General features: G+C 35.1%; 1 protein-coding gene and 2 long non-coding RNA genes across 5 annotated transcripts in view; 1 reads left to right on the top strand and 2 right to left on the bottom strand.

The window, feature by feature from the left end:
- Positions 1 to 3768, bottom strand: part of LOC129922279 (uncharacterized) — a 12572-nt gene extending 8804 nt beyond the window's left edge. The window contains exons 1-3 of the mRNA XM_056007572.1: positions 3376 to 3768; positions 630 to 776; positions 1 to 491 (exon numbers count right to left, since the gene is read on the bottom strand). The exon at positions 1 to 491 is cut by the window's left edge and continues 469 nt beyond it. The gene's annotated coding sequence lies outside the window, so the exon portion shown is untranslated. The remainder of the gene's footprint in view (positions 492 to 629; positions 777 to 3375) is intronic.
- A 14412-nt stretch (positions 3769 to 18180) lies between these two features.
- On the bottom strand, positions 18181 to 35508 carry LOC129922280 (uncharacterized). 3 transcript variants are annotated; one of them, XR_008774246.1, is made up of 7 exons: positions 35098 to 35508; positions 31247 to 31419; positions 24204 to 24353; positions 23140 to 23224; positions 22295 to 22575; positions 21592 to 21701; positions 18181 to 20381 (listed from the first exon to the last, which is right to left on the bottom strand). It is a non-coding gene; the product is annotated as an uncharacterized LOC129922280 (long non-coding RNA). The 3 variants fall into 3 exon arrangements; XR_008774244.1 differs by lacking the exon at positions 31247 to 31419 and adding an exon at positions 28310 to 28731 and having other exon boundaries at positions 35098 to 35501; XR_008774245.1 differs by lacking the exon at positions 31247 to 31419 and having other exon boundaries at positions 35098 to 35502.
- Positions 35509 to 43412: 7904 nt separating this feature from the next.
- Positions 43413 to 47826, top strand: LOC129922538 (uncharacterized). The gene is made up of 2 exons (XR_008774552.1): positions 43413 to 43573; positions 46451 to 47826. It is a non-coding gene; the product is annotated as an uncharacterized LOC129922538 (long non-coding RNA).
- Positions 47827 to 72089: the final 24263 nt, after the last annotated feature.

The raw sequence follows: 72089 nt of genomic DNA, 5'->3' as shown, positions 1-72089 counted from the left end.
TGCTGAATCTTGTTTGCTCTAGGGGCCACATGTGTGCAATATGTGTGTCACAGGTCACACAAAATTGTGGTGTTCAATGAATTAAGTCTTTTCTGCTTCATTCTGCATAGCGAGAATTTCAAGTGACCAGTTAAGACCTGTCACTCGCTGGATATGGACTATGGATCATAGTTTGAATATCAGTGATACATTTGATTCCACACTGAATGATTCAAAACATTACCATCAAGTCCCTAAAATATTCAGTAGACAATTGTCTACTGAATTGTACAGGCCTGGTAGTTATTTAGCATTAAAAAAGTCTGGTTCTGTTTGTTTTTCTTAGATATAAAGTTTAAGACCACAACTGGAGGACAGGGAGGATGATGGTGGTCATTGTTCAAACTTGGCACCATCCTCACAACAGTCTTCAGTAGTTTCTATTTCTTTTGAAAAAATGTATTATCCTTTTGCAGGAGCATATTGCTGATTTATCTTGGCTAAGGATTGACCTGAAGATATAAATTAAACTTTGAAAAAATAAAACACATTACAACAAATTATACTTTAGATTTGAAATTACTTCACTTAATAAATAATTATTAAATGTAGAAATTCATTTAATCCAAACTCTTTACTATTTTTCTTACCTAAGTTAAAGCAGCTAGAGGTCTTTATTTTCAAAGTTAGTCTCCTGTACACTATTTGACAGCTTATTGTTATCTAGGTAAGTTGGAATAGCTCAAAGAGTTACATTTTAGTTTTTATTATAGAGCCATAAAACACTGGCTTCAGATCTGAAAATTATAAATATAAATATTGATTAGATCAACAAATTTATTTATTTTTTAATTTTCTAATTTCTAACACACAAAAACAGTCATAAATCAGATCTAGATAATGCTGTAATGAAGGAAATCAACATTTTAAGCTAAAATGTAAAAACAGTGTACCGGTAACAAATCAGATCAATCAGTCTATGTGCATATATATAATATTGTAATGAAAGAAACCAGCAGTTAAAGCTCAATCAAAATATAATCAAAAATATTTATACATCGTTGGCCTCCTTCAGTCGTAGAACGACTATGGTTCATCTCAGAGCACACTTCCTCATGTGGCTGTGGAGCCCTATTTTAGAGAGACACTCCCGTCCACAGATAGCGCAGGTTAAGGTGGCTTTTGCTTCGGTGGTAAAGGAGCTGGCCATTTTTCGGATTGTGCGTTTTTCTTCCTTATACAAGTAAGTAAGTAATAACATGTTTTCTAAATATCTGAAATCTCAGAGTTAGAAAAGTTAAGTTCCCCTTTTAGACCTTGCTATCTATAAGGCAGATGATGTTAAGGTCATCTGTTTCTTTGGCCAATGGTTTACAAGCAGTGTGTCATGTGGCCAGCACAACGACCAACCACCTTAACTTTCTCTTTCCTCCACATGTGGCTGGTGAGATCTTGGATGGCTGCCTGGTCGTGCGGTTTGCGCGCTTGGACTGTTGTTCCGATTTATCGATGGTCCAGGGTTCAAACCCTGCCGCTCCCATCCCCAGTCATCCTGTGGGAGGTTTGGAATCTTCAACTCTGAAGGAACACCCAAAACATGTAAAACATTTAACAAACATGTGAGCCCGGAAAGTTTGGCTGCACAATGGGCAGGTTATTCCAGCTGGAGCTAGCGTCATTGGCCTTTGATTTTTTTTTCTGACGCTATTTTTCTCCCAGTGATGTTCTAGTGCCCCCTGCAATATGTGCGCCAGTTTTATGTGCTTCTGTCTCCAGAGAAGCTTTGAGGGTGTCACTGAAGTGTTTTCTTTGTCCACCTTGTGAGGGCTTTCCTTCCCTTAATTGGCCATACAGGAGTCGTTTAGGGATGCTGCAGTCGTCTACTGCGCAGATGTGGCCTTCTCATCACAGCTGGGACTGCATCAGGATTGTGTGCATGCTTTGCAGGCCCGCTCTTTGAAGGATTTCAGTATCTGGTATCTTTTCTTGCCATTTAACATTCAGTATTTTTCTGAGATGGGTCATGTGAAAGTATATATATACACACTGTCCAGGTTTTTTAGGCATAGAGAACTGTCGGGAGGAGGACAGCTCAATAAATCCCTAGCTTTGTGTATGTGGAGATACCCATCTATTCCAAACATTTTAGACATTCTGAAATAGGATGCACTAGCATTGGCTATACATAGTTACTAATGATCTTTTGCAGATAATTTTCAGAGCAGGCATTTAGGGCACAGTTGTCAGCAAATAGCAGATCCCTGATTACTGCTGATTTTTTTTTTTTACTTTGCTTTGAGCCGCTTCAGGTTGTATAGGCCACCATCAAATCTATATGTTATATTTATCCCGTTTGTATCTCTATTTGTGAATGCATCTGTCAGCATAGCAGAAAACATAATGCTGAACAGTGTGGGTGCTAGGAAACAACCTTGTTTTACCCCATATGATACTTTAAAAGGTTCTCCACTTTCCTGAACACAAGCCTTCATGCCATGAAGGCATGAATAATTAAGTAAATCTATATAGATCTACATCTTATCTAGACTCTGTATATAAAATCTATAGATAGGGGCACATTTCATATAAATTCCAAATATATATGCTAGAACTAATTCATACAAGAAGTGCTTTTTCTTGCCTAGTGACTATAAAAGTGCCATTGATTAGAGAATGGAATGGGTTGCCTGAATCAGCCAGGAAAACCAAAGAGTTAGCAGAGTTTAAATTTAAGTCAATAATAATATTAACATGTATGACTGTCAGACCTGTCACTATGACTAGATTCTCTAGACTATACAAATGAAATGTGTAGGTTTTGAAGGTTTTTGAAGATGCCACTGAATGTAAAAAATTATCCTTTATGATGTCAATAATGAGTCATTGAGTGAATCATGATTGCTTGAATGGCAGTGTCCAATGATTTTGAATTTTAGAACTATTCAACTAGACATAGATTCTAGATCTAGAATTCTAGATCTAGATCTATTTCTAGAGTCTAGAGAGTCATTAGACTGCTTAAATGCCGGCTTACTTAACTTGTTACTTGACTTATAGTTATAGATCTAGATCTAAGTATTCTAAGTGTCTTAAGAAGTTAAGTTATGGTTATTAAATTCATTTATTCTTTATATCTACACTAGTGACTAGATTCTAGTTCTAGATATAGATCTATATTCTTATATAATAAATCATATTAGTTTTAGATCTAGAGTCTAGATCTAGATCTACATCTAGATTCTATATTTAGACTTAGATTATTTATATCATATATAAATAATATAATTATAATATAATTATATATATATTATAGGCCAATATAGGGTAATTTCCTCCGCTTTTAGCAGCGGAGTCTAGACTAAAATCACTATATATTTAAAAAAAAAATTAACTTACCTGCTAGTCTATGTCACTATGTGACAGTATGTGTTGGTGTTGATATTCTATAGCCAGACAATCGTACAAGGTGCATTCAATGTTTCGATAAACAATCACCGGGCAAACGGAAGCTGTCCAGGTTAGCACGAGCTTCGATGCTAATTTGTTAATTAGCTAAATCTAAACGGGGTAAATACGCAGTGGTTATCAAACTGTTATATAGATCTAGTAACTTAGTAGACCAAAAAAAAAATGTTTTCCCCATAATAGTCAGAAGTTTTCCGTCAGAAAGTCATTCTCATGTTACATACTACAACATACGTATGAACATGTGAGAGGGGCTGTAAATGTAGGCACAAGCCCAAGCTATTGTGACTGTCATAAATACGATCATTCTCTTGGGTAGAATTTCGTATATATACACCTGCTCTTGAGGACTTAGTATATTGGATATATTTGGTACCGCTGTTAAGCGAACGTAACTATATTTCTATGCATTTTTGTAACTACTATGAAGTGCAGAATATTGTCATTGAATAAACGTTATGTCTTGTCTGCTTCAATTCGGATTCTAGTCAATTCACGGAACTATACTATTTGTGTTTGTTACGTGTCAAGTGTGACTCCAGGCAGCACGAAGCCAGCATTCTACAGCATTCGCGACACATTGATTGTGATACAAGCTTCTACATCTTAGTGACCAGCCTTATGTGTAATACTAATACCACGTCAAAAGGCCAGTTACATTGAGAACCTCGGCTCTAGATGGAAAACAAAAAAGTATGTTGGCGCTGCCCTATGTCATTTTTTAGTGGGCTTTGGGGGGGGGGGGGGAGGGGTTGGGGGAACACTGCTTCTGAGTTGTAAAGAGCTTTCTCCTGGCGACGGTAGAGCAAGTTAAAATAAGCCCAAAGTAGGAGGAGACACTGACCGATAATGTGAAGAACAATCGAGGCTGCATATTAATTTTTATTTGGGGGTGGGGGGTCATCATTTTTTAACAGTACTTTGCTGGGATGACTTATGAGGCTGATGGTGCGATAGTTTTGACAGAGTTGTAAGTTGCCTTTCTTTGGAAGGGTTATTATGAGTGATTGGGTCCAGGGTTTGGGCCAATCTCCTGATTTTCAGATCTTGTTGCAAATCATATAGAGTGCGTTTATCATAGTTTCTCCTCCCGCCTGAAGAAGTTCGCCAGGAATGTTGTCAACTCCGGCCGATTTTCCCTTTTTCAGGGCTTTTACTGCTGCTGCTACTTCCGAGCGAAGAATCGGATACATTTAGTATCTCTGGATCTCCTGAGATTTCAAAGTTATACAACTCTGAACAGTATTCCGTCCATCTTTTCAACACATCTTTGTCCTCGGTTAAGCATTTGTTGTTTTTGTCTTGTATTGTGTTGGTTCTTCCATGCTTTGAAGTAGTGAGGTCCTTTACTAATTGGTACGCTTTTTTGCTGTTGTTTCTATTAAGTCCCTGTTCAATTTCTTGACACTTATTCTCTATCCACTTTTTCTTCGCTTCTTTCATTCCCTTTCTAATCCGTTTGTTGACGCTTTTGTATTCTTGGACATATTTTGGGTCGGACAGCTTTTTCCCTTTAAGCTCCCGTCGCTTGTCACAGAGTTGGAGTATATCCTCTGTTATCGGCTAAAACCGATAGCAGACAACATCATATCAGAAGAACAAGCAGGTTTTAGACAAGGTCGCAGCACAACAGAGCCAATCCTAAACCTCAGAATACTCTGTGAGAAATATCTCCAACACCAAGAGAATCTTTTCCATGTCTTTATTGATTTCAAGAAAGCTTTCGATCGAGTATGGCACGGAGCACTCTGGGCGACAATGGAAAAGTACAACATTAATAAAAACATAATCAAAGTTATCCAGAACCTCTACAAGGAGGCCACCAGTGCGGTGTACTTCAACAATAATATTGGGGACTGGTTCAAAACCACAGTTGGAGTAAGACAAGGCTGCCTACTGTCACCAACACTCTTCAATATCTTTCTTGAAAGGATAATGGAAGATGCCCTCGAGGGCTATGAAGGTACTGTTAGCATTGGAGGAAGAAGAATTACTAATTTGCGCTTCGCAGATGACATTGACGGCCTAGCAGGGACAGAAGAAGAACTAGCTGACCTGGTGATGTGCATTGACAAGACTTCCGCAGCATATGGCATGCAAATAAATGCCGAAAAAACTCAAATTATGACCAATAGCCATCAGGGCTTTAAAAGAGGCATCAGTATTGGAGGTGAAAAGCTAACTAGTGTTAACAGCTTCAAATACCTCGGAGCTATTGTCTCAGATGAGGGAACAAAACCCGAATTATTGGCCCGAATAGCACAGTTCACAGCAGCCCTTTCAAAACTTAAAATAATATGGAAAGATAAGAATTAGCCCTCGGCACCAAAATTAGACTGATGCGCTCTCTGGTCATGGCCACATTTTTATATGCTTGTGAGTCGTGGACGTTGAATGCAGAGCTTGAGAGGAGAATCCTAGCAATGGAATTGAGATGCTACAGAAGGATCCTAGGCATCACATTCAAAGACCGCATCACAAACCAAGAAATCAGAGACAGGGTTACTGTAGCGATCGGAGCTCATGACGACCTGCTTACTATTGTGAAAAAACGAAAGCTTAAAACCTTTGGCCACATTACGAGATCTACGGGGCTCGCAAAGACCTTTCTTCAGGGAACAGTGCCAGGAAAAGAAGAAGAGGCAGACAGAAAAAGCGATGGACAGGCCTGCCATTGAGAGAGGTTCTGAACAAGGCAAAAAAAAGGGAGGAATGGAGAAAGACGGTCGACAAATCTAGCCTGGTGCCCCAACGGTCCAACAGACTAAGGGATAGGTAAAGGTAAAGGTAAGGGGGGTCATCGTTTTGACTGTTGCAACGCAATAAATACTAAGACTAAGACTGCTTTATTGATCCGTATGGAAATTTGGACTCCTTTCTCATATAAAGACAACACAACAGAAACATACACATAAATAAATAGAACAGACACAACATAAAGAGTTTATTCAGCGATTACACACAGGCATTTTGGTCCTTTTCATGTTTCCTGATCAACGACTGGTGTTGATATAGTCTGACCGAGTAAGGTACGAACGAGTTTTTGTACCGCTCTGTTCTTGTCAAGATTGACAGTATAGTAGCCCACTTCGCGACCACTTCTGATGGAGCGGGTGGCTTCCAAGATTTTTCCGATTTTTCTTAGACTTTTCTGTTCATGAAGTTCATTCAAATATGGTCATGTAGGCGGGGTAGAAATGGGCATGGCGGCTATGTTGAAATGCTTTCTTGAAAAGAATGTTTTGAATAAATTGTGTTGCTGGTCCAATTTAGAAGATGAAAGGACGTCTCTTAATTTTCTGTTTTTAAATTTCAGATTTTTATTTACACTCTTTGTTCTTTTTTTTTTTAATTCACAAATATGTCCCCCCCTCCCCACCCAATCTTTATATTTATTATTTATATTTATTTTATATTTATTAATTATTAATTTTCAGATAAACTATCAATAGATATCGCTAATAATATAATATCGAATCTATATTTCTAAAACATAACAAAACATTGACCATTCTTTAAAAAGTAAAATAAGATGATTTTTGACAGATAGCCTACTTAAGGAACTGCAGTCCATAGGCCTATAATGTGAAATATGGATAGCTGCCTGCCAGTGCCTGGTCTTATGGTATGCGCCTCGGACTGTCGTTACGATGGTTCGTGTTTGAACCCTTCCGCCGTACAGTAAATTTGACTATGGTGTAATTATTTCTGAAAAAAAAAAATCCGAAACTCAAAAGACAAAAAAGAAATTACAGTTCCTCCTATTGTTGTGTTTTGGACTTTGATTATATAGGCCCTGCCAGTAGGCTACAATGCAAAAAAAAAAAGTAATCGGATGGACTCTCTAAAATGAACACACAATGAACATTAAAAGCAGACCTAATTGATTTGTTAAAATGTTACTTACACGTTGATAGCAAAATCACTGAACCCAGAAAGGTCTTCATTTTCCAAATCATTTTGTTGAGTCTACTGCTCTTATAGTCCTAAATGTGAAAATGCGAAATAGGCTTGTAGACTTTCTTTCACGATATAAAGCTTGATATTTTCCAATACAGTAGAGTGCCTTTACGAAAGTTTTATTGCAATTTTCTGCTCAAAACTGATATTAAATTAGAAACTAGACAGTTTGTAGTTGCGTCCTTTGAAAAGAGAAACGAATGTCCCAAAAGAAAACAAAATAGAATCGTCAATTTCACACATTAAAATTCACGTAAGCTGCTTCCGAGATTATTTTGTTTGGTAATCCTATGCAAATCAGATTAAAGAACCTATTTTTTATATTCGCCACAGCACCCGTGCGACAAAAGTCAAAGGTCAGTATGATGAAGATGATCACTATGAGCTTGATGGTGAAATAAGACTCCGACAGAACTTTTCAATAAATCCCTATAGGCCTACTAATGACAAAATGAAAGCAAATCAGTGTTACAAAACAAAGTCACGAAACTGTCACTAAAGAATATATAAAGCAACACAATTTGATTCTCTGCGATCACATCGAATGCAAGTTCCGCGAGTGCCCTCCTTTTTGTCACTGCTTTTTTTTTTGTCACCTGCCTGGCGCACGCTGAACAGTGCGAGTAAACCTAATGAAATCACAAATTGGTCGTCATTTAATGCAGTGAATCCCTGTCTCCCCCCCCCCCTCTCTCTCTTTATATAGATAGATAGATAGATAGATAGATAGATAGATAGATAGATAGATAGATAGATAGATAGAGATAGATATAGGAAGATAGATATAGGAAGATAGATTGATAGATAGATAGATAGATAGATAGATAGATAGATAGATAGATAGATAGATAGATAGATAGATAGATAGATAGATAGATAGATAGATAGATAGATAGATAGATAGATAGCATGAGGCCTCGAAATGATAAGGCCCAATGTTTGTGTTCCTAGAAGTGAACAAAATCTGCTGTTCAACCAGTAACTGGCGTTCAACTAGTAACTCTGACGTTTAACCAGTAACTGGCGTTCAACTAGTAACTCTGACGTTTAACCAGTAACTGGCGTTCAACTAGTAACTCTGACGTTTAACCAGTAACTGGCGTTCAACTAGTAACTCTGACGTTTAACCAGTAACTGGCGTTCAACTAGTAACTCTGACGTTTAACCAGTAACTGGCGTTCAACTAGTAACTCTGACGTTCAACCAGTAACTGGCGTTCAACTAGTAACTCTGACGTTCAACCAGTAACTGGCGTTCAACTAGTAACTCTGACGTTCAACCAGTAACTGGCGTTCAACTAGTAACTCTGACGTTCAACCAGTAACTGGCGTTCAACTAGTAACTCTGACGTTCAACCAGTAACTGGCGTTCAACTAGTAACTCTGACGTTCAACCAGTAACTGGCGTTCAACTAGTAACTCTGACGTTCAACCAGTAACTGGCGTTCAACTAGTAACTCTGACGTTCAACCAGTAACTGGCGTTCAACTAGTAACTCTGACGTTTAACCAGTAACTGGCGTTCAACTAGTAACTCTGACGTTTAACCAGTAACTGGCGTTCAACTAGTAACTGTGACGTTTAACCAGTAACTGGCGTTCAACTAGTAACTCTGACGTTTAACCAGTAACTGGCGTTCAACTAGTAACTCTGACGTTTAACCAGTAACTGGCGTTCAACTAGTAACTCTGACGTTTAACCAGTAACTGGCGTTCAACTAGTAACTCTGACGTTTAACCAGTAACTGGCGTTCAACTAGTAACTCTGACGTTTAACCAGTAACTGGCGTTCAACTAGTAACTCTGACGTTTAACCAGTAACTGGCGTTCAACTAGTAACTCTGACGTTCAACCAGTAACTGGCGTTCAACTAGTAACTCTGACGTTCAACCAGTAACTGGCGTTCAACTAGTAACTCTGACGTTCAACCAGTAACTGGCGTTCAACTAGTAACTCTGACGTTCAACCAGTAACTGGCGTTCAACTAGTAACTCTGACGTTTAACCAGTAACTGGGGTTCAACTAGTAACTCTGACGTTTAACCAGTAACTGGCGTTCAACTAGTAACTCTGACGTTTAACCAGTAACTGGCGTTCAACTAGTAACTCTGCTGTTCAACCAGTAACTGGCGTTCAACTAGTAACTCTGACGTTTAACCAGTAACTGGCGTTCAACTAGTAACTCTGACGTTTAACCAGTAACTGGCGTTCAACTAGTAACTCTGCTGTTCAACCAGTAACTGGCGTTCAACTAGTAACTCTGACGTTTAACCAGTAACTGGCGTTCAACTAGTAACTCTGACGTTTAACCAGTAACTGGCGTTCAACTAGTAAATCTGACGTTCAACCAGTAACACTCCACTCATCAAACAACAACGTTTACCTACAAGATTTGTGTTCTGTCCAATTTGTTTACTTTTTTAATTCAATTTAAAATTGTCCTATCTAACGAATTCTAAAGTAATTATTACTTATATGGCTATCTTTCTCTTGTTAAAGGCTAACTCAGGCCTTATGCTCTCAGCGAGAGCATCAAAGATTATGTGATGATATATTTACAACAAAAATTAGCTGCATTACTGTAACACTTCACTGTCTCTCGTGTTGCAATGTTTTGTAGTTTTCTCTAATAGAAAGCCATTTGTGTACATTATCCTCGTCATCCCCTTCTTGAGAGATCGTAGACAGGTAAGGACTGTGGTTCTGCACAAAGTAAACTAATTGACCTCGATTTTGAATAAGCTTCTTGCTACAAGATATATTTCAGTCTTTTTCCATTTTTACGAATTTTCGTTTACACTACAGCCGTGTCTCATTATAGTCCTGCAGGAGTGTTAAGCATGCTCTCTATCATTTCGTATTAGTTCAACGGAGACAACTGTGTATCATCCTATTGTCTCTCTATTCGTGAGTTGTCCACCTTATTAAGTCATAAATTGTTTTCTTCCGGCTGGATGTCTCCTGTCCCCTGTGGCGTAGCTAGAGTGGGATGAGAAGGAGGGGGGAGAATTTGAAAATCCCCCCGGGTCTCACTTGAGGGGGCCCCCAAATTAGTGGGTTTTTTTACATCAAAAAAATAAATATTACGCAAAATGCAGGGGCCCCCAAAGAGGTCAAGCCCCCCCCCCCCCGGAACCCCAAACAATGGAAAATTCCTAGCTACGCCTCTGACTGTCCCGATTTAATGCATTGATATTTGTTATTATGTCATTCACACTAAATTTTTGTTGGTTTTCAACGCGTCCACCTTGTTAAATGTTGCCTTATTTATAGATAGATTGTTTCGTTTGCCTAAAGCTCTCGGGTTATCTTTTTAAGGCGCTTTCACCAGTTTGGCCGGTGCATCTCCGGGTTTTCGTCAGTGAGTCTTCCAAGGGCTTTTCACTCCAAAAACTGAACAATTATAGGCCTACACTTTTTAAACTAAAATATACATATTAATTATTGTTTAAAGGGAATCCATCCATCCATCCCAGTGGCGCTACAGCCCATGGAGGGCTCTGGCCTGCTTTAACACATCCTTCCATTCAGATCTCTCCTGGGCCTTTCGTCTCCACGCCCTAACCCCAAGCTGCTTCAGATCTGCTTCCACGTCATCTATCCATCGCATTCGGGGTCTGCCTTTGGGTCGCCTGCCTTTTGGTTTTTGCCTGTATACGATTTTCGCCCCTCTGTTGTCTGACATTCTTTCAAGGTGACCTGCCCAACGTAGTCTGTTCTTTTTTATTTCGTTCACTATTGGTGGGTCTTCATATAATTGATATAACTCATGGTTAGTGCGTGTCCTCCACCCTGTTTCATCCTGTATGGCACCATAGATTTTCCTAAGTTTAAAGGGAAAGTGAGATTAAATTTATAAGAACTGTTTCTTTCTTCTAAAATATCTAAAATATAACATGCTTTTAGATATAATCATTCATAAGTGGATCTTAAAGCTTTTGAAAAATTGTTGGGGGCTTCCACAAAATCTTGCCCTGGGGCCTCCACGTACTTAAATCCGGCCCTGGCTCCACCCGGTGCAGACAAAGACTTAATTCGAACTGGGGTCTATGTAGGCCTAAGTTATTTTTTCGTCCTCCGTGCATGCCTTTGGAAGGGGCTTTTCTTTGGGACTCTAATTTCTCTCCAGCGGCCTGTTCCCTGCTTTCATCTAAGCTAGTGAAGGCGAACATCATCATGGCACCAGATAGGCCTTTACAGCGCTTCAGCTCCCCTAAGCATGCAGTCACCCCTAGGGTTACGTCTAAAAGAGGACGGAAAGAAGGCCGAATATAAATATATATATTGTTGTAAACCTGGTGGTGACACAGATGGAGGTAGTGCTGTGTGTTTTTAGCCTACCCAAATCGCCCCAGTCCAGCGCAGGACGATCGGTCAACTGTGACCAGTGACAGTACACGCCAGTTCGGCAACGACCTGTGTGTAAATATTACGCACGCAAGTCTCGGCTATTGTGATCATTCTGAGTGGTCAAGAACGTTCCATTCGATTCTAGAAGGCCAGTAGAGACATTATGTAAGAGCGAGTGTGTCAGAAAGACGAGACTTCACGTTACCTCGCAATGTGACCAGTACGAGGCGAGAACCAGCACGGTGTGTGAAGTCAGGCGGAGCAAGACTAGGTTTTTGTAAAGACAAGTGTTAATGTTGTTGCCAACTGTACAGTGTTTGTAATGTATTTGCAATTAAACTGACTGATACTTTGGAGCCCTGAGTTGTGAGGTTCTCTAAGTTCGTTGTGTCGTGTGGTGCAGTTAGAAGAGAGCCTGGATAGTAGGAGAGATACGTAACAATATATAAATTGAAATTGTATTGATGAAACATGACTATCATTGGCTTTAAAAATAAAATTTTATAGCTCTTAACTCTTTCTCTCCGTAATTATTTTTCTCGCTCCGATAGTAGGCCTATTATTCTTTCCCCTCATTTGTAATTCACTATCCTGCTATGATTAAACTTCAAATATTTGTTTGTATGTTATCAGAAAATGTTAGCCTATATTTGTTATTGAATTATAGGAGCGGGCATGCTCTTTGTACACAACACAAATTAAAGTTTATAAATCAAAAAATCAATTTAGTTTAATGGGAGTCAAATCAACGTTGGCAGCATCCCTTAGGAGAGAAAGAGTTAAAAAGTATCATAGTTATCGGTCGATGCGACTTTTTATGTTGCACTTGTATAGCATAATCGTTGCACCATGGTTGAACACTTTCTTTAGATTGTGTCAGAGTTAAGACGCCTCAGTCGGGTACTGTTAATCCACAGCAAGACAGTGCGACGCAGGGAGTCCAGAGTGAAGTCAGTACGGACGTGACTTCCGTGACCCCTACATCGAAAGGTGTCGGTCCGGGACAGTCGAGACAGAGTCCAGTTCAAGTTGAGTACAACGGTAAAGGGTTAATTGTACAGTATTTGAATGTAATATATTACATTCGTTAGAGCATAAAGCTATAGTATTAAAGTAGCCCCTTATTTGGAAATGGACCTCATTCACTAATCGTAAACAAACAACATTTAGCCTCTCTATCTCTTCTATACAAATTACGCAATCCATAAAGGCTGTCACGTGATACGTTTTTTTTTCCATTGTTTTATCAATATTATCACATGGCTAAATGTTGTTTGTTTACGATTGGTGAATGAGGTCCATTGAGTTGTCAAGTTCTTGAATTGTTTATATCGTGTTAAGCACGTGTGTTAAGCAAACGTGATGTCAAGTATTAGTTCAAACAAACACCATAGAGACTTTTCTAGCTTTAGTCCAGGGGCGGACTGGCTATATGGGCATTCGGGCAAATGCCCGGTGGGCCGTATCCTAATGGGCCGGTAGGACCACAGTAAGCAACTTATTTTTTGAAATCACGTCTGTATTTTATAAGATAAGGGTCACATCATATAATATACAATTTATGGGCCGGGTGATATAGAAATGCCCAGGCCGATTTTGATACCCAGTCCACCCCTGCTTTAGTCTTCCCACGCGTTACTAAAAAAAAAAATATAGTGCTAGATTGGGGACTACACACGCCAACAGTCTTTGATTGAAAGAACAATATGCAATGCAGTGGCGTAGCAAGCGTGGGTCTGGGTTGAAGAACACGTTTGTGGGCCTCCACACAGAAATAAAAGTGTGTGACAAAGAAATCGAGTAGTCTGTATGTATGGGTACATTGAACAAAAGACATTCTAATACAAGTAATGTTATAATTTTGTAAGTAATTATTTTAAAGCAATGTTTACTTTAGCTATGACTTCGTGCAAGTAATAATGTCTTTAAAACTAAAAAAAATTGTAGACCTTCTTAACATATCAATCGACTAAAAATGTTTTCAATTAACAAGAAAAAGTTTTCGGCTGTTACGTCCGCCCCCCCCCCCATTCTACAAGTTTAATAACAATGTCCATGTCTTCTATTCCAAAGATTAAGGATGAGTCCAGTGTTTCACATGACTGCTCAAATTCAGTAGCGACCTGCATGTTTTTCCGCATCTCGTGCAGACAAAGCCGTTATCCGCCGGCGGTCTATTTAAATTTTCTTTCCGTCTTCTGCGCCTGTCTTCCATAAGGGCTTTCTTTTGGGTCTCAAATATGAGTCCCGTAACCTTTGTGGGAGCTCTCCGTCTCTCACAGAGACCATCTGCTGCCAGCTACTTTCCTCTATGCCATTGAGGGTGAAATGGCGCCTGAGTTGATCTTTATAGTGCATAAGGCACCTCTTTTACGCAGTCTTCCATTACAATCACCAAAGAAGATTCGGTACTCGGGGTGATTCGAGACACACTGCAAGGCATCCAGCCTGCACTGTCTATTTATAGTGGAATATGGAGTGCACAGACCAAAACCCTTCTTTATGTCAAGTGTCGACCACAGTGGCTCAGTAGTCTGATATAGCTGTAGACATCAAAAGGCTGTAGGCTTTATTTTGGAGTTTCTATCTCCTAGACTGACTGCCGACCTAGAGCCCAGTCAACCCCTCGACCGCAAATCTAATCTACTCTCTTCATCGCCTTTGGCATGCGGTCGTCTGAGTTGCAATGGTTTTCAGAAGGAAGAAAAAAAATTGTTTACAAATCTCCCAACCAGACTTATTATTTATTTATATTATATTAGACACGACTCCATCAGTGTTAATGAGTGGCTGACAGGTCAGATGTGCCACAGTGTGGACTATATGCAAAGCCTGACCTATATTGCTGATCTAATGAGTCATTGGACTTTGTTGATTAGTTCAAAGCATCTCAGTTGTTAATGTCTGAATGTTGACTGTACAGCACGAAGAACAACATTTTGTTTTTATTTACATCCTAGCATAAACATCCAACGGGACTGTGGGGGGGGGGGTGGAGGTGGGTAGGGTTCGAACCTTGACCATCGAGGCGACAGTTTAAATAGAATACCACATGACCAAGCAGACAACCAATACGAACAATCTCTGGCATTTCTTCCGTCCCTTTGACTATCGACGTAGGGTTGGACATTTCACTTCACCAAATCCCTTCCACTTCCCCGGCTGTTCTTAGCAGGATGTCAAGGCCGTTCCCATAGTCCTGCCAACTTTTCTCTGGACGACCCGTTCTTTGTGCTCCCTGTCAGTGTACCTTGAAGGATGACTTTTGACAGCCAACTACAATGGACCTCATTCACCAATCGTAAACAAACAACATTTAGTCACGTGATCTTATTTATATAACAATGAAAAAAAACTGTCACGTGACAACCAACATGAATTAAACATGAGATCGTAAATTATATAGAAGAGATAGAGCACCACGTGACTAAATGTTGTTTGTTTACGATTGGTGAATGAGGTCCATTGGATGGCTGCCTGGTCGTGCGGTTTGCGTGCTGGACTGTCGTTCGGATTTATCGACGGTCGAGGGTTCAAACTCTGCCCGCTCCCATCCCCCGTCGTCCTGCGGGAGGTTTGGACTAGGAAGTAAACTATCTTCAACTCTGAAGGAACATCCGAAACATGTAAAACATTTTACAAACAACAAACAATTGAACCGAACTTGCTCAGCTTTCGTCTATTCACAGTATTGAGAAGTTCATCCTTTTTGCCAGCCAGACTAGTTAAAAAAACAAACTCATTTACTCTCAAAAGTTGGAATTCTTCTTTCGGCCTCAGCGTTCAGTGTCACCACCATATGGGAGTACATAGATTACCATTTATATGTAACAATATATTACTGACCGGAGATGTCCAAACTACTAGTCATATCCAGCTCGTGACGTCATATCTGGCTCGTGACATGGTGCTATTCAACCTCTTGAAACGAATGTTACAATGTGTGTTGAAGACTCGATAAATTTTGTTGCTCATCCGGCCCATGACATGTGTTAGAAATTTACATGACCTTAAAAAACTGGGCGTCACTTGTTACAACTAATCCGTCTTTAGCAACAGTCGTTTTTATTTTGAGAGGACGAAGGTTTACCATTAAAAAAAAACAGTACGGGTATCAATAACATTTTTAAAAAGGATTTTTTGTTACAAATATTTTCTGAATTTAGAACAAATTTAAAGATGGTCAAATCTTGACTACACTGTTTTCTGTATTAGTTTTCACTACTTTTAGGACGAGTAGGATGTAACCATCTTCTTTTTTGAAGTAACGTCTGTATTATATTTACATACCTCTTCTTTATTCGAAGTTTTTAAAAATTAAACTTACAGTTATGTGATAAATAACGTAGATACCAATAAGTATTTTAGCTGTTGTGTAGATTTGCTTGTATAAAAATGACTTGTATTAACACAAGTGGAATCTAACGTTAAATGATAAAGGCAAACATATACTGGCCTTTAATTAGTATTGTACATTCATGTCGTACACATATTTTGTTTCATTAAATGTTGCATAACATCATGTTTTATCATTGAATTTTAAACTTTTTTTCCTCTGCAGTCCCCCTTTTATTATTGTAATTCTAAAAAAAGAAATTTAATGTTTAAAGACTATTATCTTATAGTACCAATGCACTAAGCCAAGAACTTGGAAAATGTAATAGGTCTTCAGGTAGCCAAAGTGTCACTAGTCTACTGAAAAGACATGCTTCAATTAAGAATCAAATTTACAACTTTGTCTAATATTTCAATATTTTCTTTATTCTATATACTAAGTGTTCCAACAATAGTCTAACAGTAGGCTTTCTAAATAAATTTGTTTTAGAAGTATCATATGTTCCTCCAGTAATCAATATTATAATGTCCTAGCACATATTACAAAGCATTTACAAGCCACAGGGGAGGGAAGTGGGCAGTGATGACAGTGCAAAGTATTTACAAGCCACAGGGGAGGGAAGTAGGCAGTGATGACAGTGCAAAGTATTTACAAGACACAGGGGAGGGAAGTGGGCAGTGATGACAGTGCAAAGCATCTGCAAGCCACAGGAGAGGGAAGTGGGCAGTGATGACAGTGCAAAGCATTTACAAGACACAGGGGAAAGAAGTGGGCAGTGATGACAGTGCAAAGCATTTACAAGCCACAGGGGAGGGAAGTGGGCAGTGATGACAGTGCAAAGTATTTACAAGACACAGGGGAGGGAAGTGGGCAGTGATGACAGTGCAAAGCATCTGCAAGCCATAGGGGAGGGAAGTGGGCAGTGATGACAGTGCTAAGCATTTACAAGCCACAGGGGAGGGAAGTGGGCAGTGATGACAGTGCAAAGTATTTACAAGACACAGGGGAGGGAAGTGGGCAGTGATGACAGTGCAAAGCATCTGCAAGCCACAGGGGATGGAAGTGGGCAGTGATGACAGTGCAAAGTATCTGCAAGCCACAGGGGAGGGAAGTGGGCAGTGATGACAGTGCAAAGCATTTATAAGACACAGGGGAGGGAAGTGGGCAGTGATGACAGTGCAAAGCATTTACAAGCCACAGGGGAGGGAAGTGGGCAGTGATGACAGTGCAAAGTATTTACAAGCCACAGGGGAGGGAAGTGGGCTGTGATGACAGTGCAAAGTATCTGCAAGCCACAGGGGAGGGAAGTGGGCAGTGATGACAGTGCAAAGCATTTACAAGACACAGGGGAGGGAAGTGGGCAGTGATGACAGTGCAAAGCATTTACACGCCACAGGGGAGGGAAGTGAGCAGTGATGACAGTGCAAAGCATCTGCAAGCCACAAGGGAGGGAAGTGGGCAATATGACAGTGCAAAGCATTTACAAGCCACAGGGGAGGGAAGTGGGCAGTGATGACAGTGCAAAGTATTTACAACACACAGGGGAGGGAAGTGGGCAGTGATGACAGTGCAAAGCATTTACAAGACACAGGGGAGTGAAGTGGGCAGTGATGACAGTGCAAAGCATCTGCAAGCCACAGGGGATGGAAGTGGGCAGTGATGACAGTGCAAAGTATTTACAAGCCAAAGGGGAGGGAAGTGGGCAGTGATGACAGTGCAAAGTATTTACAAGCCACAGGGGAGGGAAGTGGGCAGTGATGACAGTGCAAAGCAATATAAGACACATGGATGGAAGTGGGCAGTGATGACAGTGCAAAGCCTACAGTAGTCAGGCAACTCTATATTAGGAAATTTTAGATTTCTTGAAGTAAAAATTAAAAAAATCCTTTCCATACATGTCAACACAAGAGGCTTAAATTTCATTGAAAGTGTTGAACTAACATCTCTTCTTCTATTATCCTTGCCTGTTCTGTCAAATAGAAGTCTGTTCTGTGAAGTAGAATGTTCTGTGAAATAGAAGTCTGTTCTGTGAAGTAGAATGCTCTGTGAAATAGAAGTCTGTTCTGTGAAGCTGAAGTCTGTTTTTTAATTTGAAGTCTGTTTAGTTCAGTAAATTTAGAATTTCACTTATGAAAATTATATGCTGTATTGGTTTTGGTTCTTATGTTTACATGTGATTGTAACTCGTCCGTAAGAATGTGTTCACAAAATGTGTGTTGTGTAGTCATTCAGTGTATTAAAGCCATACTAAGACGACATGGTTTTCGACTCAGTTATCATTATGTTCATAACACTGAGGATTGAGAGCTGCCTTACAAAACAGAAAATGAATCTTTATCTAGAGAATAAATTGTACATTCATAGAAATATTATTGGAAACACACACACACACAAATGAAATGGTATCAATATCAAATTCTGTATTATTTTTTGTTATTTTTTTATTATTGGAAACACACACACACACACACAAATGAAATGGTATCAGGTATCAATATCAAATTCTGTATTATTTTTTGTAATCAATATCAAATTCTGTTTTTTAAATTTTTCATCAATATCAAATTCTGTATTAAATTTTTCATCAATATCAAATTCTGTATTAAATATTTCATAAATATCAAATTCTGTATTAAATTTTTTAAAATATTTAACATTTACAATTTAATTTCAATGTGGAGGCGTGGTCAAGAGGCTAAGTATGCTTGAACTTGGCTTGGCTCGGCTACCTATCAAGGTGACTCTAGGTTCAACACACGACTCAAGCAGAGTTCTGTTTACTGAGTACCCGAAGGCAGCACGGAAAACCCTCTCCCAAATCCCCCCCCCCTACTGGTTCACACATAAGATTGGAACACAGCACTCTGAGCATGCTGTAAGCATGAAAGTAGCACTACATACAAGCTATAATTATTATTATTATTATTGTTAATCCTTTTAGCCTATCAAGCCAAGGTCAACACTAACTGATTACAAACTTAAATTTGACAATTCAGAGACTAATAAGTCAGTGGTTAAATACAAATAAATTTAATAAAAATAAAAAAAACTACAACTTTGTGCATACATCATTCTCTCTCCTAAAAATAATTGTCACAAAATCTAGCCTTTAACGGAGGCATGTGGCTGAGTGGTAAAGCACTTGACTTCCAAACAGAAGGACCCTGGGTTCAAATCCTAGTGAAGATGGGTATTTTAATTTTGGGATCTTTATGGTGCCTTCAAGTCCACCCAGCTCTAATGGGTAACTTCATAGAATCCTAAATGCTGCTGGCAAAATCATTGGCAAAAAACAAACCCCATTTGGGCAGTTGTTTGAGACAAACATCTATAAAAAAGCTAACAAGATCCTCGAAATAAAGAATCACCCTTTGTGTCAGGATTTTGTGATTTTACCATCACAAAAGAGATACAAGACACCGATAGCAAAGACAAACAGACACAAACACTCTTTTGTTCCCCTGGCAATCAAATCATTAAATAAGAACAATCTGGCATAAACTTTGTCACATGTAAATTATGAGTGAGTCTGGTGTGAATGTACATTTTGGTTTCTTATAGTTATAATGTTTTTTGTTTGGTGTAATGCACAAATTGTAAGACAAATTTCCTTAAGGATAATAAAGATTATTATTATTATTATTATTATATGAGTTAGGAAAAAGTAAAGGGGGTTGGTCATTGTGCTGACAACATGGCACCCTTGTTAACCACAGGTAGTGATGTCATCTCAGTTAGAAGCATTCTTGGCTACCAAGTGAAATACATTTTGACACTAATAATGTTGCCAACCAATGTTCTAATATTCCTTACATGTTTCAAAAAGAATAAAAATTAAAATCCTCAAGTTTCTTTCTTTAGATCAGTAAAAAAAAATCATACATTTAAACATAACACATTATATAAACTTCCATTTATTAATTTATAAAAACCACAAAACAAAAACAATTTACTGAATGAGTCAATACTAAACCTAACAGTATACCATACATTCAAAACCTTGAATAAATACTTGTGTCGTTATGTGGCTTTCAGAAGAAAAAAAAATATAAAAGAATTACAAAATTAATTCAAAATCTTGTGTTTAAATTTGTTTTCTCAAAAGGGTCAAAGTTATCTTTAATCCTTTAAAGCAGCTTCTTTTTATGAATTGAGTATTCTTGATCAATGTAGTTAACATAATGAAGTATACACACATAAATCTGATTCAAAGTTTTACCAAAAAAATGTCACAGACTGTAAAGCTTGGTGAGGAGTTGAGCTAAAGTCACTCTTTATATATTGTCAAAACAGAGCTGAAAGTATAAATATTTGTTGATCAGATAATGTATAAATGCTAAGTCATAAACTGAATAAGTAAATTCGAAGCTATAAACTGAATGTATAAATGCTAAGCTATAAACTGAATAAGTAAATTCTCAGCTATAAACTGAATGTATAAATGCTTAGCTATTAAATAAATGTATAAAGGCTAAGCTATAAACTGAATAAATAAATTATAAGCTATAAACAGAGCTGAAAGAATACATATTTGGTGATCAGATAATGTATAAATGTTAAGCTATAGACTGAATGTATAAAGGCTAAGCTATAAACTGAATAAATAAATTATATGCTATAAACAGAGCTGAAAGAATACATATTTGGTGATCAGATAATGTATAAATGTTAAGCTATAGACAATGTATAAAGGCTGAGCTATAAACTGAATAAATAAATTATAAGCTATAAACAGAGCTGAAAGAATAAATATTTGGTGATAAGATAATGTATAAATGTTAAGCTATAGACTGAATGTATAAAGGCTAAGCTATAAACTGAGTAAATAAATTCTAAGCCATAAACTGAATAAGTAAATTCTAAGCTATAAACTGAATGTATAAATGCTAAGCTATTAAATAAATGTGTAAAGGCTATAAAGACTTAGCTATAAACTGAATGTATAAATGCTTAGCTATAAAATAAATGTATAAAAACTAAGCTTTAAACCAAATAAATAAATTCTAAGCTATAAACTGAATGTATAAATGCTAAGCCATAAACTGCTTGACTATCTAAGTGAGGAGAGCTTAAATTGAAATCACATTGTAAACTAGGTATTTTTAATGGATTTGATTTGCTTGCTGAGAGCCTAAAGGAAGGACTCACAGATATCCTCCCCCCCCCCCTCTTATGTTTACAAAAGATATTGAACCAGAATGCACTGTGCTTGCTATAGGAGCATGGAAGTTGTGCTAATCAAAAGCAATAATAATACAAGCAATAATAAACAGCATGACTATTGGCCAGAGATGAAGGCTTCAATTCAGCTTTCATCACCAAATTTTGAAAACCATGAACTAAAAATGTAAGTCCTTCAGTGTTCCCAGACATTAGCACTGTAATGAACATCTTCACCATCACTTGTTCCATAAGTTTGATCGATCATTGGGTCAACAGAGATGCTGCCCATCAAAGCTTTTCTGCTTTTCTTTAAGTGATAAATCTGAAATGTTGACTAATTACCTTTCTATGTTTCTCTGCTGGCTCAAAACCAAGGACTTTACCAACAAAATAAAACTCTTCATCTAATGAGGTTTGTATGGTCTCTGCTTTTCAATAGCCATGTTGCTCCCCTAAAAATGCAAAATATTAATAATTTCTTTACAAAATGTTATGTACTCTTGTTTTCACTATTTTTATCTTATACATGCAATTAAAAGTAGCCTATAGCATAACTGACATGACTAGTACAACAAAATAAAGTAAAAACTAGGAAAGTTTATACCATACAAAGCAAGATAGAAAAAGGTTGGTCATGGTCCACTAGCAGGTTACTAGAGACAGTTATCTATTTTAGAAATAATCTTTTTAGAGTGATTATATGTGTAACAAAAAAAAAAAAAAATTATGTTTCATATCACATTAACAAGCAGTTTGTGACACTGTTATGCATCAATGAAGTTTCAAGCATAAAAAAAGATACTTCTATAGTATACTAGCATTACCCTTGGTTCTTCCACCTGATTTGTTCTCAGGCTATACATTGTTTATTTTGGCTAAAAACTCTTTTTTTTTTCTGCACTTCCAATAAAATTTCCTGCATTTTATTTTCAGCCCAAAAAGCCTAGTATCAATTACATTGAATTCATAAAGACACATACTTTTGGTGTTTGAATTCTAAGAACACTTTTCTCCCCATCCTCAAACAAACAAAAATGGTACATACAATCTTCTTTCTTCTTCCTTCTCATTTTTTTATTGGAGCATTCAGATGACTGGACCAGTATATGAGATTATTTTCACAGCGTTTCCAAATCAGGGAACTCTCCATATAGTTTTCTTTCTATTGGGGTGTTTTGGGGCCAGTGTCATGTACAGCCTCTTGGTAAAGAGAGCAGTTTTGGAGAAGATGGTCAACATTCTCTGGTGACACTCCACATGGGCAGATTTCAGTTTCTGATTTTGAGCTTCCAATACATATGTTGTCAAATTCTGTTGTGTCTGGTCCTGCGGAAAAAAAAATGATTTTAGATGTTTTACTCCCATGAAACAGTTCTAAAGGCACATCACTATTCATGATTTAGTTTATCTTTACATATGATTTTTTTTTTAATTTGGTCAGTTGTAGCACCTTTATCTGGACATGCATCTTATACACATTAACAAATATTTTACACTTATATTTATAGCCTATCAAGATAAAATAGCCTGATTACCACAAACAGAGAGGTGCGGTGGCTGAGTGGTAAGGCGCTTAGCTTCTGAACCGGGGGTCCAGGGTATGAATCCCAGCTCTAATGGGTACCTGACATTAGTTGGGGAAAAAGTAAAGGCGGTTGGTCATTTTGTTGGCCTAATGACACCCTCGTTAGCCATAGGCCACAGAATCAGATGACCTTTACATCATCTGCCCTATAGACCACAAGATTGGAAAGGGGAACTTTATTTTTTTTTTTTTTACCACAAACAGAATTACACAAAATCCCCCCCCCCCCCCCAGAAAAGAAAAAAACTCTTTTACTGCTTTCATAAATAAAAAGGATGGTAAATGTTATGTCTATAAAACATTACCTTGAAACAAACATTGCAAGAAGTCCTTTTGCTTTAACTGCCTACACCTTCAAGTGTCTTTCAATGAACAAATCCTGTTGATCCTCTGCCAACATAAACAAGTTTACATAGATATTAACATTTCAAAGTCATGGGCCAAAAGCTCAGTCATTTTTCATTTCGCTTCTATATCAATATTTTGATTTTTTTGTCGGCTAAATGATTTGTGTACCTCATAGGAAAACAATGGGGTCCTGGGTTTGAACCTAAATGAAGATTGGGATTTTGAATTTTTAGGGTGCCCCTCAGTCACCCAACTCTAATGGGTAACTGATTTTAGGTGGTGAAAATTAAGGCGGTTAGTCATTGTGCTGGACACATGACGACCTGCTCATTAACCACTAGCCATAGAAACATAACCTTGACATCATTTGCTCCATAGATCGCAAGGTCTGAAAGGTAAACTTTACTTTTTTTTAATTAATATCCACTGTGCATACTGCATCCCATTACTTCTTACTTATGTACAATAGATTTCTCTTTTCCCTTCCTTGTGTTTCTTGAATCAAGTTCCTTTTTATAGGGCATTTTAATACCGCCACACAGCTAATGGATTATATTATTTGTCATAATGTCCAAAAGTAGAAACTAATTATTTTATAATGAGAATGTGGGTATGTGTGTTGTCTATCCAGTATCCAAAACTACACATTTTTCAAATAAAAATCAACAAATTAAACATATTAAAAAGATAATAAAAACCAACAGGGATTATGTGAAGGTCTTTACAAATGTCATTAAGATTTGCGGTTAAACAGTAGACTTCTTTTTATTTGTTTAAATAGATCATTGAGTGTGATACTTCAAATCTTTGGACAGGTGATCATGGATAAAATCTGAACACTTTCATTTAAATTTATGGTTCCCATGGTGGAAAGGTGTTCTACAGCTTCTGCAAAGATCAAGCTCTGTTTTATCCACCATGGTCAAACACATCCACCTTAGACAAACAGTATCCATTTCTATATACAAAAATACATACATATAATTTTCTTTACAAATTAAAAGAAAAAGAGAAAGATTACCTGAGGTGACTAGACACCATCAGAAAAGCGATATTTTTTTGAGATATCAGTTACTGCTTCGGAAACTGCTGATGGATCAGTCACTGTAAAAAACTTGGTCAGTAAAATTTGAAAAGTAGACAACTCCATGGTAAACAATAAAATCGCCACCTGAAAACACAAATAAACAATAAGAGGATGTAGACACACACAAAAAGGATTACAATGTCTGATTTTAACTCAATGTGAGCCACATGAGTAGGCCTAGTTATAGCCTTTAACACAGCAAACATTTGAACTAGTGGCCAACAGTGCACAACATTTTAAGGATAAATGTAGAATATATACAGCTATTTTATTTGAATAAATGTGAATACTAAAGTCAATATAAACAAATATGAGACTGTGTGACAAAAGTTTAACTTAAATATTACATCCTGTATATATATATATATATATATATATATATATATATATATATATATATATATATATATATATCGAAGACGAACTCCATTCTTTTCAGATCAGGCAGCTTTCCATACAATTTTTATTCTAAAGGACTGCTGGGGGCCAGTATTTTGTTTGGGTCTCACGATAAAACAAGGCAATATGTTCTTTGGAGGAACTCTACAAGGCATGTTTCACTGGTTTCAACATCCAGAATAAGTGTTAACTCATTATGTTGTGCCCTATTCAAAGGTGAAAAATAATTCATTGACTGTGTCCTGATAGAATGTAACATGCATCCTTGATCCTGATGTTTGAGCAACAACTGTTATATTTTTGGTTTATACTACTCTCTTTTTCTTTTTCTCTTCCGGATATAGTGGAATTTAAGAAAAGAAAAAGTAAAGTACCCCTTTCAGACCTTGTGGGCTATAGGGCAGATGATGTAAAGCTCATCTGTTTCTGTGGCCTACTGTTAACGAGGGTGTCATGTGGCCAGCAGAATGACCAACTGTCATTACTTTTCCCCAATTAATGTCAGGTACCCATTAGAGCTAGGTGGACTCAGAGGCGCCCAAAGATCGTGAAATTAAAAACCCCAGTCTTACCAGAATTCGAACCCTGCACCCCAGTTCAGTAGCCAAGTGTTTTACCGCTTAGCCACTGCACCTTCCATGGAATTTAAGACTGCTTACTTATTCTCCCATTTTGGCAGTGTCAGCTTGTTCATCTCCTCTATACGAAAGTGTGCCTGGGATCCATTGGAGAACAGTTTTTTTGCTATTATTGTTGAGATTTATAAGAGCTGTCTTGACTTGTTTGATAGAGGAGGCATCAGATTTTTTTAAAGATAGGAAAGAAATGTTTTTGGTATTCCTTAAAAAGAAAATCTGGCTGTTCACAGGTGGATGGTTGATTAGTGTGGTAGCTGCTGGTTCTAATACTCCCCTTTCTGCTCAGTGGCTGTCTGAGAGATTGCCAGTGGCTATTAACTTTTCTAATCTTTCTCAATTGAGCCATTCATTGCATAAGACATCTCCTCCGTTACCGGTGGATTCTTGAGATGAGCCATCTGTATAATTGACCCACTGGTTATTGGTATATTAGATTTCTTCCTTGAAATCTTTCTGATTGTGATAAGATTTTTTTTTGGCAGAAAGAGAGCTTAGGTCCCAGGGAAGAGAGTCATTGCACTGTTTAACTAATTCATAAATTATATTTTATAAGCAGTGTTTCTTTGTTTGAGATTCTCGTATGAAATGAGGTATTTTCAGTTAATTTTGAGTGCCAGACTTGTGGGTTTAAGTTTTGAGTGGGAAGCTCTCTTAGGTTTCCATTTTAGTAAACTGAGTAAGGATTATTATTTCTCTTATTTTGTCCAGAGAAACCAGGGAAAAAATGATCTCTTCCATTGCTTTGAAGGTTGTTGTTTTTATTGTTTGGAGTTAGGTTTTTGTTTTACTTTTTTACTTTGTCTATTTTCTGTAGAATTGACTGCTGAATCCTATGTTGTAGAGTCCTGTGTTCTAGAGTGATGTAGCTGGTAAATTTCTTTTTCAAAATGTAATTTGCTGATTGAAGCTCACAGCCTGCTAGATGATTGGTGTTAGCCTTCCCTGGTTGTCCAAGAAGTCTACATCTGAGTTGCCAGTTACACTGATGTGATTTGGTATCTACTGCATCTAGCGTGTTGTAGCTGGTACATTTCTATTTCAAAATTTTGTGATTTGGTATCTACTGCATCTAGTATGTTGTAGCTGGTACATTTCTATTTCAAAATGTTGTGACTTGCTCCAAATTAATATTTCCATTTTATATCTTGTACAATTTCCCTTTTTTTTAGTTGACTTTATAGACTGTCATTTTATTCATACTGCCATGTAAGATCTTTAAATTTGTTGAACCATGGATTGGGCATTAGAGCTGGGTGGACTCAGAGGTGCCCAGTTTTCACTAGGATTCATAGCCGGGACCCCCAGTATGAAAGTCAAGAGCTTTACCACTCAGCCACCACGCCTCCATCAAATTGATTAGGCTAAAAGTAGTCCTACAAGTTCTTTGAGTGAAAAGAAAACAGTGTTTAATGAATAAAAAAGGGAAGAAGAAACTTTTTTTTCCCACTAAAGTAAAGTAAAGTTCCCCTTTCAGACCTTACAATCTAGGGGGCTGAGGATGTAAAGGTCATCTGTTTCTGTGGCCCATGGTTAATGAGATTGCCAGCACAACAACCAGACGCCTTTACCTTCCCCATCACACCAGGTACCTTTAGGTTGGTAGACATAGTCATGTGATCAGGGCACGGCAGACATATTGTTGGTAAAAATCTGGTTTCTATGCACAGTCAACACAAGCTTTTAGGCACTTACCATGGATAAGTCGAGCAAAGAAAGATATAGTCAGAAACAAATACTAAATCTTACACTTTGAAAGCAAGCCAGCATAATAAAGAAAATGATTTGCTGCCCTCCTTGTGTTGTTTTTTTTTTTAAATTAAAAAAAAAAAAAAAAAAAAAAAAAAACATGTTTTGTAAAATGTTTTACTTATTTCGGATGTTCCTTCAGAGTTGAAGATAATTACTTCCTAGTCCAAACCTCCCGCAGGACGGCGGGGATGGGAGCGGGCAGGGTTTGAACCCCTGACCATCGATAAGTCCGAACGACAGTCCAGCGTGCTTATCCAGATCTCTTCACTTATAATCTTGTTCTACTGAAAGTGCTTACACAATCACAAAGGATGAGTTCAAGGTATTCCGAATCAATTTTATTGTTAGACCTAGAATAGATCTAGATCTACTAATAACTAATCTAGACTAGATTCTAGATCTATATTCTAACTATTTAAGTTAGCATATCTAGACTACTATATTCATAATATTGTTTGACATAAATGTAGAATCAGATTGAATAGTCAATATTTATTATTGTCAAGGGCAGTGTTTCTCAAACTGTGTGCCGCCGAAGATTTGCAGGTGTGCCGAGGAGTTTTCAGAATGCCACACGTGCAGCGTTACACAGGTTTGCGTACTATTAAATTTTTATTTTACCTTGCGACGACATCCCAACTTGCAACGACCAGTAATAGTAGTGGATCGCTACATTATGACAGAAAGGGGTGTTAGCTCTTCAGGTTATGGAGTTGTCCACTATACATATATTATTATAATGACTCAAATGTAGGCCGCCTTAGCAGACGCTCAGCAGTTCTTGAATTGGTAACGATTATAATAAGCGATGTGTTTCATGTAAATTTTGTAGGTGTATGCTAATAATAACAAATTATTACTAAGCCTTAGTCATTGTTATCCATGGAGAAATACGTTGGTAAGAATGAAACTGCGAAAGCGTTCAATGAAAAGCATGGAACGAAACAAAGGTACAAAGAAGATTACATCGGATATGGTTTCATATCTTCAGGACCTGAAGATTCTCCATTGTCATTCTGTCTGATCTGCAATTCAGCTCTGTTGAACGAGGCGCTTGTTCCAAGCAAATTGAAGAGACACTTGGAAACAAAACATCCAGTTGTAAAAGCGCAACCGAAGGAATACTTCGAAAACATCAGGTCCCTTCAAGTGGATGAATCCACTGACATTAGTGCAAAGCCCAGTTGTTAGCTTTTATTCAGTTCATAAAGGATGAAAAATGTGTCAACAAATTCTTATTTTGAAAAGACTTACCAACTACGACCAAAGGCGAAGATTTTTAAGTGGTGAACGAAAACATTTTGCTATTCAAAGTACAGTGGAGACAAACTGTGTCAGCGTTTGCACCGATGGCTGTCCTTCCATGCAGGGAAATAGAAAGGGATTCTTCACTCATGTGCGTCAAGAAAATCCAAATGTATTAGTTGTTCACTGCATGATCCACAGAGAAGCTCTTGCCTTCAAATATTTGATGTCTGTTCTGGATCAAGTGATTGAAGTTGTAAACTTCCTCAAATCTCGACCGCTTGCATTCTGACTTTCCTCAGAGCTTTGTGAAGCAATGGATTCAGACTACTAATGTCTCCTGTATCACACCAACGTTTGTTGGCTCTCCAGGGGAAAAGTGTTAAAGCATGTCGTCCAACTCAAGGCTGAGCTGATTTCATTCTCGGAGGCTGAAAAAAAAAAAAAAAAAAAAGACTTTGGATTTTCTATTCATGACGAGATTTGGTGGGTTAAGGTGACATTTCTCACTGATTTATTTGACAAATTAAATTCATTGAATTGAAGTCTTCAAGGACCATCGGAAACCATCATCATTGCATCCGCAAAAACTAAAATCATTTGGTTAAAATTGATTGTCTTTGTGGCAAAGTAAAATCACGAAAGGACTGCTTTCGTACTTACAATGAATGTGCTTCAAATAAAGAAATCACCCCCGAAATTCTGGACACTTTGAAACACCTGCAGTCAGCATTGCAGCATTACTTCTCAACAGTTTGAAGTAATGAATATAAATGGGTCAGCTCTCCATTTGGAAACAATGAAGCTACAAATTTTACAACTAAAGAAGAAGAGCAGCTCAATGATTTAAAAAACAATGCAATTCTTAAGTCAGAGAAAGCCTGGATGTGTTTTGGATTTCAATCAACAAGTTATATCCTGTAATCAATTTAAAAGCAATCAAAATAATTCTTCCATTTACATCTTTATGGTTTTGTGAGTTTGGATTTTCAGCACTGACTGAAATCAAATCTAAGAAAAGAGAGAGACTTCTTACAATAGACGATGAAATGCGAGTTTGTTTGTCGACTTTGGAGCCTCGATTAGATTGCATTTGCTCTCAAAAACAGGCACAACATTCACATTAAACATAATACTGAAAAACAGGCAAAATCTTTTTTTCTTTTTATTATAAAACATCTGTTGCTCTTCGTGGTGTGCCGCGAAATTTTTGTAGTTTGTTTACTGTGCCGGCAGACAAAAAAGTTTGAGAAACACTGGTCTAGAGCTAGATCAACATTGTTGTAACATATAATGTAGGCCTACATAGATTGTGATAGAGATCTACTCTCTACTCAAGCCTTCAAGGTCTAGTATTCTAGATGTAGATCTATGGCTACATAGATCATAGATATATTATATACAAAATCTGGATGATGTCTCAGATTAGAGTGTGACTAGATCTAGAGTCTAGCCTACATAATGCTTAGGCTTAGTAGATCATTCTAGATCTCATCTAGACTCTATAGAATAGATCTAGAAAATCTAGATAACATCTAAAATCTACATCTCTCTGTTGCTGCATATTTTAAGCATATGAAACTTAATTTTTATCTAATAGATATAGCTAGATCTAGTCTTCACTTCTAGGTCACTTGATAAGATAAATAAATTTAGCTTTTATGTAGCACTACTTTCATGCTTATAGTTATAGCATGCTCAGAGCGCTATGGTCCAATCTCATTGGTGGACCGGAGGAGAGGGGTATCTGGGAGGTTTTCAGTGCTGCCTTTAGGCGCTCATTAAACACATCTCTGCACAAGATATATTTGGACTATAGTTACAGATAATAGTTACTTATTATTAGATACTAGTATTATATAGACCAGATCTAGCATCTAAACCAAAGTATCCAGTTTAGATCTAAGTCTAGGGCTGAAGACTTTTTAAAGTTTATTTTAGGACTAGGCTCATCAAGACTAGTAACTTGTTGATAAATCTAATGGTCCTAGATCTGTGTTTCTTTTACAACTTTCAAATGCTCTTTAAGATTTGAAGCTAATTACACCTTAGCCCAAACCTTTTGGCTGTTGCGGCTGAAGCACTTCACTAGTCTCAATTGAATTTTTGGTGTAGACTAGGGTTTTGAATTTCTATATTTTTAGGATGCTTCGAAGTCCAACCAATTCTTTATATTACAAGAGTTCTACATCTATTATTAAAATGTTATTGCTATTTTTACTTTTGAAAATGTCTACAGGCTTACAAGAGTTTAGCAGCTTACAACCAGTTCCTGGTTCAAGATGTTATGGCTTTTAAACCACTAGCAAAGGTAAGTAATAAATATTGTTATATTATAGTTAATATCTTGATATTCAAAGGTATTTACATGTATATGAGACCAATGTCTTGATATGTACAGGTATTTTAAATAATTTTTTTTTCTTTTTAATAGGTCTTCACTCTCAGTGGTTAGCATGTACTGCAGCCCTGGATAGTAATAAGTCAAGATGGTATTATTCTATCAGCCCACTGTTCTTGTATAGTTGGACTTGGTGAGTCCTGCACTCATGTGGCAGACATGGATCCTTGAGTCAAATAACCTACTCACTGAAGCCCAGGCTGGCTTTAGAAAAGGCAGATCAACAGAAGATCAAATTGCCTTCATCACACAAGAAATAGAAGACGGCTTTCGAGAAAAGAAACCAACAACAATTGTGTGGGTTGACTTAGAAAAAGCATTTGACAAAGTCTGAGAACAAGGTCTCTTGCTCAAGCTAGTCCAGCATCACATATCCCAAAGAATGTACAACTGGATAAAGGAATACCTAAATAATAGAAAAGCCTTAGTTTGCATGCAAGGACAAAGAAGCCACACAGTGGGTATAAAAAATGGCGTCCCCCAAGGAGGAGTCCTATCCCCAACACTTTTCCTAATATTCATAAACGATCTAAATCAAAACCTACCTAGAAAAGTTAAAAGCAGCATGTATGCAGATGACCTTGCCATAATTAGCACAGAAGAATATGTAGGAACATCGAAATTTCGATTACAAGATGCTCTTGATAAACTCAATAATTGGTCCAAAGACTGGGGCATGTCCATCAACACAAAAAAGACCACATATACCATATTCTCACTGTCAACAAAACAACAAACAATAAAATTAACATTAGATTTGGAAGCTTTAGAAAAAAATGACAGCCCTACTTATCTTGGAGTCACCTATGACCCGAGACTAACCTGGAAAAACCAAATAGATAAAACACAGAGTAAAGGCATCCAGAGACTATCCCTCTTGAAAAAATTAGCTGGCACAGATTGGGGAGCTAATCACAACATCCTGAAAAAGACCTATACCAGTTATGTAAGACCTGTATGGTGCCACAGCATGGGGCTCAGCAGCCCAAACCAACCTAAGAAAAATAGACAAGGTTCAAAATATTGGTCAAAGGATAATGACAGGAGCAATCAAAACAACACCCATAAGAGCTATGGAGGAAACTGCTGCCCTGATCTCTCTGGATGAAAGAAGAGAAATAAAAATCCTTTCCCAATTCACTAAATTGGAAACCTTGGAGAGGCACCCACTCAGAACAAAATCCACAAAACTGGCACAAAAAACCGTCTCAAAAGGACCAATTTCATACAGGAATCTCTAAACCTAAAAAAGAAACACCAACTTGAAAAAATTACTCTGGAATCCTCAATACACTATAATGAATCTCTACCCTGGGACGAAAGCCCTCTTCCTACTATAAGGGACCATATTGAAAACATAAAAAGAAAATCTGATTACAGACCAACAGAGCTCAAGGAAATAGTGAACTGTTTTCTACATACCAATTACCCTAGCAATCAGTGGATCAGAGTTTACACGGATGGCTCATCCCATAAAGCCACCACAAATGGAGGAGCTGGAATACTTATCGAATGGCCAGATGAAGGAAAACTAGAAAAATCCATAGCAACTGGAGAGTTCTCTGACAGTCACAGAGCAGAAAGGGAAGCACTAGCACTAGCTGCTACCATGCTAGCAAATCATCCAAGTTCCCCACAAAGTCAGATTGTCTTTCTAACAGACGTGAAAACAACTCTCCAAAGCTTGCAAAACTCTGATTCCCCTCATATTAAAAACCTCAGAACAGCACTTACAAAGCTCAACAACAACAGCAAAAAAAAACTGTTATTAAATGGATACCAGCTCACATACAACTAGCAGGAAATGAGAAGGCTGACAAGAGTGGGAGAACAAACTCACAAGTAAACTCTGCACTCTATCCAGAAGAAATGAAGAAATTAATTGTAGATAAAATAAATGAGAAATGGATGAGCTCCCATCCAAATCACAAGAAAGATGACGCTTACTATAAGCTATCCTGACAAGACCAACGTCTAATCTTTCGACTCAGGACCGGACACAACGGAATGCGACAACACATGTTCCAGAAGCTCAAAATTGGAACCAGTGAAATCTGCCCATGTGGAATATCACCAGAAAATGCCAACCTTGTCCTCCAAAACTGCTCTCTCTACCAAGAGGCCCGTATAAGACATTGGCCCCAAATCACCCCAATAGAAAGAAAACTATATGGAGAGCTCCCTGATTTGGAAACCACTGCGCAGTTAATCTCATGTACTGGTCTAGTCATATGAACACTCCAACATAACAATGAGAACGATGAAGAAGAAGAAGAAATGTGGCAGACACTTTATTTATGCTGGAAGCCAACACCAGGCTAAAAGAGAGTAAGACAGTTACAGGCTTGTTATCTTACTGGATAAATCCATCAGAGCTTAAAAAAGTTTTGCCAACTAAGGTTTCTGAGATTGATATCACCTCATTAAAAAACAAAAAGTTAAATTTGATTCTCTTGTGAACAACATCACTTCTAAAAATAAAAATTTAAAGGCTATTAAATCCAAAGAAACTATAAAGCTTAGTCTAAATATTTTTAATTCATTTATTGAAAGTAATGTTCCAATCAGATATTTTACTGTGTTGTGCTAATAGGAAGAATAGGTTTGTGCCTGTGCTTTAACGCTGCTAGGTCTCTCAATGAAAATTTCAAAACAGTCATTTATTACTGTCATCTTCCTGTCATAAGTACAAATAAATTTTTTGGGCCTGAGACTCTCCTTATTGGGCCAGAAAATCAAATCGGATATGTTGACATACATAACATCCAAAACAGTACATGAATATCTTAGATCAGGGGTGGGCAACCTTTTTGTATCGAGGGCCGCATTATTTAAAAAATTGGGAATGGCGGGCCGCATATTTATATACAACTTATAGAGACACTCTAAGCTAACTGTGTAGAATTTCTTTTAATTCATATTTACACTGTATTATATTCACGTTTCTTTTTTTTTCCCACACTTCACGTTAAGGAATTACAACAAGAGTTAGCAATTATTTAAACCAATTTTACGATTTTTTTTTCAAATTGCTGTTGTCATTTAACATTAAAATATCCTGACAAATATACAGTTGTACTTAATGTGCAGTATTTTACTTTTTACACTCGTGCATGATGTTCCGGAACTGTGGAACTAGCTTACTAGTTTCTATCCTTGTGACTGCTGTCAAATTACAGTCAGTCAAAATCGACCAGTAGTTATACTTGTTTAGTTTCCACAAAGGAAAAGGCTTGTTCACTAAATGAGACAATATATGTTCTGGAAGTTAAATGTCGGGACTAGAGAAACTTGCCCATCACTAGAGAATGCTGACCATGTCCTTCAATGGTGCATTCTAAATCAAGAGACCCGAACAAGACTTTGGTCCAAAAACCCTCCTAAAGAACAAAAACTAAAAAAACAAACAATTTTTATTTGTTACTACTAGGTCTAAATCTATTGACTAGATCTAGTGAAATCTAGTCTAGATTATTCTAGATCTACTTGATTATCTATCCTTTTCTAATTCTAGGGCTCTACTCTAGTCACACTAGATCTTGTATATAGTTCTAGATCTAAAATAATTTAAGTCTACTAGTACTAGTCTAGATCTATATCTAATAAGTCCTCTATGTCTAAGAACACAGATTATAATAATTATATTAGAGATCTAAATATTTATGTCTAAATCTATAGTCTATAATAGACTTATTAAGAACTAAATTTACATAATGATACATAGAAATCTAGAATCTAGAGATCTATCACCTTCTAAGTCTATTTCTAGATAGATCTAGAGTCTACTTCTAGATCTAGTTATCTAGTGCTAGCCCTACTTCTAGATCTAGAAACTAATTTAGACTATGTAATAAGAAAAGTAGATCTAATACTAATAGCCTTATTTAGGCCTTAGAGTTAGACTTACTGTGTGTGTGTCTAAGTCAAGTTAATTAATTAATTTAGGACTAGATCTTTAATAACGTTTTTTTTTTAAAAATCCTTTTGAAAGTTTCTTAGATTACTTAGAAACCAGTTCAAGGAGTTAGTGTTAGAATTAGAATAGTCAGATCTATTTGATCTATCAAATCATCTAAAAAACAATCTAGAGTACTAGACTTAGACTAGATTAGATCTAGATCTATTGACTATTGAAATCTATTCATTCTAATCTAAATCTAGTCTAGATTCTAGATCTAGAAGTCTAGTGACCTAGACCTATCTAGTAGCCTAGAGTCTAGACTAAGACTAGATTCTAGATTGTCTAGAGTCTAGATGATGATAGATTTGATAGATGATAGAATACAGATAGATCTATATCTAGTCAATCTAGACCTAGAATCTAGATTAGATCTAGTTAAATCTAGTAGAGTACTGTAGTAGATTTGAATGGAATATTTGGCTAATTAGCACTTACTAGATTCTAAGAATAGATCTAATTCTAATATCTAGACCTAGACTACTAGATCAGTAGATCTAGAGATCTATGTCTAGAACTAGATCTAGATCTAGTCTTCAACCATTTCTTCGTAAATTTAGGACACACCGGGTCCGGAAGTAGATGAAATGTAAACAATAAACACAGACCTATATATATTTTATTTTGCACTCAGTATTTTCAATTCGCACTATTAATAAATAATGATAAAATGGCAATTTTTTTTTAGTGTCGGAATTCAGACTTGGCGGAACAAAAAATCGTGAATGCGGAACGGCGGAACATGTGAGCTTTTTTGATGATTTTGCGGGCCGTTTCCGCATAATGCGGGACTATAGGCATGTCTGCTGTAGGTGTCAGCAGGCCGCATAAAACATTCCGCTGGGCCACATCCGGCCCCCGGGCGTAATTTGCCCACCCCTGTCTTAGATGCAGTTGTGGGATGAATTTTAAACATATCAGCTAATACATAGGCAGGTTTACCTAGAATATTTGAAATAATGTGTGTTAAAAAAAATAATTTGTGTACATTCATAATTATAGTAGTTAAATTAAATTATATATATATATATATATGTGTAAATGTGAGACAGTGTATTTTTTTTTTTTACCTGTATTATATCCAAGCTATCCAATGAGAAATATTTATATTATTTAATATATAGATATATTTATTCAAATCATAATATGCATTCATTTATTTGTGGAAATAAAAGAAATGAATTGAAGTATTGTTTGTATATTAATTATTATTATCTTATCTATTAGTATGAAAAGAGGCCCTTAGTGAAACCTGCAGTACCAGGTTCGAATCTCGTTAAAGACTGGTATTTTGAATTTTGGGATACCTCTGAGTCCAACCAGGTTTGATTGGTATTTGACATTAGTTGGGGAAAAGTAAGGTGGTTGGTCATTGTGCTGGCCAAGACATCCTCGTTAACCTAGTCCACAGAAACAGGTGACCTTTACATCATCTGCCTTATAGATCGTAAGGTCTTTAAAGTTGACTTGTTTATTAAAAAAACAAACATTTTATTTCAAGATCAATTTTTGTAACTATGTAACTGTTTGAATAACAATGGACGCCAAGAACTAGTTGTTTTTTTTATAAAGTATCTTAGTTAGTAATTCAAATCAAGATATCTGCCTGATGGACTTTTCAGACTTACCGATCGTTCCGGGTTTAAACCCTGCCCATTCCCATCCCCTGTGGAAATCGGTTCTAAAAAGTTAAATCTAAATCTAATCTAAATTGAAAGATTCTAGTCAAGATTATTTTCATAATTTGCCTGTTCTGTATTATGCATACAACAAAAGAAACAATGAAGTTAATTTTAAATAATAAATCAAAATATTTAGAAAAACAACTTGCCTTAAATTTTCTTCTTTGCTGCTTGTTTTTTTAATATGTAGTTTTCAAGTCCTTCTCAAGTCGTATCGAAATAATTTCTTTTACCATCATTTTTATTAGAAATCAGAAATTAGATCTAACTCTATATTCTAGACTGCCGATACAAAAAATAAAATGTGATTTATTTTTTATTTATATTATATATCCAGAGATTTAAGTATTCTATTGTATATAGAATTAGAACAGGCCCAGCCCTATGTACAGTATAAATTTAGTATAAAAAAATCACTTAGATTTAGATCTAAATCTATACAGACTCTATATTTGTTTTTTTCTACAATAGTGCTAACATTTTTTTTATAGATCTATATAGATCTATTTCAACAATAACAAATGTTTGACCTGAGTAGTTGATGTCTTATTTACAAAGTGAATGTCAAAGTGGTAATTAGATCTAGACCTAGAATCTAGACTAGTCATCTTGTAGAAGAAAATTAGATCTAGATCTATACATATCTATGGGAAAGGACCAATAGCGAACGCTTTTGTGCCAGTTTTTAGTTTAGAATTTATAACTCCGTAATAGTTTAACTTATTAAAATAATGAAAACATCTGCGGACTCCTCAGCTATTGGGCTATAAAACTAAATTTGACTCTTTTTTCCATATCAGCTATTAAATTTATAATTCAATTCAACTTGCGGTAGGGGTCGTACCTAATCAGCTAACGCAATTTTCGCGGGAGTCATAAGGCCGTAAAAATAGCGAAATAGCATGTTAAAATATAGGAAATTATGCTTCAATTAGTTCTATCATCTAACTTCTTCCATGAAGCATTATAACTATTGTCCTCCTTGTGGCATAAAGCCTAAATTTGTTTTCACTTTCTCGTGCTCCACATCTCCTTTCTCTGCTTGGAACTGTTGTCTATATAGCCTACGAAACTTGCGATCAATTTTTTTTCTTAAAAGAAATAAAGAAACTACAAAATTCTATCACGCCACCTTCCTATAGGCTACTCCACGTCGTACTACTCTCCATTTCATAAACTCTCGTTACTGCAACTATTTTTTTTAAGAAATTATGTTCAGTGCACTTAAGCACCATCAACTCGATCCCCCCCACACACACAAGCTGATTGACCCAAAGGCAGATCCCGAATGCGATGGATTGATGATGTATGGAGACAGATCTACAACAGCTTGGTTTTCGGGCATGGAGACGAAAGGCTCAGGAGAGATCTTGTAATTTTATAAATGTATATTATATGGTAACTCTAATATTTATTACTAAATATATAGTTCACATTTTTTCCTATCCTGAAATCGAATATTTTCTCCTGGAAAACTCTTGGAGATCTGAAAACCTAATCTCAGAATGGTGGGGTAACCCTGTGAAAATGAATTCTGCACATCTTTTAAACATTTATACACATATTAATCTCATTAATTTGTAACAAGAGGTTAACCAGACAGTTAAAAAAAAAGGAGGAGGGCAAAACAGAGGTCCCCCCCCTGTATCCCGTATAAGCGCTGTTAAGATCAACTGAAGCGTCATTTCACCCTCACTGGCATAGAGGAAAGTAGCTGCCAGCATATGACCTCTGAGAGACTGTTGGAGAGCTGCGAGTCAAACATTTTAGACGTAAAGAAAATGCCGGAAAATATGCTGTTCGCAACTAGGCATAGTCATGTGAAACACGTAGTGATGCACTCATCCTTAATCTTCGAAATCGAAGACGTTGGGTTAAGGTTAAAAATAGGCCTATTATTTTAATATTTCAGTTTACAAACAATAACAATAGATAAGACAAAAAGAAAAACAGATTAAATCAGTAACTAAATTATTATTAATGGCTTTTTAAGCTTATAATAGGGGTTTCGCTGAATAGGTTTTCAGTTAAAAAGGTCATTTTGATCGAACACCCCATAATATTTTTTTTTCAACGGAATGAATAGCCTTAGCTATTCTAGCTAACTATTTCCTCGTCAATTTAGAAGCACAATATGCAAATCGCCTTAAGTTCGGACCTATTCTCGTTTATCTGGAAACGTTTTGAGAATGAAATTTCCATACATGTCAACTTTGACCTTTAGCTACGCTTTATTTTATGAGGGAAAACAAAAGTGAATATGTGGGAAATGTAGAAAAATGTCTTTGTAACACCATTTTATTTGTTCTGCAGTTACTTTTGAAATAAATAAGAATGGATAAAAAAATACTGGGAGGTGTTCGCTTTGTATGTCATTTCGCTGATGGGCCTTTCCTATAGATCTAGATCAGATCTTGTACTACAACTTGTAGTAGTTATACTTATAGATCTAGATCTAGTAGTGAAATCAGATCCACTGAAAGCGAACTGTTGATAATCTAGATAAATGATATAGATCTAGATCTAGTCTAGAATTAGATCACATGTGTATTGCAAGCTTTGATAGGCTTTACTTTTCTAATTATTTCTAAGTTTTGATTGAGAGACATCAGTTATGGCAAGGACTAAAAAAAGGATAATTTGTTTAGTTGATCATCGAATTGCCACATTAATTTAATAGCCCGGAATAAGGCCTCTCTCAGCCTAGCCTGCCGGCTAAGTCTTGGTCTTATAAGTTCTAGATCTAGAATTACAAATCTACAAGGTCTATTTATTTTTAAGTTTTTTGCCTACATATAGATTTAGAAGTTAAATAATAAGTCCACACGTAGTGTACAGAAAACTTTATCAGCAGTCGTCAATCGAACGTAAACCAATATTAATATGGTTGTTTATTTTGGTAAGGGCGAAACCAAATACCGGAAAAATCCAAATGTCGGAAATAATACGATACTAGATCTATAAATAAATATTAGGAGATTATAAGACTTGTCTTCGAAAATCAAGATATCTCTTAAACTGTCGCTTCTATTTAAGTGAAATTTCGTACACAGGTTTCTTTTACCTTCTAAATGCTTACTAAGAACGGGTTTCGATAGAATAAAAACGTTGGGACCACAATTTGCGAAAAACCACAGGCTTGCTATCAAAGCTTTGTATTTTATTATTGGTATTTCCCAAATCAACTTAATAAGGAAATTATAAGGCTTGTCTCTGAAAATCAAGATATCTCTTAAACTGTCGCTTCTATTCAAGTGAAATCTAGTACACAGGTTCCTTTTTACCTCCTAGATGCTTATTAAGAACGGGTTTCGATAGAATAAAAACGTTGGGACCACAATTTGCGAAAAACCACAGGCTTGCTATCAAAGCTTTGTATTTTATTATTGGTATTTCCCAAATCAACTTAAAATAAGGAAATTATAAGGCTTGTCTCCGAAAATCAAGATATCTCTTAAACTGTCGCTTCTATTCAAGTGAAATCTAGTACACAGGTTCCTTTTACCTCCTAGATGCTTACTAAGAACGGGTTTCGATAGAATCAAAACGTTGGGTCCACAATTTGCGAAAAACCACAGGCTTGCTATCAAAGATTTGTATTTTATTATTGGTATTTCCAAAACAACTTAATAAGGAAATTATAAGGCTTGTCTCCGAAAATCAAGATATCTCTTAAACTGTCACTTCTATTCAAGTGAAATTTAGTACACAGGTTTCTTTTACCTCCTAGATGCTTACTAAGAACGGGTTTTGATAGAATAAAAACGTTGGAACCACAATTTGCGAAAAACCACAGGCTTGTTATCAAAGCTTTGTATTTTATTATTGGTATTTCCCAAATCAACTTAATATGGAAATTATAAGGCTTGTCTCTGAAAATCAAGATATCTCTTAAACTGTCGCTTCTATTCAAGTGAGATTTAGTACACAGGTTCCTTTTACCTCCTAGATGCTTACTAAGAACGGGTTTCGATAGAATCAAAACGTTGGGACCACAATTTGCGAAAAACCACAGGCTTGTTATCAAAGCTTTGTATTTTATTATTGGTATTTCCCAAATCAACTATAAATAAATATTAGGAGATTATAAGACTTGTCTTTGAAAATCAAGATATCTCTTAAACTGTCGCTTCTATTCAAGTGAAATCTAGTACAAAGGTTCCTTTTACCTCCTAGATGCTTACTAAGAACGGGTTTCGATAGAATCAAAACGTTGGGACCACAATTTGCGAAAAACCACAGGCTTGCTATCAAAGCTTTGTATTTTATTATTGGTATTTCCAAAACAACTTAATAAGGAAATTATAAGGCTTGTCTCCGAAAATCAAGATATCTCTTAAACTGTCGCTTCTATTCAAGTGAAATTTAGTACACAGGTTTCTTTTACCTCCTAGATGCTTATTAAGAACGGGTTTCGATAGAATAAAAACGTTGGGACCACAATTTGCGAAAAACCACAGGCTTGTTATCAAAGCTTTGTATTTTATTATTGGTATTTCCCAAATCAACTTAATAAGGAAATTATAAGGCTTGTCTCTGAAAATCAAGATATCTCTTAAACTGTCGCTTCTATTCAAGTGAGATTTAGTACACAGGTTCCTTTTACCTCCTAGATGCTTACTAAGAACGGGTTTCGATAGAATCAAAACGTTGGGACCACAATTTGCGAAAAACCACAGGCTTGCTATCAAAGCTTTGTATTTTATTATTGGTATTTCCCAAATCAACTATAAATAAATATTAGGAGATTATAAGACTTGTCTTTGAAAATCAAGATATCTCTTAAACTGTCGCTTCTATTCAAGTGAAATCTAGTACACAGGTTCCTTTTACCTCCTAGATGCTTACTAAGAACGGGTTTCGATAGAATCAAAACGTTGGGACCACAATTTGCGAAAAACCACAGGCTTGCTATCAAAGCTTTGTATTTTATTATTGGTATTTCCAAAACAACTTAATAAGGAAATTATAAGGCTTGTCTCCGAAAATCAAGATATCTCTTAAACTGTCGCTTCTATTCAAGTGAAATTTAGTACACAGGTTTCTTTTACCTCCTAGATGCTTACTAAGAACGGGTTTCGATAGAATAAAAACGTTGGGACCACAATTTGCGAAAAACCACAGGCTTGTTATCAAAGCTTTGTATTTTATTATTGGTATTTCCCAAATCAACTTAATAAGGAAATTATAAGGCTTGTCTCTGAAAATCAAGATATCTGTTAAACTGTCGCTTCTATTCAAGTGAGATTTAGTACACATGTTCCTTTTACCTCCTAGATGCTTACTAAGAACGAATTTCGATAGAATCAAAACGTTGGGACCACAATTTGCGAAAAAACACAGGCTTGCTATCAAAGCTTTGTATTTTATTATTGGTATTTCCCAAATCAACTATAAATAAATATTAGGAGATTATAAGACTTGTCTTTGAAAATCAAGATATCTCTTAAACTGTCGCTTCTATTTATTTGAAATTTCGTACACAGGTTTCTTTTACCTCCTAGATGCTTACTAAGAACGGGTTTCGATAGAATAAAAACGTTGGGACCACAATTTGCGAAAAACCACAGGCTTGCTATCAAAGCTTTGTATTTTATTATTGGTATTTCCAAAACAACTTAATAAGGAAATTATAAGGCTTGTCTCCGAAAATCAAGATATCTCTTAAACTGTCTCTTCTATTCAAGTGAGATTTAGTACACAGGTTCCTTTTACCTCCTAGATGCTTACTAAGAACGGGTTTCGATAGAATCAAAACGTTGGGACCACAATTTGCGAAAAACCACAGGCTTGCTATCAAAGATTTGTATTTTATTATTGGTATTTCCCAAATCAACTATAAATAAATATTAGGAGATTATAAGACTTGTCTTTGAAAATCAAGATATCTCTTAAACTGTCGCTTCTATTTACGTGAAATTTCGTACACAGGTTTCTTTTAACTCCTAGATGCTTACTAAGAACGGGTTTCGAAAGAATCAAAACGTTAGGACCACCATTTGCGAAAAACCGTAGGCTTGCTATGAAAGCTATGTATTTTATTTTTGATATTTCCCAATCAACTTAATAAGGAAATTATAAAGCTTGTCTTCAAAAACCAAGAAATCTCTTACATTGTCGCACCTATTAAAAAGAAATTTCTTGCACAGGTTCTTTTTACCTCCTAGATGCTTAGTAAGAACAGTTGTTGACAGATTCGAAATCTTGGAACAACCTATAGTGATAATCTGCAGGCTTGCTTTAAAGCTTTTGTATTTTATTTTTGGTATTTCCCGAATGATCTTAATTAAGGACTTAATAAGGCTTGTCTTCGAATCAAGAAATTTCTTAAATTAATTGTTGTTTGTAATCCATTTTTTTTTTGTGATTGCTTTTTCGGAATCGACATTTTTGTAATGACTGTTATGTTTTTTTTTTTGTGGTTATTTAGAATCAACTTCTACTCTTTTGGGGGTGGCTGATTGAATAGACTTGTGCATTTTTCATATATGAACATTATTCGTAGTTTCTATTTTTAATCGACCTGTTTGTTATTTGTAGTGGCTATTTGAAATCGGCTTTTGCTTTTTTTGGGGGGATGGATCTTTAAAATCGGACTTCTGCGTATTTAAGGGGGATGCACAGTGAGAAAACATCGATCTAGGTAAAAAATATCGATATTTTAAAATTAATTGATTTTAATAGTTTAAAATGTCTAGAAAACGAATTCCCTATCAGAATACTAAAAAAACTGCGCTTTATACATCAATTTTGTATTTTAAAAGTAGATGTATAAGCAAAATTTTGATGTTTTGGTTAAAAATCAACATTTTGTAAGCTAAAGTTGATAAGCCAATGTACGCTATTATCCCTAACAGATGGTATCGATACAAAGGTCTACTTTTCTAGTTCCGATTACGAGCATGGTTTCTCATTCTATAAATATAAACTTTCAAAATACGTCACTACCTCTTTTTTTTCCCTCTATCCTCATACACACCCACTAAGCCATATTTACGCATGCGCACTATCAAAGCTACATTGGTAACTATGACACCAAAATTTGCACGCATGCGCACATGACGTGAACCGGTCCTTCTTCTGTAAACAAAGCTTCATTCACATCAACACTCGATTCATTATTCAAACTCAGAAATGCCAACAAAAGGTTAGATCTATATGTTTGGAAAGAAAAAACGTTACTGTAAGCCCAGAGGAAGACATGCTTCAAAGACAAATGCATAATTACAAAGGTAAGTCTAGATCTAGAGTTTTTTATTTACTAGACCAGCGTGTGCTTACACATAAAATCATAAAAATAAAATAATGAGATAATGAAACCTTTGCTTCATCAATCTTTGAATTCGACAAACGCAACGTGTTTATCATATCAATGAATCACATCTAGATCTATATATAGATCTAGACATTAAATAAATATCATGAAAGTGATTGCAAACATAGAGATCTATCCTTTTTTAGATCTAGTATAGATTAGGCACATAGATCACATTAGAACTAGATCTAGATCTAGAAATAGTTTACTAGAATGACTAGATATTCTAGATTGACTAGATCTAGACATCTAGATTCTAAATCTAGATTATCATGTAGTTGTAGGACTTCAACTTGGTCTTTTTTTTTTTAAGATCTAATACATATATCGAGGTTCGTACGCGGTCTGGAAAAAGTCTGGAATTTCAAAATTCAGATTTCAGTCTTAAAAAGGTCTGGAAAATTGCTACTTTTCGAGGCAATTTTGTTAAATGTCTGGAAAAAGTCTGGAATTTGAAAAAAAAATTAATCCGATGTCATTCAGCCCTCAGGCGCCGTAACCGGTAAATACTAAAATGCTAGTCTGCTAGATCTAGTTGGGCATAGAGGCTTCCATTAATAGGCCTACTAGATCTTTCTATTGTGAAAGCACGCGCAATCCACGGCATGTCGGTGAAATGCCAGCCAATTTCTAGATGATGTACTGTAGACCTAAATCAGATTTAGTAATAGATCTAGTCCTAGACTAGTAACTAGTTTATTATGACTGCTGTTATCTTATATAATACAGACGTTACTTCAAAAAAGATGATGATTAGAAGATGTTATTCTATATTATCTAGATGGTCGATCAAATTTCAGTTAGGCTACCAAAGGTCGGGAAGTTTTTGGCCTAGATTTATTTATGCATGGGCGAAACTCCCCTCCCCCCTCCTTTTTAAATAAAGAAAACAAATATATCTCGTCAATGACGTCAATATAGAATATATATATAGAGAGAGTCTAGATCTAGATCTTGAGTCTAAACCAAAAATATTTGGCAACAAGAATGACTTACTAGATCTAGGTCTACTACTACTAGATTTAAAAGTCTCGATCTATTCGCGACTTAGATAGTTTACTAGATCTAGGTCTACTACTAGATTTAGTCTCGATCTATGACTATGCGCGACTTTTATTACTAGATCTATATCTGTTCTAGGTCTACTAGATCTACTAAATTCTAAATTCTACTTGACTAGATTACTAGATTTAGTCTTGATCTATGCACCACTTCTTAATAGATCAAGGTTTTCTACTAGCCTAATGTTAGCCTCGATCTATGTGTGATTAACCCCCCCCCCCCCCCCCCCAATTAAATAAAGAAAACAAATTATATCATAATATATCTAGTCAACATAGAATATGCCTATAAGATCGGTAAAACTTCCCATCGAAGGCCCCTAGTTTTTTAGGTTAATTATTTGGCAGCTGTCTATGCGCACTTGAGTCTAAACTAAAAGACTAGGCCTTTAGAATGACTTCCATTACTAGGTCTAGAATTAGATTTAGTCTTCATCTAGATCTATGCGCGAATTAGATTACTAGATCTAGGTCTACTACTAGATTTAGTACCTAATTTAGTCTCGATCTATGCGCGATTCTCCCCCCCCCCTTCCCCAGTTAAATAAAGAAAACAAGTTATATTATATCTAGTCAACATAGAATATAGATCTAGATCTTAGTCTAAACTAAAAGATAAAAGACTAGAGCACAAAAATGACTTAGATTACTAGGTCTGCAAGTAGATTTAGTCTCGATCTATGCACGATTACCCCCCCCCCCCCTTTTTTTTTTTTTTTTCCCCAAATCTATTCAATGTAGAATATAGATCTTGAGTCTAAACTCAAAAACTAAAAGACTTAGAATTCTAGATCTACTACTAGATTTAGTCTTGATCTAAGTCTAGATTTAGATCTAGCATACTTAGCATATAGATCTATAATTATAATCTAGTATGGTTATGATATAGATTTAGATCTAGATATCAATATTATCAATTTTTACCCCGTTAAAAAAAACAAGTCAGTATTCACATAGGCCTATTGTGAATTAGACATAAGTAAGCCACTACTACAAATTAAATTTCAAGTTCAATACAGTTAATCTATCTCTAGATCTTTATTTAAAATTATCTCCTCCAATAGAATTATAGGCCTACTAGAGGTAGGCCCTCTAACCTAGGCTAGTCTAAATAAGTCTTTACTTTTTAACTAGTGTCTAATGTTTAAGCCACTAAATATCTATATAAAAATTATAAAACTATTGGACTAGTTATGAGATTAAGAATAAGATTTTACAACTAAGTTAGGCCTATTAAACTATATAGGGCCTATTAAATTTCCCAAGTCTAAGTGCTACAAGATTAGTGACTTTTTTTCCCCCTTGTATCGTATGTTCCTTAATAATTAAAAATTATTATTACACCCTATTCCAAACCTCCCACAGTACGACAGGGGTTAGTTATTGGCCGGGTTTGAACCCAAGATCACGAATACAGCAGTCCAGAGCACATATGGCATGCTCAGGTAGCCATCCTTTTTACTGTTAGTAAGTCTGGAAAACATAAGATAAATGTCTGGAAAATGTCTGGAATTCATTTTCACAAAAGTTGTATGAACCATGTTATATAGATCTACATGTAACATGTCTCTTTACATTTTTTACTTTTGATGATTAATACAATATATGATTCCTAAAATGCATTATAAAATTTAAAATAATCTTCATGTTGTACATAAATAGATGTGACGTGTACTTTCATACTATTGAATTTTTTTTTAAAGAACCTCTAATTTTTTTTTATTTGTTTGCAGCTCTGTTTTGGGTGCAGCTGAACGAAAAATAATTCTAACTGCAATTACTAACGCTGATAACACCAATAAGAGGCTGCCTGAAGATTTCATATACGTCATGATGAATTCAATGGAATTGACCACAATGGTGTCCTTGTTGTGCTGTCCACATTGCTTCGACAAAAAATTAACCATGTGCATCACACAATCAAAAGGCATGGCTCATTTGATTAAAATCAAATGCCTAAATTGTGAAACATATTTGTGGCCTGACTGGACCTAAAAAAAAGTAATAATGTTCATCTGGATATTAATGTCCGCGCTGTCGCTGCATTAAAAGAATCTGGAATCTCGCATTCTAAATTTGATAGGTTTTGTGGACTTATGAGTATGCCCTGCATGCACAGAAATACTTATAACAATCTAGCTAACATAGTCAACACTGCTATAATTGAAGCTGGTGAAGAATGTATGATTAGGGCATCTGCTGTTGTGCATGGAAGAAACATTTCACAACCTCTGACTACAGATGATAGAATAAGTTCAACAGGCTGTCCTGTTATTACAGTTTCTTTTGATGGGACTTGGCATAAAAGGGGCCACTCATCTCATTCAGGACTAAATTTTGATGCCTCTAAGCATATGTGTCAAAAAAACTTCAGTGGCTCAGCAAATGCAATGGAGGCCGCAGCAGCATCCAAAATTTGTTCTCACTCTGTGGCATCAGAAAACTTGTTTATGGCATGATGCTGTGTGATGGCGATAGTAAATCACATTCCTCTGCCATTACCAACTCAGGATATGATGTAGAAATCTTAAAAGAGGACTGCATTAACCACATCTCAAAAAGAATGTTTAATGCTTTGAACAATTTAAAAATGTCTAACAAAAAAGAACTAAATTATAGGCTTACAAAGCCAAAAATTGAAAAAATTACAAATAACTATTCCAAAGTTCTGCGCCAAAATGCTCCTGACATTCAAAAAAATGCAGCTGGCTGTTATGGGCTCATTTTTTCATATGATGAGCTCAGACCTAGATCATAACCACAGGTTGTGTCCTGATGGCACTACATCTTGGTGTCACACTTTAAGAGATCAGAGGCACTAAAACAGCCATACAAAAAACATAATCAGACCATCACATCAGAAATAGGAAAACTGTTATTTCCTATAACAGACACAGATCTGTTAAAAACATGTTCAAGAATGGGAACACAAAACGCCAATGAATTGAGCATGAGCACCGGGCAGAGGTTCTAGAAGGTCCAATCTATCAATCAGGCCATTTTAATGAATAGTTTTTTTATCTATTATGTTATATTATGTAAATATTCCCTTTTTTTTTTCATTTTTATGGTTGCAATAAATATTTTATATCATTTTAAAAACTTTAAATGCGTTTTTCTCAAAATGTATTTTTAGGTGCATGTTGTCCACAAGAATCTCAAAATCTTTAGTTCTGTATAATTTAGACTAATAATTTTTCACATGTAGTTTATTGATAGTATATCATAGGTAATAGGCTGCAAAAATTTTCAATATGTTTAATTTTCATAAAAAAAAAGAAAAATAATGATGTGACCGCAGGTGAAAAATGTGGTCGAAAAAAAATAAAAATTTAAAAAATTCATTTTGAGGTTATGATGCGACAAAATGTATTTAACCCATATACATTTTTTTTTTAGTATACACTTCTTTCACTACATCTTTAATTAGGTGATTTAATGGCTGAAGGTTACAACACATGACTTCTGAACCTGGTAAAGACAAGGGCTTTGAGATTCAGAATATTTATGATACCTCTAAGTCCACCAAACTCTAATGGGTACTAAAAATTAGAGTGTGGTATCAGCCAGGATAACCAACTACTTAGTAGGCTAAAGTTTATATTATTGATAAACATGCATGGCTAGATTCAGTGGCGTCACTAGGGTCGGTGTCACCCAGTGCGGTAGGCTCTCCCTAAAAACAAACAACTATTGTGTGTTTTTTTTTTTGTTTCTTAAAATTGAACAATAAAACTGTAAGCTAAATTATTGATTTGTTACACCCGAATTTAGGCAGTGTTATCACGGATTGGAAAGCAGGAGCCATCTTTCAAAAAGCACGGCAGATTTGAACAAACAAATCAATTAGCTTGGAGATGAAATCCACCTACTCAAAACAATCATTGTCCCAACGCTACCTTGAAAAAAGACTGAGCAGTGACGGCTGAGAAGGATCATTTGAATAACATACCGAGATAATGCTACCAATAGAGAAATATTTTCCATATCATTAGTGTCAATGTGTAATGCTGAGTTCTTGCTTCCTGAAGTACTCTAGACAAGTGACAAGACGAATATTATAAACTAACTGAAGCTCGTTTCAGCAGACAAACATGAAGTTTATTTTACTACAATAATAATACACTGCACTCCTTGTTAGTGCTACAAGTCAAGAAATAATAAACAATCCTATCCGCATAGCAGCGGTATCAAATGTATCAATCACGTCCGCATCTCAGCGGGTAACAATAAGAACAATTACTACTAGTGACACTGGAGCTTCAACTATAGATATCCATTGAAATACGAATAATACCTTAATATTCAATAAGCACATAATGAAATCAACTCTCAAATATTATTAATCAACAATCATTAGTCCATCGACTTTCATCCTATATACATATATATACACCAGTCCAGGAAGCAACGTCCAACCTTCCTGGACCGGGAGCAAAACCTTACTGACTTGACTTGACTGAACTCAAAAGTCAACTTTATTCATTCTACTTCCTGTTTTCTACATCAGGAATTCCACGTGTCTTTTAAACTCTTAACATGACGTGAACTTTAGATCATGCAATGTCAACTAAGACTGTGACAATTAGACAAGACGAAACATGTTTACTTAAGTCATCCTTAACACGAAAGCCGAAGAGAGGAGCGCAAAAACTTGCCGTCAACGTTTAATCATGGTGTCACACCGATTCAAGAGGAAAGTGTAACGGACTTAGGTTAGTTCTTTGAGGGGCTATTTAAATGCCCCAATTGTATATTGTCAAGAGAGGGGTGTGTAAAAAGTGAAATTGTGTGTTTGTTTATTTTATTAGTTGAGTTGTAGATTGTTTTTAGCACGGGGTTTTTCAAGGGGGGGGGGACAATAAGGTTTCCTGTGGTCCGTCTAGTCAGAAAGCTGACCTTGTCTGAGTAGGGTGCTGGTGATTGTTTTTCGGTTATTATGCCTAGAGTAAGGAGATGTTATATTATTATTATTGCTATGTATGCGTACTGAATATTTGGGGTAATGCTATGATGTGTCATGATACCCTTATGTAATATATTATATTGTTTGCAGTAAATAAATACTAATTTTCTACTCCTTCGTTGAGTGTACTTTATAATACGCTTGTAGAGAACTACAGTTTGGGCATAAATTAGCTCTCAAAGAACTAACCTAAGTCCGTTACAGAAAGTAGCTGTGGAGAAAGCTTGCAGCCCTATGTGTCGAATAGCGCGCGAGCGCTTATGTCAATGTGTTTCTCAACATTTTGCATTAATAAAATGTTACTTTCGCCACTCAACTGATCAGATAATTTGTTAAGGGGGAGCGCCTTAATCTCACTCAGAGTTGTCTGGGGGGATCCCCGGGTGCCAAACGTTTTTCTACATTTCTGAGCTTCATAATCTCTTTCCCGTGGCGTGTACAACGTAATATTTTTCTCATAATAGGAAAATTACTAGTCAAATCAAACTGAATTCAGAAAGTTTAGTACATGCTGATTCTAAAATGTGAGAAACATTCGAGGTAGAAATTTGTATTTTTAAAAGTTGTTTTTTTGGGAAAGTGCATTTTCTCGACTTGGGTGTCACCCCCTGATGGGTGCCACCCGGTGCGGCTTTGCACCCCACGCCTCTCCCCATAGTGACGCCACTGACTAGATTTAAACATGAAATGCGTAGGACGTATTTATCTTCTCTTTTGAAGTTTTGTCTGTAATCTATATATATTTAAGCTTTAAATGCATGTGAAGATAATGTGAAGTAGATTGTAAACTAAAAGAAAATGTTTTTGTAAAATAAAATATTGTATTGTCTTCATCACCTCATATCTGAACACAATATCATAATAAAGAATAAACAAGGTTTGTTAATTGACCTCAAAACAAATGTAAATAATAAACAGGTGTAGATTCGACTGATGAGATATCGGTGGACTAATTTAATTGGCTGTCAAGTAAAAAGTTGATTAATTACAGTTATGATTGGCTTATTCTACGACTTTAAATTATTAGGCTACCAACGCAGTTTGCACAGCACTCAGAGAAAATTACTATAGTTCGCCAACAGCTATAGAGCACAACGACCGACCGCTTAAAAATCCCGAAATTAAAAAATCCCAGTCTTCACCAAGACTCGAACCCAGGACCCCAGGTTTTGAAGTCAAGCACTTAACTACTCAACCATAGCGCCACCGGATATGTTACTTACGTGTAATTATTTCATTGATTGCTTACTAGTCCATCTGACAGACACATCATACACACCCAGTCTTACATAAAGTAACTAATCTTTTACAGACCAGTGTAACAAACCGTGTTAGTTATTATAATGGTAGGGCTAAATTCATAGTTGCACGAGATTGTAAGATCCTGGTCAACAGGTCCAGGTGAATGTGTGTAAGGACAGATGAGAGAGCGAGTTGGTGACTGGGGCACAAATGAGAGAGAGTGCATATACTTTCAGAGGGTTAGTTTAGACTATAGTTTGGGTTTGAGTAAGTCGAGAGCTTATTAGTAGGAAAGTCTTATCGTAGATAGTCTTTGTTGGTGAGCGTTGTATTTTCTTTTGCGTTTATCTGCGTACTGGACGTACTACTTAATACGTAAATACGTAGAATAGTTAATAAAGTGTTTCATTAACTATAAAGTTCTGAGATGTGTCTATTTAAAGAGTAGCCTATGTTCATAGGGCCGGATTTAGGACAGGACATGGTGGAGCTACTGCCCCAGTGAATCCACAAGAAAGGGGCCTCCACAAGATTTTAAGTCTCAAAATTTTGACGTTTCAGCCACTTTTATGTTTGTTGGTTTTTGTTTAGAACATTGTGTCCAATAAAACTTTAAATTTTACGATTGACAAGAAAGAAGTGTATGCTTGTATCATGCTTACAACTTAGAAATGCAGTTTCGAATCTCTACGGCAGTGCGTCAAACCAGGACCTTACCCTCCACAAACTCAAAGATAAATTAAATGTACCTTCTTTGTTTAACTAAAAAAATACAATAAAAATTTCGTTTAAGAGTCTATAAAGTATAAAGTAGAATAAATTTACAAGTAGGCCTACTTTGTTTCTTTCTTCCAAAACATGGCATATAGTTTTATTATTAATAAGTGGATTTTTTAATTTATGATTTTGAAAAAGTGTACGGGGCTCTACAAAATTTCTACCCCGGGGGCATCCACATAGTTAAATTTAGCCCTGTATGTTCATGTTACACTTTTACAAGTTAAGATGTTTCTGTCGTCAAGAAGGCTTAGAGTCGCTTTCCAGTTACCCAGCCCCCTAGACAATGACGTTTACAGCCAGGGCAACTCTTGAGAAAGGCCAGCGGTTCTCAACCTTTTTAGTGCTGCAACCCCCTAATAAGATTCTCCACTAAGCATCGAACCCCAACCATAATTTTTTATTCGTTCACGGACCAAGTTCAATCGCAATTGGCTAATGTTATAAAATCCTAATAGTAATGTCTATATTTGATATTAAACTGTTACTCAGCCCTGAGTTGTCAAGTTATTTGAATTGGTTGTGTCGTGTGGTACAGTTTGCAGAGAATCTGGGTAGTGAGAAACGTTACAATATATATATATATATCTTTGCCAGTGCTACAAAGCCAAGCAGCTTAATGACTTATAAGTAGATTAGCAAAGTATAAAAGATATAATGAGAAACAAGGTAGTCTTAGACCAAGCTTAATTTAATGATCTAGATATAGTCTTTTTTTTTTCAAGACTTTGCAGCTACCTTCGTGTACAAATAAAATGACATTGTGCAAAATTTTGAATGCCTGAGTCTTTAGAAAATGTGAATATGTTTATCTTCATGCATAGTGAAAACGAGATTGAATGAATTCTTGTGAATACAAAGACATTGTGCTTATTTTTGTGTGAAATTAACAGATCTTTGGTCACGAAGTAACATTTTGTTTACACTACAGATGATTATATTGTGATTCGCCTCCTGTAACCATATTTTCTTCATAGAGAATGTATGTTTAACTCTTATAAAATAATTGATTTAATAGAGAAAACTTTTTCAAAGTATTATTATAAAAATTAAAGTGAGTTTACTACTTAACAGTACTTTGTAGTTGGGCTTCTAAGATTGTAATTGATTAACTTTTAAGGCCCTTTTTTCATTGCTCTTTTTATGGTCACTAATAGAAGTTGCTGTAAATTGGTATGCTCCTCCTGACATCCTCCAAAACTTAGTCAGTCATCATTGACACTTAAACATAACAATTCTCAATCTTATCATTGACACTAAGTCATTACCATTCTCAATCTAATCATTGACACTAAGACATTACCATTCTCAATCTAATCATTGACACTAAGACATTACCATTCTCAATCTAATCATTGACACTAAGGCATTACCATTCTCAATCTAATCATTGACACTAAGACATTACCATTCTCAATCTAATCATTGACACTAAGACATTACCATTCTCAATCTAATCATTGACACTAAGGCATTACCATTCTCAATCTAATCATTGACACTAAAAAATTACCTTCTTAATCTAAAAATTGACATTACATTCTCAATGTAATCATTGACACTATGACATTACCATTCTCAAAGTAATCATTGACACTAAGACCTTCCATTCTTAATCTAATCATTGACACTAAGTCATTACCATTCTCAATCTAATCATTGACACTAAGTCATTACCATTCTCAATCTAATCAATGAGGTTAAGATGTTTCCATTCTCAATCTAATCATTGACACTAAGACATTACCATTCTCAATCTAATCATTGACAATAAGACATTACCATTCTCAATCTAATCATTGACATAACATTCTCAATGTAATCAATGACACTAAGACATTACCATTCTCAATGTAATCATTGACACTAAGACATTACCATTCTCAATGTAATCATCGACACTAAGACATTACCATTCTCAATCTAATCATTGACACTAAGACATTACCATTCTCAATCTAATCATTGACACTAAGTCATTACCATTCCCAATCTAATTGACACTAAGACCTTCCATTCTTAATCTAATCATTGACACTAAGTCATTACCATTCTCAATCTAATCAATGAGGTAAAGATGTTTCCATTCTCAATCTAATCATTGACACTAAGACATTACCATTCTCAATCTAATCATTGACATAACATTCTCAATGTAATCAATGACACTAAGACATTACCATACTCAATCTAATCATTGACACTAAGACATTACCATTCTCAATCTAATCATTGACACTAAAAAATTACCTTCTTAATCTAAAAATTGACATAACATTCTCAATGTAATCATTGACACTATGACATTACCATTCTCAATCTAATCATTGACACTAAGTCATTACCATTCTCAATCTAATCATTGAGGTTAAGATGTTTCCATTCTCAATCTAATCATTGACACTAAGACATTACCATTCTCAATCTAATCATTGACATAACATTGTCAATGTAATCATTGACACTAAGACATTACCATTCTCAATGTAATCATCGAAACTAAGACATTACCATTCTAAATCTAATCATTGACACTAAGATATAACCATTCTCAATCTAATCATTGAAACTAAGGCATTACCATTCTCAAACTAATCATTGACACTAAGACATAACCATTCTCAATCTAATCATTGAAACTAAGACATTACCATTCTCAATCTAATCATTGACATAACATTGTCAATGTAATCATTGACACTAAGACATTACCATTCTCAATCTAATCATTGACATAACATTTTCAATGTAATCAATGACACTAAGACATTACCATTCTCAATCTAATCATCGAAACTAAGACATTACCATTCTAAATCTAATCATTGACACTAAGACATAACCATTCTCAATCTAATCATTGAAACTAAGGCATTACCATTCTCAAACTAATCATTGACACTAAGACATTACCATTCTCAATGTAATCATCGAAACTAAGACATTACCATTCTCAATCTAATCATTGACACTAAGACATAACCATTCTTAATCTAATCATTGACACTAAGTCATTACCATTCTCAATCTAATCATTGACACTAAGTCATTACCATTCTCAATCTAATCAATGAGGTTAAGATGTTTCCATTCTCAATCTAATCATTGATACTAAGACATTACCATTCTCAATCTAATCATTGACATAACATTCTCAATGTAATCAATGACACTAAGACATTACCATTCTCAATGTAATCATTGACACTAAGGCATTACCATTCTCAATCTAATCATTGACACTAAGACATTACCATTCTCAATCTAATCATTGACACTAAGACATTACCATTCTCAATCTAATCATTGACACTAAGGCATTACCATTCTCAATCTAATCATTGACACTAAAAAATTACCTTCTTAATCTAAAAATTGACATTACATTCTCAATGTAATCATTGACACTATGACATTACCATTCTCAAAGTAATCATTGACACTAAGACCTTCCATTCTTAATCTAATCATTGACACTAAGTCATTACCATTCTCAATCTAATCATTGACACTAAGTCATTACCATTCTCAATCTAATCAATGAGGTTAAGATGTTTCCATTCTCAATCTAATCATTGACACTAAGACATTACCATTCTCAATCTAATCATTGACAATAAGACATTACCATTCTCAATCTAATCATTGACATAACATTCTCAATGTAATCAATGACACTAAGACATTACCATTCTCAATGTAATCATTGACACTAAGACATTACCATTCTCAATGTAATCATCGACACTAAGACATTACCATTCTCAATCTAATCATTGACACTAAGACATTACCATTCTCAATCTAATCATTGACACTAAGTCATTACCATTCCCAATCTAATTGACACTAAGACCTTCCATTCTTAATCTAATCATTGACACTAAGTCATTACCATTCTCAATCTAATCAATGAGGTAAAGATGTTTCCATTCTCAATCTAATCATTGACACTAAGACATTACCATTCTCAATCTAATCATTGACATAACATTCTCAATGTAATCAATGACACTAAGACATTACCATACTCAATCTAATCATTGACACTAAGACATTACCATTCTCAATCTAATCATTGACACTAAAAAATTACCTTCTTAATCTAAAAATTGACATAACATTCTCAATGTAATCATTGACACTATGACATTACCATTCTCAATCTAATCATTGACACTAAGTCATTACCATTCTCAATCTAATCATTGAGGTTAAGATGTTTCCATTCTCAATCTAATCATTGACACTAAGACATTACCATTCTCAATCTAATCATTGACATAACATTGTCAATGTAATCATTGACACTAAGACATTACCATTCTCAATGTAATCATCGAAACTAAGACATTACCATTCTAAATCTAATCATTGACACTAAGATATAACCATTCTCAATCTAATCATTGAAACTAAGGCATTACCATTCTCAAACTAATCATTGACACTAAGACATAACCATTCTCAATCTAATCATTGAAACTAAGACATTACCATTCTCAATCTAATCATTGACATAACATTGTCAATGTAATCATTGACACTAAGACATTACCATTCTCAATCTAATCATTGACATAACATTTTCAATCTAATCATTGACACTAAGACATTACCATTCTCAATCTAATCATTGACACTAAGACATTACCATTCTCAATCTAATCATTGACACTAAGGCATTACCATTCTCAATCTAATCATTGACACTAAGACATTACCATTCTCAATCTAATCATTGACACTAAGACATTACCATTCTCAATCTAATCATTGACACTAAGGCATTACCATTCTCAATCTAATCATTGACACTAAAAAATTACCTTCTTAATCTAAAAATTGACATTACATTCTCAATGTAATCATTGACACTATGACATTACCATTCTCAAAGTAATCATTGACACTAAGACCTTCCATTCTTAATCTAATCATTGACACTAAGTCATTACCATTCTCAATCTAATCATTGACACTAAGTCATTACCATTCTCAATCTAATCAATGAGGTTAAGATGTTTCCATTCTCAATCTAATCATTGACACTAAGACATTACCATTCTCAATCTAATCATTGACAATAAGACATTACCATTCTCAATCTAATCATTGACATAACATTCTCAATGTAATCAATGACACTAAGACATTACCATTCTCAATGTAATCATTGACACTAAGACATTACCATTCTCAATGTAATCATCGACACTAAGACATTACCATTCTCAATCTAATCATTGACACTAAGACATTACCATTCTCAATCTAATCATTGACACTAAGTCATTACCATTCCCAATCTAATTGACACTAAGACCTTCCATTCTTAATCTAATCATTGACACTAAGTCATTACCATTCTCAATCTAATCAATGAGGTAAAGATGTTTCCATTCTCAATCTAATCATTGACACTAAGACATTACCATTCTCAATCTAATCATTGACATAACATTCTCAATGTAATCAATGACACTAAGACATTACCATACTCAATCTAATCATTGACACTAAGACATTACCATTCTCAATCTAATCATTGACACTAAAAATTACCTTCTTAATCTAAAAATTGACATAACATTCTCAATGTAATCATTGACACTATGACATTACCATTCTCAATCTAATCATTGACACTAAGTCATTACCATTCTCAATCTAATCATTGAGGTTAAGATGTTTCCATTCTCAATCTAATCATTGACACTAAGACATTACCATTCTCAATCTAATCATTGACATAACATTGTCAATGTAATCATTGACACTAAGACATTACCATTCTCAATGTAATCATCGAAACTAAGACATTACCATTCTAAATCTAATCATTGACACTAAGATATAACCATTCTCAATCTAATCATTGAAACTAAGGCATTACCATTCTCAAACTAATCATTGACACTAAGACATAACCATTCTCAATCTAATCATTGAAACTAAGACATTACCATTCTCAATCTAATCATTGACATAACATTGTTAATGTAATCATTGACACTAAGACATTACCATTCTCAATCTAATCATTGACATAACATTTTCAATGTAATCAATGACACTAAGACATTACCATTCTCAATCTAATCATCGAAACTAAGACATTACCATTCTAAATCTAATCATTGACACTAAGACATAACCATTCTCAATCTAATCATTGAAACTAAGGCATTACCATTCTCAAACTAATCATTGACACTAAGACATTACCATTCTCAATGTAATCATCGAAACTAAGACATTACCATTCTCAATCTAATCATTGACACTAAGACATAACCATTCTTAATCTAATCATTGACACTAAGTCATTACCATTCTCAATCTAATCATTGACACTAAGTCATTACCATTCTCAATCTAATCAATGAGGTTAAGATGTTTCCATTCTCAATCTAATCATTGATACTAAGACATTACCATTCTCAATCTAATCATTGACATAACATTCTCAATGTAATCAATGACACTAAGACATTACCATTCTCAATGTAATCATTGACACTAAGGCATTACCATTCTCAATCTAATCATTGACACTAAGACATTACCATTCTCAATCTAATCATTGACACTAAGACATTACCATTCTCAATCTAATCATTGACACTAAGGCATTACCATTCTCAATCTAATCATTGACACTAAAAAATTACCTTCTTAATCTAAAAATTGACATTACATTCTCAATGTAATCATTGACACTATGACATTACCATTCTCAAAGTAATCATTGACACTAAGACCTTCCATTCTTAATCTAATCATTGACACTAAGTCATTACCATTCTCAATCTAATCATTGACACTAAGTCATTACCATTCTCAATCTAATCAATGAGGTTAAGATGTTTCCATTCTCAATCTAATCATTGACACTAAGACATTACCATTCTCAATCTAATCATTGACAATAAGACATTACCATTCTCAATCTAATCATTGACATAACATTCTCAATGTAATCAATGACACTAAGACATTACCATTCTCAATGTAATCATTGACACTAAGACATTACCATTCTCAATGTAATCATCGACACTAAGACATTACCATTCTCAATCTAATCATTGACACTAAGACATTACCATTCTCAATCTAATCATTGACACTAAGTCATTACCATTCCCAATCTAATTGACACTAAGACCTTCCATTCTTAATCTAATCATTGACACTAAGTCATTACCATTCTCAATCTAATCAATGAGGTAAAGATGTTTCCATTCTCAATCTAATCATTGACACTAAGACATTACCATTCTCAATCTAATCATTGACATAACATTCTCAATGTAATCAATGACACTAAGACATTACCATACTCAATCTAATCATTGACACTAAGACATTACCATTCTCAATCTAATCATTGACACTAAAAAATTACCTTCTTAATCTAAAAATTGACATAACATTCTCAATGTAATCATTGACACTATGACATTACCATTCTCAATCTAATCATTGACACTAAGTCATTACCATTCTCAATCTAATCATTGAGGTTAAGATGTTTCCATTCTCAATCTAATCATTGACACTAAGACATTACCATTCTCAATCTAATCATTGACATAACATTGTCAATGTAATCATTGACACTAAGACATTACCATTCTCAATGTAATCATCGAAACTAAGACATTACCATTCTAAATCTAATCATTGACACTAAGATATAACCATTCTCAATCTAATCATTGAAACTAAGGCATTACCATTCTCAAACTAATCATTGACACTAAGACATAACCATTCTCAATCTAATCATTGAAACTAAGACATTACCATTCTCAATCTAATCATTGACATAACATTGTCAATGTAATCATTGACACTAAGACATTACCATTCTCAATCTAATCATTGACATAACATTTTCAATGTAATCAATGACACTAAGACATTACCATTCTCAATCTAATCATCGAAACTAAGACATTACCATTCTAAATCTAATCATTGACACTAAGACATAACCATTCTCAATCTAATCATTGAAACTAAGGCATTACCATTCTCAAACTAATCATTGACACTAAGACATTACCATTCTCAATGTAATCATCGAAACTAAGGCATTACCATTCTCAATCTAATCATTGACACTAAGACATTACCATTCTCAATCTAATCATTGACACTAAGACATTACCATTCTCAATCTAATCATTGACACTAAGGCATTACCATTCTCAATCTAATCATTGACACTAAAAAATTACCTTCTTAATCTAAAAATTGACATTACATTCTCAATGTAATCATTGACACTATGACATTACCATTCTCAAAGTAATCATTGACACTAAGACCTTCCATTCTTAATCTAATCATTGACACTAAGTCATTACCATTCTCAATCTAATCATTGACACTAAGTCATTACCATTCTCAATCTAATCAATGAGGTTAAGATGTTTCCATTCTCAATCTAATCATTGACACTAAGACATTACCATTCTCAATCTAATCATTGACAATAAGACATTACCATTCTCAATCTAATCATTGACATAACATTCTCAATGTAATCAATGACACTAAGACATTACCATTCTCAATGTAATCATTGACACTAAGACATTACCATTCTCAATGTAATCATCGACACTAAGACATTACCATTCTCAATCTAATCATTGACACTAAGACATTACCATTCTCAATCTAATCATTGACACTAAGTCATTACCATTCCCAATCTAATTGACACTAAGACCTTCCATTCTTAATCTAATCATTGACACTAAGTCATTACCATTCTCAATCTAATCAATGAGGTAAAGATGTTTCCATTCTCAATCTAATCATTGACACTAAGACATTACCATTCTCAATCTAATCATTGACATAACATTCTCAATGTAATCAATGACACTAAGACATTACCATACTCAATCTAATCATTGACACTAAGACATTACCATTCTCAATCTAATCATTGACACTAAAAAATTACCTTCTTAATCTAAAAATTGACATAACATTCTCAATGTAATCATTGACACTATGACATTACCATTCTCAATCTAATCATTGACACTAAGTCATTACCATTCTCAATCTAATCATTGAGGTTAAGATGTTTCCATTCTCAATCTAATCATTGACACTAAGACATTACCATTCTCAATCTAATCATTGACATAACATTGTCAATGTAATCATTGACACTAAGACATTACCATTCTCAATGTAATCATCGAAACTAAGACATTACCATTCTAAATCTAATCATTGACACTAAGATATAACCATTCTCAATCTAATCATTGAAACTAAGGCATTACCATTCTCAAACTAATCATTGACACTAAGACATAACCATTCTCAATCTAATCATTGAAACTAAGACATTACCATTCTCAATCTAATCATTGACATAACATTGTCAATGTAATCATTGACACTAAGACATTACCATTCTCAATCTAATCATTGACATAACATTTTCAATGTAATCAATGACACTAAGACATTACCATTCTCAATCTAATCATCGAAACTAAGACATTACCATTCTAAATCTAATCATTGACACTAAGACATAACCATTCTCAATCTAATCATTGAAACTAAGGCATTACCATTCTCAAACTAATCATTGACACTAAGACATTACCATTCTCAATGTAATCATCGAAACTAAGACATTACCATTCTCAATCTAATCATTGACACTAAGACATAACCATTCTTAATCTAATCATTGACACTAAGTCATTACCATTCTCAATCTAATCATTGACACTAAGTCATTACCATTCTCAATCTAATCAATGAGGTTAAGATGTTTCCATTCTCAATCTAATCATTGATACTAAGACATTACCATTCTCAATCTAATCATTGACATAACATTCTCAATGTAATCAATGACACTAAGACATTACCATTCTCAATGTAATCATTGACACTAAGGCATTACCATTCTCAATCTAATCATTGACACTAAGACATTACCATTCTCAATCTAATCATTGACACTAAGACATTACCATTCTCAATCTAATCATTGACACTAAGGCATTACCATTCTCAATCTAATCATTGACACTAAAAAATTACCTTCTTAATCTAAAAATTGACATTACATTCTCAATGTAATCATTGACACTATGACATTACCATTCTCAAAGTAATCATTGACACTAAGACCTTCCATTCTTAATCTAATCATTGACACTAAGTCATTACCATTCTCAATCTAATCATTGACACTAAGTCATTACCATTCTCAATCTAATCAATGAGGTTAAGATGTTTCCATTCTCAATCTAATCATTGACACTAAGACATTACCATTCTCAATCTAATCATTGACAATAAGACATTACCATTCTCAATCTAATCATTGACATAACATTCTCAATGTAATCAATGACACTAAGACATTACCATTCTCAATGTAATCATTGACACTAAGACATTACCATTCTCAATGTAATCATCGACACTAAGACATTACCATTCTCAATCTAATCATTGACACTAAGACATTACCATTCTCAATCTAATCATTGACACTAAGTCATTACCATTCCCAATCTAATTGACACTAAGACCTTCCATTCTTAATCTAATCATTGACACTAAGTCATTACCATTCTCAATCTAATCAATGAGGTAAAGATGTTTCCATTCTCAATCTAATCATTGACACTAAGACATTACCATTCTCAATCTAATCATTGACATAACATTCTCAATGTAATCAATGACACTAAGACATTACCATACTCAATCTAATCATTGACACTAAGACATTACCATTCTCAATCTAATCATTGACACTAAAAAATTACCTTCTTAATCTAAAAATTGACATAACATTCTCAATGTAATCATTGACACTATGACATTACCATTCTCAATCTAATCATTGACACTAAGTCATTACCATTCTCAATCTAATCATTGAGGTTAAGATGTTTCCATTCTCAATCTAATCATTGACACTAAGACATTACCATTCTCAATCTAATCATTGACATAACATTGTCAATGTAATCATTGACACTAAGACATTACCATTCTCAATGTAATCATCGAAACTAAGACATTACCATTCTAAATCTAATCATTGACACTAAGATATAACCATTCTCAATCTAATCATTGAAACTAAGGCATTACCATTCTCAAACTAATCATTGACACTAAGACATAACCATTCTCAATCTAATCATTGAAACTAAGACATTACCATTCTCAATCTAATCATTGACATAACATTGTCAATGTAATCATTGACACTAAGACATTACCATTCTCAATCTAATCATTGACATAACATTTTCAATGTAATCAATGACACTAAGACATTACCATTCTCAATCTAATCATCGAAACTAAGACATTACCATTCTAAATCTAATCATTGACACTAAGACATAACCATTCTCAATCTAATCATTGAAACTAAGGCATTACCATTCTCAAACTAATCATTGACACTAAGACATTACCATTCTCAATGTAATCATCGAAACTAAGACATTACCATTCTCAATCTAATCATTGACACTAAGACATAACCATTCTTAATCTAATCATTGACACTAAGTCATTACCATTCTCAATCTAATCATTGACACTAAGTCATTACCATTCTCAATCTAATCAATGAGGTTAAGATGTTTCCATTCTCAATCTAATCATTGATACTAAGACATTACCATTCTCAATCTAATCATTGACATAACATTCTCAATGTAATCAATGACACTAAGACATTACCATTCTCAATGTAATCATTGACACTAAGACATTACCATTCTCAATGTAATCATCAACACTAAGACATTACCATTCTCAATCTAATCATTGACACTAAGACATTACCATTCTCAATCTAATCATTGACACTAAGTCATTACCATTCCCAATCTAATCATTGACACTAAGACATTACCATTTTCAATATAATCACTGACACTAAGACATTGCTATTCTCAATGTAATTATTGACACTAAGACATTACCATTCTCAATCTAACCATTTGTACTGTCTTGAATGGTGTGAATGTTGATTGAATGGTATTAAGGCCTCTTCTGGCCTTGATGTAGTGTTCTTGTATTCTTAATTAAACACATCACATATTATGGATAAAATAATCACAAACACCTCTCTGTCAGACAAATATTTATTACATCAAATAATAGTTCAGAAAGTAGGCAATCTCAGCCATAAAATAGCATCACGAATTATTTCATATCAAATACAAACTACATCCATAGAAAAAGCTCCAATTAGGTACTCATATTATTTAATCCAATTTCATAAAACAGAGACACCTCCGTCGATTGATACATCATGGCGCTAACTTACTAAAAAAAACGTGGTCGTGTGATCAAAAATGGTACCTCTTTGCTTGACAATGTGTAAGACCCATTTTCACATGAACTGAAATCATCTCGTCCATCTCACTCTAATCATTATGTTACACCATTGACACTAAGACATTACCATCCTCAATCTAATGATTGTCTCACTGTTATCATTGGCACTAAGACATTACCATTCTCAATGTAATCATTGACACTAATACATTACCATTCTCCATCTAGACAAAATTTACATGGTCACAGTTTAAAAGTGAGGAAAGCAACAAACAACAATTAAATTTAAGAATCTATATTCATTACCCAGCTCAAATACAAACAGATGCTTAGATAATAATAAATAATTAATAATATAAATAAAAAATTAGTATAAAAAATATCAATAGTGCAACAACTTGTATTTTTTTTTTTTTTGCATTTGCACAGTAACAGAACTGGTATAATAGAAAAATACAAAAGACATAAATGTGGGAGCCAACGCTGAGCCAAAGTAAAAACACAGCATATTTGTATTTTTTTAAGCATTGTTCACCCCAGCAGCAGTAAATCGCTACATGGCAAAATAACAAAGCAAAATTTGAGTAATGGTTTAATAATAATAATGATGCTGAAGATAAAAGATGAGTGCAGTGTTTTCATAAACCCTATTACAACCTACTTTCCTCTATGGCAAAAAGGTGCCTGAGTTAATCTTTATAGTGCTTACAGGAGCACCCTGTTACGCCATCCTTGAAGATACCATTTGGCATGCAGTCGCCCCCCATGTGGGATAATTTTCCAACCCATCACAGCTGTTGAATGTACATGCAATCACTTGCTAATCAATATAAAAAGGAAAAAAAAAATTTAAGTTATTTCACATCCAATGTTTATCTCCCTTCCTTTTCTTCCTAGCCATCGACTACATAATGAGGAGAGCAATGAACCAGGCTGCCTTTGGTATTCCATGTGATTGACGGACTTGGACTTTTGCTGATGATGTTGCACTACTCGGGGAAACAAATAAATGCATTCAAGAAATGACGGAGAGCCTAGACAGAGAGGCACCCAAAATTGGACTCCGCATAAACGTGGATAAGACTAAAATTATGCGAGTGGGATATAAGGCAAAGGGTGTCCCCGTCAGACTTGGCGAGTCAAAGCTTGAAGAGCTGGACAAGTTCACGTACCTTGGCAGCATCATAACAAATGATGGAGATGCTTACCATGATGTAGCGTGCTGAATAGGAAAGGCAGGGAGCATTTTCCAAAGGCTGCAGCCTATTTGGACTAGCCAAGCCATTGGACTCGAGACAAAAATACACCTTCTCAACACAATCGTCATTCCAGCTGCTACATATGCATGTGAGACGTGGAAGTCATCTGTCAAAATTGAGAAAAGACTAAATGTGGCTCAACAGAGATGGCTGAGACGGATTTTGGGAGTCAGTTACACAGACCGGATCTCAAACAAGGAAATCCTATGCCGAACTGGGAGTCGAACACTTAGTGAGGTTGTGACTGAGCGTCGCATGAGGTTTGCGGGACATGTTCTACGTCAAAATGAATTACGCACACCAAGAGTTGCGATAACATGGAAGCCAAAATGAGGAAAGCGCAAACAGGGACGTCCTCGTATTACCTGGCGACACACCTTCATGGAGGACCTCAGAACAGTGGACACCAGGTGGGTGGAGGCTTCAGACATTGCCAGTGACAGATCATTATGGAGACAGCTTGCCGCCCAATGCGCCGAACGGCGCGGGAGGACCTAAGTCTAAGTCTAAGTCACATCCAATGTTTTCACATAATTGTAGATGCACAACATTATCAATGTGTATCATTTGACACACTGAGTAAATTTACTCAAATGATTTCAGAAAAAAATTTCATATTTATTTACAATATTGATGTGCTGTGTCAAAATATTATTCTAAGTTTTGCCATAATCAAAAAGGATTCATAGAGACATGTCAATCAAGTTCAAGGTTGACCTTGCATAAGACTACTATAAATAGTCTGAGTGTAGTATTAAAGTACAATAGTAAAAAATGTTCATGTTTGTAAACATTCATTGTAGTATTCAAGTGTGTAAAAAATTCAACAATATTTACATTGTTTTGAAAAAAAAAATTCAGGTCAACAGTTCAAGTAGTTTACATTGCTGTGCATGCTCAGTAGTAAAACAAAATATGTACACACAAAATAAACACATCTGGTATTTGTCATATTACAAGTTGACAATAAAATACAATGAGTAAATAGATGATCTGTTATTGATCATAAGCATAATAGGTCAATAGCAATTGAAGTGTCATGATGACCCAAGAGAAAAATGTAACAATAAAGTGTCATGACCTATTTGAAAAATGTGTAGAATGTTAAGTTGACTTAGTTGACTACTACTACTTGGTTCTAAATGATTTGTACTGGTTATTTACTCTATTAGAATGTCCTGGCTGATGTGTTTAATGTCATTATTTTCACTTGCTTCATTTTCATGTATTATGTATCTGGATAAAAAGTCAGCTATTACATTTTCATGTCCTGGAATGCTTTGTAAATCAAATTTGTTATCTGAGAGAATGAGTGTTCATCTGTTTATCCTGTCATTTTTTAGATCTTTTCTTTTTAGTGCCAGTTAATGGTTTATGATCACACTTAATGCTAAAAAATCTTCCTAACAAGTAATTCTTGAGTTTTACAACTGACCATACAATGGCTAATAATTCTTTTTCAATCACTGAGTATTTTCTTTCTGTTTCAGATAATGTTCTACTGATGTGTACAATTGGCTTAAAAAATGACTCCCTTTGCTGTAGTAGGCATGCCCCAATACCAGTGTTGGAGGCATCAGTGTATAGTGATAGTGTTGATGTTGGGTCAATACTGGCTAATTCTAGTTTCTCATTAAATTTATCTTTTAAGTTGCTTAATGCTAGTCTACTTTTTTCATCCATACAAATTGTGTTTCCATGCTTCTTTTTAGTAAATTCAACAAGGGGTTCAATTATCTGTGCATACTTTGGAATGAACTTTCTATAAAAGCTGCAAAGTCCTAATAATGATCTCATGTCTTTCTTAGTCCTAGGTTCTTTTATGTTTTTAATCTTTGTTAGGTTTGTTTCAGTGGGTGTAATTTTGTCATTAGTAATGCAATATCCTAAGAATTGGATTTCAGGCTTGGCTAGGTTTAATTTCTTGGGGGCTAATGTCATGTTGTGTGTTCTTAGTCTTGAGAATATTTGCTCTAGTACATGAATGTGTTCCTGTTGTGAGTTAGTGAAAACACAAATGTCATCTACATAAGACAATATATTATTTATGCCTTCTAATAATTTTGACATGCATTTCTGAAATGTGGCTGTACTATTTATTAAGCCGAATGGCATGACATTCCAGACGTAGATACCTTCCAGGCCTGGCATAGTGCATTTGAATGCAGTATATTCCTTAGAGTCAGAGTCCATTTTAATCTGCCAAAAACCTCTGTTTAAGTCCATTGTTGTGAATAGGGATGATTTACTTAAAGTTGTAATTATACTGTCAGTGTCTGGTAGGGGTTCTGGGTCTATGATTGTGCATTTGTTTATTTCTCTAAAATCACAGCAGATTCTTACGCCACTGTCTTTCTTTTTTACAATGACCATGGGTGATGCATATTTACATGTTTCAGATCTCTCTATCTTCCCATCTTTAATTAAGTTGGTCATTTCTGTCCTAACTAAGTCCTCGTATGCTTTAGGAATACTATAGGCTTTTGTTTTAGTTGGTAGTGCTTTGTTGAGTTTTATTGTATGTTCTATCAGATTGGTACATCCTAGCTTTTGTGTAATTACATCACTATATTTAACTGTCAAATTCTGTAACATATCATTTTCAATATTTGGACTACTGTTGTGTGTGGTGTTTATAGTGCTCACTATATGTTCTTGTATGTTGTGTTTGGTTTCTACATCAGGTTCAATTATATCTGTGTCAGTTATTTGTCTCTTATCCAATTTAACAAGTTTATCAATATTGAGTTTGCATTCTCTACCATCTTTATCAATGATGTACACTTTGTTATTAATTCTCTCTATAACTTTAAATGGTCCTTCATTCTTATCCTTACTGTGTTTATTTTCTATCTTAACAAAAACTTGGTCACCTACATTTAGTGTACTTAGTTTTCTATTTCTGTTTTTTATTTTCCTATGCCTTTCTAGATTTTTGTCCATGTTTATCTCTGCTAGTTTTATTCCTTGTCTAAGCTGTTGTTTGGTCTGAATTATCCAAGGATGGTACTGTTCTATGTTCTCTAAGTCTAACATGTTGTCGGCCCATAACTCTAACGGTCCTTTAGGTTTTCTGTTAAATACAAGCTCATAGGGGCTGAATTTGGTGGTTTCATGGATGCTAGTGTTGTACGCAAATATAGCATAACTAAGGGTCTGGTCCCAGGTACTCATTGAGTCTCTTTCTAGCTTATATATCATCTGTTTTACAGTTCTGTTCCATTTCTCTATGACCCCATTTCCCTGTGGTGAGTAGATAGTGCTATGGACTAGGCGGATGTTAGTCATTTCTGCAAAGGCCTGGTTAAGGTGGGACTTAAAATTTGATGCATTGTCTGACAGTAACTTATTAGGGAATCCAAATTTAAGAAAAAGTGTTTTTAAACAATTACATCTGTCAATGGCCTTTATATCTTTTAGAGGAAATGCTTCTGCCCATCTAGTGGACATGTCAATGATACCCAAAATATATTTATTACCTTTACTGCTGGTAGTTAGGGGTCCCATTATGTCCATGGCTATTTGGTCCCAAAAATAGTGAGATTTATCTGATTTTTCTAGTGGGGCTCTAGTCACTGTTTTTTGTTTGGCACATTCTGTGCAACTGTTTACATAGTTCTTAATGTCTTTTCCCATCTTTGGCCAAAAAAAAATTGTTGGCTATTTTAGCATATGTCTTTTTCTTCCCTAAGTGTCCTGCTGTGGGATCATCATGTGCCATGTTTAATATTTTAGCTCTTAAAGTTTCAGGGATCAGGATTTGAAGTCTGGTACAGTTTTCTTTCCTGTTATATCTAATGGCTAAGTTGTTAATTTCTATATGGTGGTTGTTTATTTATCTTGTTATAATCTTTGCTTAAGAGGTCTTGTATTGTGGTGTCATTTTTCTGCATTGCTATTAGTTCCTCCCTAGTTATACCTATTTCATTAAGTAATACTGTGGGGCATTCTATTTCTGGTGTTATTTTTTTATGTGATCTGGCTTCAACTAATAATGCCTCATGTTTGAATAGGGAATACTTTTGTCTATCTTCCGCCCATTGCATAACTTCTAGTGTTGGATCTTTTACACCTTCTACATTGCCTATTATTAGATCTTGTGCTGGGGTGTCCATGACTATGGCTTCTAGTTCTCCTGTAATCCAGGGGGATTCTATTAGAACTTTAGCGGTCTTACAAATATCAAATTTTTGTATGTTTGCATAGGTCACTTTTACTGTATTTTCTAGATACTGTCTTGGTTCAACTAAGGAGGCTTTAACTATGATTGCCGTGGCTCCACTGTCACGAATTGATCCCACTTCCTTAAAATTGACATAGGATGGAAAGACCTTTATTTTAGACTTGTTTGATTGCATATAAGCTACATTTTCCTCTCTATGGGTGTTGGTGTTATTGCCACTGTTGTTTCTATTGTTTCTATTTCCGCTATTGTAGTTGTTTGGGTGGTTGTCAGTGTGGTAGTTAAATTGTTCCCTTCTAGATTGTCTATTGTTGCTATTATAGTTATTGTGTTGGTAGCTGTTTGTAAAATTTCTTCTTTCATTGGGACTTGCACTCTGGTGTGGTCTATATGGTCTATTATTGTAATTATTGTTGTGATTGTAGCTGTTTGGGTTGTAGAAATTAGTGTAGCTTCTGTACCTATAATTGTTACTGTAGTTTCTAGGAGCTTTACATTGGTTTTTCACGTGACCTCTTCTCCCACAATTGAAACAAGTCTTGGTGTTAGACCATTTGTATTTATTATTGCTGTTGTTGCTGTGGCTGCAAGTTGGTGTAGGTCTCTTTTGTCAATGGTGTGTCCAGGGTGACTGTCTTTAAATAAATTTAAGTTGGTTATCAGTTCAGTCTCTGTCTTGATCTTTTTTCTTTAAGGAAAGTGAATACCAAATCTGTCACGTTGTTGAGAACATTGTCAATAAGTAGCATGTCTAGGATTTGTGTCGGGTCCTTGATGTCACATTTTGCTAGCTCTAACCATTTTATCATATTCGTCCTCATATCAAATATTATTCTATTAAAGTCCCCATCTTTCTTTAATTTAGTGTCCCTAAACAGCTTGCGATAGAAGTCCGAATTTTTCCCGAAGTGCTCTAGTAATCTAGTCTTTACTGCCGCAGTCTTTCTTTTGGTCTACTGTTAATGTGGAAATGATGTTGAGGGGTTCTCCCGACAAATTTGCTAGTAGGTGTTTGGCCATGTCCTCATTGTTAAGATTGTAAGTGGAGGCAATATGCTCAAATTGGACCAAATAGTTTTCACGTGTTTCAGCTTTGGAATTAAATTTATGAAATTTAGAAATGAATGGCTTTGTTGTAGACTGTTGGGTTATAATGTTGGGATTTGTTTTGGCAGCTTCTAGTTGAGCTAACTCTACTTTGTCCTGGCTTTCTTTGTGTTTAGTTTCTAGTTCTTTTAATTCTTTCTCATGAGCTCTTTCAGCAGCTCTTTCTTCCCTATCTCTAATTTGTTTCTTTTCTTCCCTTTCCTCCCTTTCTTTCTTTTCTATTCTATCTTTTTCCTCCCTTTCTTTCTTTTCAGCCTTTTCTAATTCTTTTTTGACAAATTCCTTTTTCTCACCCCCTTCTAGTTCCATGACTTTCACTAGCTCTAAAATTTTGTCATAGGAAGACATGTTTAATGCTTTGTGTGCTCAAAATAGTTAATTGAGAAAAAATGTACTGTGTTACACTTATCAATACAATGTATGTCAATTATTTTACATGTGTGTATTATACAATAATAAAAAAATTCAACCAATGGTTATAATGTAATGAAAGAATTTAATGAGAATTGTCAAACAAATGTCTAGATCTAGATCAAGATTTACTCATGAGTTACTCAATTCAGTATTATAAAGTATTCAAATTCAATACTCATAAATATCAGCATATGTTATACATGTCTGCTGTTGTGCCAGAGTAAAATAGTAAAAAAAAATGTAAATTAGTAAAAGAAAGAAAATATATGCACAGTATAAGTGAAAAGGACAAACACAGAAACAATATATAGAGAACAACACAGTCTGCTTTAAAGAAATTAATAAAAAGTAGAAATGCGACAGGAGAAATACAGATATATGGATACAGGATTTTAAACAAACAACAATATAGATACAGATTAAGTACACTGACAGAAATACAAACAAGACTCAACAGCTAAATAAATATTTTCCCACTATATTCTATGACCTCCGTACCAACAAGGAGAGCCTCAAACGCATTGGGCCTTATAGAGGTTAAAGAACAAATAGGATAGACCCTAGAAGAACTTATCAAACAAGAAAGTTAACATAAAGAAAAAAATGTGAGTAATTCTGTTGAATAATATCTCCTGACTATATCTAATAGTCACCAATACTTATACTTATATATCAATCAATATATTTATACAATAATATCTCCTGATTATATCTAATAGTCACCAATACTTATACTTATATATCACTCAATATATTTATACAAAACTCATTTCAACTTACAAGGGCTTCTTATTGTAGATCTTCCATCTTCAAATAGTCAATAGTAATCCAATTGTTGAGTAATCCAGCGAAATAGTAACACTAATAATCCGTTGAAATAATAAGGTAGTATCCAATAGTCCAGCCACAAAATAAACCAATGAAATGAGGTAATATATCCAATGAGTTCAATAATCCAGTTCTATGCCATAAGATGGCTCGAATGCTCAAATTTACAATTAATACAAGTTCTGTCAAGTACTCCCAAATAATCCACAGTGGTTAGGAAGTTCACA

Source organism: Biomphalaria glabrata, chromosome 13 (genome assembly GCF_947242115.1).
Source record: "Biomphalaria glabrata chromosome 13, xgBioGlab47.1, whole genome shotgun sequence".
Lineage (NCBI taxonomy): Eukaryota > Metazoa > Mollusca > Gastropoda > Planorbidae > Biomphalaria > Biomphalaria glabrata.
The sequence above is the reverse complement of the archived record's forward strand: the minus strand, read 5'-3'. Positions and strand labels throughout refer to the sequence as shown.